The sequence below is a fragment of the Pan troglodytes genome, chromosome 5 (assembly GCF_028858775.2).
Source record: "Pan troglodytes isolate AG18354 chromosome 5, NHGRI_mPanTro3-v2.0_pri, whole genome shotgun sequence".
Lineage (NCBI taxonomy): Eukaryota > Metazoa > Chordata > Mammalia > Primates > Hominidae > Pan > Pan troglodytes.
The window spans coordinates 47,152,959-47,225,047 of NC_072403.2; the positions used below are offsets into that span (position 1 = coordinate 47,152,959).

Genomic DNA, 72,089 nt, shown 5'->3' on the forward strand with positions numbered 1-72,089 from the left:
TTTTCAAGTCTAGCAAAAGATTTAGACATCTATTTAGAGGAGGCTCAACAATCCCCAGGCAAATACAATGTAAAAAGTTTGCCGCAGCATATTAAAATCAAACTGTCTAAAGTCAAAGTGAAAGAAAAAAATCTAAAATCAGTAAGAGAAAATATGTCTAACCACTTATAGAAGAACCCCCAACAGTCTAACAGTGGACTTCTCAGCAGAAACCTTCCTGGCCAGAAGAAAATGGGATGACATATTCAAAGTGCTGATAGAAATTTTTAAAAAACTGGTAGCCAAGAATTCTACATACAGCTAGATTAAGCTTTGTAAATGAAGGAGAAATAAAGTCTTTCCCATCCAAGCAAATGCTGAGGGACTTCATCACCACCAGAGCAGTCCTACATGAAATACTCAAAGGAGTCCTAAACTTGGAAGTGAAAAGCTGATATTAACCATCATGAAAACACATGAAAGTATAAAACTCACTAGTAAAGCAATTACACAAAGAAGGTAGAGAAAGGAATCAAATGACACTACTGCAGAATTTCACCAAGCCACAAAGACAAACAATGAGAGAAAAAGAAAAAAACAAAGACTTGATAGAACAACTAGAAAATAATTAGCAATATGACAGAAACAAAACCCCACATATCAATATTAACTTTAAATGTAAATGCATTAAATGCTCCACTTAAATGATATAGATTGGCTGAATTAATTTTTTTAAACATGATTCGACTATATGCTGCTTACAAGAAACTCACATTACCTATAAAGACACATACAGACTGAAAGCAAAGTGTGGAAAAAGATATTCCATGCAAATGGAAACCAAAAGTGATCAGGAGTAGCTATACTTATGTAGTATAAAACAGACTTTAAATGAAAAACAACATAAAAAGACAAATAAGGTTATTATATACTGATAAAAGGATTGATTCAGCAAGAGGATAAAACAATTCTGAATATATATGTACCCAACACTGGAGCACCTAGATTCATAAACAAATAATATTAGACCTAAAGAGATAGAGAGCAATACAATAATAATGAAGGCCTTCAACACCCCACTCACAGTATTAAACAGATTATCTACAAAATGATCTAAAATCAACAAAGAAACGTTGGACATAACTGGACATTAGAACAAATCAACAGACATCTAGAGAACATTCTACCCAACAATTGCAGAATATACATTCTTTCAGCAGCCCTTGGAAACTTCTCCAAGACAGACCATATAGTAGGCTACAAAATAAGTCTCAACAAATTTTTAAAAATAGAAATCATATGAAGTATCTTCTATGATCATCAAAATTTATTCCACATCACAGTGGAATAAGTTTTTTAAAATAGAAATTATATAAAGTATCTTCTAGGATCGCAGTGGAATAAAACTAGAAATCAATACCAAGAGGAACTTTGGAAACTATACAAATACATGGAAATTAACATACTCCCCAAAAAAATCACTGGACCAATGAAGAAATTAAGTTAGAAATTTAAAAAATTTTAGAAACAAGTGAAACGTGTTAGGTTTCTACCTAACAGAGATCTTGCCATTGCACTCCAGCCTGGGCAAAAAGAGCAAAACTCCATCTCAGAAAAAAAAAAAAAAAAAAGAATAAAAGAAAAAAAAAGAAAAGCTCAGGACCAGATAGATTCATAGCTGAATTCTACTAATCCTCCTCAAAAAGACATCTTCCAAAAAAAAATCAACGAGAAGAGAATTCTTCATAACTCATTCTACGAGGCCAATAGATCCCTGATACCAAAACCAGACAAGGACACAACAAAGAAGAGAAGTCTACATACTAATATTCCTGATAAACATAGACACAAAATTTCTCAACAAAACAACTAGCAAACAAAAACCAACAGTACATCAAAAAAAAGTACACGATGATTAAATGTGTTTTATACTAGGAATGCAAGGATGGTTCCGCAATGCAAAGCAATAAATGTGATATAGCACATAAAAAGAATTAAGGACAAAAAATGTATTATCATCTCAATAGACACAGAAAAAGCATTCAAAAATTCAGCATCCCTTCATAATTAAAAACCCTCAACAAACTAGGCATCAAAGGAACATACCTCAAAATGACAAGAGCCGTATATGACAAACTCACAGCCAACAGACTGAATGGGGAAAAGTTGAAAGCATTTCCTCTAAGACCTGGAACAAGACAAGGATGCCTACTTTCACCAATCCTATTCAACATAGTAGTGGAAGTCCTGACCAGAGCAATTGGGTAAGATAAAGAAATAAAAGACATCCAAATTGGAAAGGAGGGAGTCAAATTACTACTCTTAGCTGATCACATGATCTTATATCTGGAAAAGCCTAAAGACTTCACCACAAAACTCTCAGATTTGATAAATGAGTTTAGTAAAGTTGCAGGATGCAAAATAAATGTGCAAAAATCAGTAGTGTTTCTATACACCAATAATGATATAGCTGAGAATAAAATGAAGAAGGCAATCCCATATACAATAGTTTCAAACAAATTTAAATATGTAGGAATATATTTAACCAAGGAGGTGAAAGATCTACAAAACACTGATGAAAGAAATTATAGATGACAAAAACAAATGGAAAAACATTTCATGCTCATGGATCAAAAAAATTAGTATCATTACAATGACCATACTTCAGTTAATAGGATTACTATTAAAAATAAAAATAAATAGGCTGAGCGTGGTGGCTCATGCCTTTAATCCCAGTACTTTTGGAGGCTGAGGTGGGTGGATCACCTGAGGTCATGAATTTGAGACCAGCCTGACCGATATGGTGAAACCCTGTCTCTACTAAAAATACAAAAATTAGCCAGGCATGGTGGTGTGTGCCTGTAATCCCAGCTACTTGGGAGGCTGAGACAGGGGAATTGCTTGAACCTGGGAGGCAGAGTTTGCAGTGAGCTGAGATCACGCCACTGCACTCCAATCTGGGTGACAGAGTGAGACTCCATCTCTAAATAAATAAATAAATAAATAAATAAATAAATAAATAAAATGACCATACTGCCCAAAGCAGTCTACAGATTCAATGCAATCCTTATCAAAATATCAATATTATTTTTCACAGAATTAGAAAAACATAATCCTAAAATTCACATGGAAACCAAAAAGAACCCAAATAGCCAAAAAAATTCTAAGCAAAAAGAACAAAGCTGCAGGCATGGTGTTACCTGGCTTCCAATTATATAGTTTAGGTCTTTGTTTCTAGTCTCCATGAGCACCAGAGTCTCTGGGGGACCCTGGCTCCAACCCCACTGCCAGGCCTTCAGGCTGGAGGCATAATTCATGATGCTGTAAGAACAGGCCATGGTCAGATTCTGTCCTTCTAGCAGGCACATTTGCTCCTCCATGTCACCTACAGCTTGGAATCTGGGAATGACAAGTCAAGCACTTCACTGAGCAAACATGATTTCTTCTCTCACCTCTGCATCCCCAACCTCAGACCACAACACAGACACAGCGCCACAGACAAAGAGTATTCCTAGCTCCTCTGTCAAGCATGTAGGAGTGATTAAGTATTTCTGTGATTATTTTTAAATAGTTCTGCAATCATATATGTGTCTGTTTGCACATATATATGATATTATATATATATATATATATATATATATATATATATATATATATATATATATATATATATCTATCTTAGCAAGATTCCTACCCATATGGAGCAAATAAGGCAAATATCCATCATGGTTGAAGTTTGAATCTACGTGATGAGTTGACTGTGACTACTCTTTCTACATTTCGTAGACTGGAAAATGTTCATCATAAAAAGGTACAAAAGAACTTCACCAGATTTACCACCCATTTTCTATTCCACATATGGTGGCCCAGGCATGGCTTTTGCTTTCTGGTACACAGTTCTTTTGTTTTTGTCTTTGTTTTTTGAGACAGAGTCTTGCTCTGTCACACAGGCTGGAGTGCAGTGGTGCAATCACTGCAGTCTTGACCTTCTGGGTTCAAGTGATCCTCCCATTTCAGCCCCCACCACGTAGCTGGGACTACAGGCGTGTGCCACCATGCCCAGCTAACTTTTTGTTCTTTCTAGAAACAGGGATCTCACTATGTTGCCCAGACTGGTCTCGAACTCCTGGGCTCAAGCCATCCTCTCACCTCAGCCTCCCAAAGTGTTGGGATTACAGGTGTGAGCCATAGCACTTGGCCTCACACAGTTCTTTGTATTAGCTCCTGGTGTCCCCAAGACAGATGCTCTTCCCATTCTTCTCTGTCTTCTCCCAAATGGGATGGATATTCCCATTTGGTCCCAGAGGGCAGTCAACCTGAACAGTTGTAGCTGGCACTAGTCTCTATCTCCTCTTCACCCTAAATATCACGGATCACCCTACACCTGGTTCCATCATCATCATCTCCCATCATAACATTTATTAAGCACTTATTAGGCCCTAAATACTGAGCCAAGGGCTTTCCATACATCCACTGTTTAATTCTTAAGACAACCCTCTGATACCTGTGAGTCGGTTCCATTTACAATGAGGAAACTGAGCCTAATAGAGGTTAGAAACCTTACTCAAGGTCACATACATGAGTATGGCTGAGACGGGATTTGCCCCAGCCCTGTCTGATTCCAGAACTCTTGTCTTCTTCTCCACATTCCCTTCTGTGCCCTGCTAGAGTGACTTCCACAGACGTTTTGTTTTCATGTTACTGCCTGTCTTTTTGCTGTTATTTACCTTTTGCTCTACTAACGCCTCCTCTGCACAGTGAGTGAATGCTTTTTTAAGGGGAGACTCTGTCTCGCTTTTCTTTACATCTCCCAGGATATCAGCACAGTGCTGGGGGATTGCTCTGCTGAATCCACCTAATTCTCTCAACTTCAAGATGCAGTAGAGGGACCTCCAGCTTCTGTTCCATCGCCCAGTCCCTCCTGGGTCAGGCTGGACAGGCACCGTCTGCATGCATTGCCTCCTTTCCCTTTCCCATTTGTACCACATTACCTGATCCCATTCCAGTCCATCCCAAAGATATGAGAGGAAACTCCCATTAGTGGGCACTTCTGCTGGGCTGTCTACATCCCTTTCCCTGGTCCCCTCTTCCCCAGCCTGCTTACCCACTCTCCTTACCTGCAGCAGCAGGAGCAGCAGCAGCAGCAGCCAGGGCCACCCCCAGAGCCCTGCCCCCTCCACTCTATCTGCCACCCAGATGTGCTGTCTGCCGGCTGGCCCAGGGCCTCTTGTAGTTGCTACAGGATGTTGCTCCACATACGCGGTCACCATCTCCCCACGAGGTTGGGTGGCTACTTTACAATTGAGAAACCTTGGGGGAAGTGTGACTCGGGGAACAGCTCAGGAAGATGCAGAAGAAGAGAGGCAGGCTGGCCACCCTTGTGACAGCTTCCTTCCTGCCATCATGATGTCACAGTCCTGATGGGAACACTCAGTTGCTTCCCTTTCTGCACCATGGTGAGTCTAGACCCACCCACCTGAGGTCCCCACTGCGTCACTCACCCCTTCAGGCCACCAACCTCCTCATCACTGACCACTAACCCCTACAACCCGCAAGCCTGCACCCCAGTCTCCCTGTGAAATGGTGCTGCGCAAACAAATATTGTTCATCCCCCAAGGCCGGGTTCAAGCCTTTCTGCTACATCCTCCCTCTTTAATATCACCCCGCACCATGGTTCCCAAGGACAGGCACGTGGCTTCACTCAGGAAGTGTGGCACACATACACACCCAGGCTCCACCACCAGATATTCTGACTTGGCAGATCTGGGAAAGGACCCAGGAATCTGTATTTTAGCAACAGCTTAGGTGGTTCTGAGGCAAGGAGTCCAAGTTGACCATGTCTGCAAGAGCTGCATATAGGTAAGATGGACACTGCAGTACGTCTCGGTGACTCAGGGGCTTTGCCTGAGTACCAGGTATGGGCTTCCCTGAGCTAACCTGTCCAGGCACAGGCATGGAGACCCCAGTTATAACAGTAATAGCAATAACCACCATGGATTGAAGTCCTACTGTGTGTCAGGTGCTTTACTCAGGCGTCTCCTTGGATCCTGTCAACATTGGGAGATGGTATAATGGAGGTGTGTCATCTTTTGACTCTCCAGTACCAAACACCTTTTTCTTTTGGGGGGACAGGCCCCAATGTGTGAGTTTCACCAGATGCAGAGCTTTGCTTCCCCTTCTATTAAGGATGGAAGCAGCTATTCCTCCCACCCTTCTCCCGGCAGCTGTGCTGCAGGCACGTGACTTGACCTAAGCCTGGCCACATGCATGATTCTGCCCAGGACCCCAGATCTGCGGATGAGGCTCAAATGCAGGGCCAGTTGCAGATTACTTACTCAGAGGCAATTTAAGGATTCAGAGTCTAGGAATAGCATGGTGGCCTCCAGTATCCAGGGCAGTGGCATTGATGGCAACATGTCCAGACTGTCTCATGTGGCCTCTGCTGTCCATTATCTCTTGGCTTCTGCCCATTTTCTAAACCCGATCCCCCAGCCTCTCATCAACTCTGAGTTACTGATATCCCCCTAGAATTCCCTTGCTGTTTTAGATAGCCAGAGTTGGATTCTGTTGTCAGCATCCAAAATCATCACTGGCATGGTTAGGCACTATCATGCTCATTAAGGCAAGGAGGAATATTGAAGCCCAGAAGGTTAACTGAGTCACCCAGGATCAGACACCCTGCAAGGATGCAGAGCTAGATTCAAACGCATACATGGTTTTCCTCCAAGACCTGTGTCGTTAGCCACACAACACTATTGTATCAGTCAAGATAACAGCAAGACACCGCTGGCTCATTGAAACTGGGTAATTGAGGAGCATTTAATAAACATGTGCATAGAATTTAGGGAATCCAGTAAGGGGTGCTTCAGTATGCTGAGGCTGGCAATAGTGGTGGGTCATTCCCACTGCTGGGCCTACAGAGGAGAGGAGGGAACAGGTGGCTGGACTTGGAGATGGGAGCTGTTTGCTGAGAGGTTTGAAGGAGCCTTCAGAGGGGAATGCAGCCACTCCTGCCACCACCTGCCAGGGAGGGAGCCCTGAGGACAGAAACCCTGATCTGACTGTCTCCCCACCCTCGGCTCTCCTCTCATGCTTCCCATTGGCTCAACCAGCCAGAAGCTGGCAGCCAGGGAGCCTGCTGGTTTAGCCACATTGGTCAGGTTCCCAGGCAGGATGGGGAGGATGGAGCATGGCGTGGCCTGTAAGGGCAAATGGGAGAGTATCCAGCACGGCCATTTGTCTTCCGATTTAGTGCATATAATATTTCAGGCACGTTTAATATGTTGGACTTAAATAACACTTGATCTGTAATAAGTTAAGCACACAAGCATGCACTGGACCATGCAGTGGGTTATGTCTGGATGAATCTCTATGAATGTGTCATGGGCTTTGGTAAGGAGTGTAATGACTTCTTGGAAACAAGCTTGAGATCCACTAAGAGGGAGCTGTATACTAGTATACAGTAGGTCTGCAGGGGCCCTGGACTCATAAAGCATTTGCTTTATGCTCCAGGAGAATCTGATGCGGTGGCCTAAAGACCTCTGAAAAACATTGCCCTCATGTGTTCTGCCTCTCCTAGAGTGTATTTAATGATAATACCCCCTTGCCCTGGTCACTTTGTCAACTTCATAAACAGGAGCAACGCTGGGATTGCTAAAGTGTGGGGTTCCAGACCAGCAAGCTCAGCATTATTATAAACACTGCATCCTGTACAGTCACTGCCTCTGAGCTGCTTGGTTCTTTTAGGTAGGAAAATAAATGCACCGAGATTAACAGCTTCTGGATCTAGTGCGTCTGCGAAGATTCTCACCAGAGCATCAGGATGAAATAAATGCCCACCACACACCTTCTAATGGGCTCAAAATTGCGGTTCAGAAATCATCTCTCTAGGGTCATTACCATTACCTGGGCAGGTTCTGACAGAGCAGCATTCAGGGCAATGGGGAAGTCCTTATGTGATGGAGCAGTCTGGAAGCTGGACCTCCCCGTGCAGGGAACTTTTTCCACAGAAGTGGTGCTCATTGTAAAAATACATTTACCTAACATGAGACACACGGTATGTGTGGAAAAGTATGATTGCTCTTGGGAACTGAGGATAATATCTGACCTGGGCATCACTAAATTGGGCTGGAAGGACCCACCATCCTTTCCCCACCCATGAGGCCCATTTCCCTTTAAAGCTCAAAGTAGGAAATAACAAAATCCTGATTGAAATCTGTGGGAGATTGCAAGACAATCTCCCACAGAGACTGTCTCTGTGGTGGCCTGAACACCTACCTGCTTCACCGGGGAGGGCACTGGAGAGAGCATGGAAACTGAGGCAGGTGTTCCAGGAGCAGACTGAGAGAAGAGGAGGAGGGCAGAGTGGGGAACTAGGCAAGCACATGGGGACAGCCTCCAGAAGCCTCCCAGGGGGAGAGCTTTTACCCCGCCATCCCTGACCTTTGTGTGATACAGGAAAAGAGGCATTTAGACACAGGCGGAACTCCTGGTTATTCTATTCTATATGGTTTTGGGGTCCTTCAGGTAAGGAGCGCTTCAGTTTTCACTCCTGCCAGTGGGCAGTGGCTTATTCATGTGGCCTCGTTCTAGTCACATACATTTCTGCCTTCACGGGGCTATTTTCAGGATCCAGCGATAAATGCACACAGGATGTCTGACATGGTCTGTTGTTGCTCTCCTATGGATCCCATCTCGGCCTGCCAGTATTTCCCCAGGAGAAGATACTCAGTTTAACTCTTTTCTCTGAGAAGGATGCACTTTCTCACCACGATGTCTTATTTCTCCAGGTTCCACAATCTTCAACACCCTTTTCTGGGAGTGTTGGAAAGAACCACACATAAGCATGAAACCCAAGTGTCTGATGCTAGAAAGAGGAAGTCCCAGCATGGGGCGAGCAGGATGCTTCTGTAGTGGGAGCTCTGTCCAGGTCAGGCCAAATTGTATGGTCCAGGGCAAAACTGAGCAGGAGAAGTATCAGGTGTGCCTTCTGCATGTCACAGCCCCCACAAGAGAATTACGGTGAAAAGCATTGAACTGTCTGTATTTCATGCCAACCCCAAGTGGCTGGTGGAATGAAGGACCAAGCATGTTTGGGGCTGTAACTTCTTTTCTGAGGCACAAATGCCCACCCAAGATTATTAGAGGAACGAGGGCAGTGGGCAGGAAGGTGAGACGCTGACTTTAGAAATAGCCGGTGATTACAGATTTAATTCATGTTATTAACTCCCTGCCTTTTACCTCCTCCCTCCTCCCTTGGCACAACTGCCAGATGGATGTGGCTGGAAGTCAGAGGACATTCTCGTGGGTTCGTGGGCCTAGGGTACAAATGACCTCAGCGTGACAGCAAACAGGACAGAGAAGACCAGGCTCTTACTCAGGAATCCACCAGCCAGGAGAATGACAATGTTGAACACCGGAACCCTGCGGGAGACAAGAGGCTGAACGCTACTGCTGGCAAAGTCTCTCCCACACGCACATGTTCCCTCTAGAAAATGCCTTCATGTCCCACTCTCCTCTGCCTAGATCCTTGCTCCACCTTTCCCGCACTGCCTGACCCTGTGCTTTTCAGTCTGTCTCATTGCCAAAAACTACTGATTAGAAACAATTCAGTGGAGAGTATAGGTCCCTGTCCAGGAGAGGCACTGGAGGGAGACAGTCAGGCTGATCAGCCCATCCTCCTTCCTGTGATGTGGTAGGGAGAGAGGACTCTGGCCAGGAAACCCGCTCTCTATTCTCAGTACCGTACCCTGCCTACTGGGATGGTCATCTCACCTCTTTAGCTCGGTTTCCTCACCTATAAACCAAGAAGAATCCACCCGTAGTGAAAATCTCATCATGAATTTTATAGATTTTGGCGAAATGATTCTAAGGTTTCTGGGTAAACATCAATAGGTATCATAATAAAAAGATGCAAAGGAGTGAGGGCACTTGGCCAGTTCCATCAGCAGACATGCAAGCAGATGAGAGCACAAGGATGTGGCATGGTAAGACACAGGGACAGACAGATGGCAATGGAACAGAAAGGCCAGATGCAGAGCCAGTGCTATGCAGGAACGTAATGTCTAAGGAAATCAGAGGTCCAGTGGATAAGCTGGACATGGTAGCATGCACCCATGGTCCCAGCTACTTGGAGAGGCAGGAGGATCATTTAGTAAATAGTCTTGCAGTATCTGGACAGCAACGTGATAACGGTGTAGGCTTTTCTACAGTTTATAGCATGTAGCAGAATAAATCTTCCCCCGGACTAAACATTTAAATAAAATAAAAAAAAAAACAATCCAAGAAAAGTCACCAGGAAATAGAATCAAACACATTAAGAAATAAAGCAAAGCAATTGATTTAAAATCAACACACCCACCTATACAAAACTTAAAACCACATGCACAAACTAGCAAAGAGGGAAACGGCATAAAGGAGCTAGAAAGCAGAAAACTGCCTATTTGCCTGAAATCCACCCCCATTCAAGGGCCCTGACTTGTAGCACAGGGGACTACATTCCCAAGCCTGACTGGTCGAGTTCAGCAACTGGTGGGGGACAGGGGGCAGAGACGGGGGCAGGGATGGGGCAGAGAGACAGGCAGCAAGGGGCAGGGAGCCAGCATCTCTCTCACCCCTCACATGGTGGCGCACTCAGCATCCTCAGCATCTGCCCCGATTCCAGTGCTGCAACCTGAATGTCCTGGCTTCCGGGCTCTGCTCACTGCACCTCCTCCCCAAGTCTCTCCTGCCAGTGCTCTGCATTATCCACTCTGAGTGCTTTACCATTTTCCTATGCTGAACTCCTGGGGCATGTCCACTCCCAACAGGCCACCATCTGCATTTTTTTCGAGGCTGCACACAAGCTACCAAACCCCTGAAGGGCCAGGAATTCATGTGCTTGGCCTTGGTTAGAGCTGCCCTTGCTCAGTTACTGCTCCTTATAGGGACAACTCCAAATGTGACCCAGGAGTCCCCAGAGCTCCTTAACAAGACTGAGCCAGAGTTATCCTGTGAGATACCCCTTGGTTATGACACCCTTGCTTGGCTTCCTTCCCTTCCTGGTCCCACTTCCTCAATGGCTTTGCCAGAAATCACTTCCTAAAACATTTGTTTTTTTGTCTTTGTTTTTTTTTTTTTTTTAGAGAGAGAGAGAGCAGGATCTTGCTCTGTTGCCCAGGCTGGAGTACAGTGGCTTGATCACAGCTCACTGAAGCCTTGATCTCCCAGGCTCAAGTGATCCTCCTGCCTCAGCCTCCCGAGTAGCTGGGACCATGGGTGCATGCCACCATGCCCTGCTAATTTTTTTATTATTTTTTTGTAAAGACGGAGTCTTGCTATGTTGCCCAAGCTAATCTCAAATTCCTGGGCTCAAGTGATTCTCCCACCTCAGCCTGCCTAAGTGCTGGGATTATATGTGTGAGCCACCACACCTAGTCCTAAAACATTTTAACAAGACTTTACAGCTTGCTTCTGGGGAAACTACCTAGAGATAGGGTGATAGTGGCTACCTCTGCAGTGCCTCTCCATCCCCAGGATAGCGTCTCAGCTCTTCCATCACCTGGGCAAACAATTCCCTGCATTAAATTCCTTTGTTTCATGGCTGGATGTGGTGGCTCACACTTGTAATCCCAGCACTTTGGGAGGCCGAGGTGGGAGGATCACTTGATCCCAAGAATTCGAGATCAGCCTGGGCAACACAGGGAGACCCCCATCTCTACAAAAATAATAAAAAGTATTAGCTGTCCTGGTGGTATGCACCTGTGGTCCCAGCTACTTGGGAGGCAAAGGTGGGAGGAGGTTGAGGCTACAGTGAGCCATGATCGTGCCACTCCACTCCAGCCTGATTGACAGAGTGAGACCCTGTCTCAAAAAAAAAAAGAAAAGAAAAGAAAAAGAAAAAAAGCTTCTTCTTTTCAAACAGCTAGTGTGGATTCCACTTTCCAGACTGGACTTTGGCTGAAAGGATAGTTCATATTAGATGATAGATAAAGTTAACAGATAAAAGAGAGATGCAGTCTCTAGCAGCAAGGCAGGAGAATAGGGTCTGGAGGCAGGAACGTAAGACCAATTCATGCTGAATCATGGAGCAACACCAAGGTCTAGGGGCAAGGAATCTAGGATGGATTCGTGCTGACTTCCCATAGCTGGATCAAAAGGAAAACTCCTGAGGCTGGGGTCAGGGAACCTAAGGCCAATTAACATAAACTTTCTAAAGCTAAAACAAAAGGAAAAACCCCATCTCCCCATGCCCCAGCAGCAAAGAATCGAAGGCTACTCTCCCTACAGCCCTCCCCCTTCCACCACGTCTCAGATGGAAAGGGAGAGTGTCAGATTGGCCCTGAGCCAAGCAGAGACGACCATCCCTTTACCCACAGAGGGCGCCAATTCACCTCAGCCTTTAGTTAGCCACAAACCAAATGCTTCATCTAGATAAGGGGTAACTGGGAGGAACTTCACGTGGAGTACTTAAAACCCAGAAAACTTTGTAACTTGGCCCTTGAGCCACTTGCGTGGGGCCACTTCTACCCTGGGGAGCGCTTTCTCGCCTAAATAAATTCCTGCTTTCACTGCTTCATTCCTTTGTTACTTTGTGCGTCTTCTCCAATACTTTGATTAAAAGGCCCAGAACCTGGACAGCTTACACTTAAGGCCCTCCTTCCGGTAAAAGTAAGAATATGGGCAAAGATTATGTTCTCTTAACTTATGTATTGCAAAATGAAAGTAGAGGAAAAAAAAAAAAAACATTGACTCTTAGTAGATCATTCGTTTGATTTATTCCACAGAAGTTTAATGAGCACTTTGTTCCCCAAACAACGTAATGGGGAAAAAGGCACTGCCACTACCCATATGGAGGTGGAGTCTACACTCATAGAGAAATTAGAGCAGGCACCAGTTCACATTTGTTTTAGCAGGAATGTGATTTAACTCACACTATTTAATGATTTAAAAGACTAAATCCATGTCTGTAAGCCTGCCGTGACACTGCTTTATTTATGCATAATGGATCACACTGCAAATTGTTTCCAATCTTTTGGAAGACCATTGGTAGATGCTATTTGTATACAAAATGATATCAGTGTTTAAATTATCTCATGGAAATTTCGAGTTAATTATTTAAAAGAAGAAAAATATATCTGCAAGAATATGTTTATCTCAGAGTTATCAACACTATATCAATGTCTAAGAACAGGCCAATGGTTATGTAAGTTATGGCTTTCCCAATTGATAGAAAAATATGCACTCATTGAAATTATATTTATGAAATTTAGGTAGCAGCATCAAAGAATAATTTCAGCAGGGAAAAGAATAAAAACATGTATAATTAGACTAACTGCCATATTAAAATATGTATAAACATGAATAAAGACTAGAAGAGAATATGAGAAAAAAGACATGTTAGACTAGTGGTGATGTGGAAAAGTATTTCCATCCTGATAATTCAGTATTTAATGATAAACACATTCTAATATAAATCAACATTTAATAACTGTAAAGAGGTGTGAAATTGCTAAGTTAGTGGTTCTTAAGTTTGCCTACACATTAGAAATCTCCTAAACATCTTATTAAAAATACGGAGAGGGACATCATCTGCAAAAATTCTGATTCTATTTATCTATAATTGGGCACATGCAACAATATTATTTAAAAAACAATAAGGCAAAAACCAATACTGCATTTAGCCCCAGCTCCAGCTCCTGCTGAGAGTTATTAGGTGGACAATGTCTTCCAGCTTTGGGTTTCTACCATGCCTACTGAATTGTCAAGGAAGCTAAAGCCAGAGAGGGTTCCTGACTCACCCAAAGTCACATTCAGTTAGTCAGGCCAACACTAGATCCAGGGCCCCTCACTCAGAGTGCTTTCCCACTGCCCATCAGGCCCCTGGGGTTGGATGAGCTCCACTGGAACTTGGGGAAGATGCCATTTCCCTCTCTTTAATACTCAGGTTGCAAGGAAACAAAGAAGGTGAACTGGGGAGAAGGACAGCCTGGCTGAGAGCCTCCCCTATTCTCCATCACCACTTCCTTCTTCCCCTGGACATTTCTACCCAGACTAATGTGACTCAAGTCTGCTCCTGCCCCACCCTCCCCTTTCCCTCACTTTCACATCCTCTCAGCACACAGACTGGGAAACAAAGGGCTCAGTGTCCAAACCAGGGGCCCAGGGACCTGGAAACCATACCTGATGATATCTGTCACATTTGTAAGGTTGATTTCAGAGTCAGGAGTGGAGACATCGGCAGTTGACTTGGGTGGAGCTTGGGTCACAGTTCTGGGGCTGGTATAGAGTGGGTGCAAGGCCTTAGTGGTGGTAGGAGGAATCTTATACACATTCTGGGTAGAATTCTCATTGGAGCCAGGGGTCCCTGAAAAACCTGCAAGAAGACACATTGGATGGATGGATGGACAGATGGATGATGAAGGGGTGGATGGGTGGGTGAATGGATGTATGGATGTATGGATGAAAATGTGGATGAGTTGATGGACGGGTAGGTGGTACAGTAAATGAAGCTGAGGAGGGAAATGAGCATGGCCCAAATGCAAAGTTTTCCTTTGCTAAAGCCAAAGAAATACTGTGGAGTCAACCTGAGTCAGAAATCGAAAAAAGGAAAGAAGAAAAAAAGGGCAGGAAGTGAGGGAGAGCAGAAAGAGAGAAGAAGAAAGGAATTTTTTGCCATTCGTACTGTTGGAAATGAACTTGCCTTCTGTTCTTCACCAATTCATGTGCCCCAACCTTCTCCAAGAATAATTCCAGGCTTACTTGATTCACTCTGCCTTTCGTTCACCTGGCTTATGGCATATTGCTTTAGAAGTTATCTTTTATTAATATATTGTGTGTGCACCTTGTCTTCCTCAGGCTTAGAATTCCCCAGGTGCTGGGAACTTGAGCCTGCTTCCCTTTCCTCTGTCTTCCATAATTCATTCCTTAATGCAACATCTCCTGAGGGCCTACTTTGTGTCAGAAACTACATTATTTGCTAGGGGTGCAGAGCCCAGGAAGGCACAGGTGCTTCCCTCAAGCAGTTCTGAAATGAATAGGGTACAGATAAGTAAACCCCCCTCTCCTATCCAGTGAGATAGAGTTGTGTACAAGGGGACACAAAATGAGCTCTGGAGACTTGCTCCCCCAAAATGGGAGCCATGGACCATCAGCATTGGCATCACCTGGGAGATCAATAGAGATGCAGACCCCTGGGTCCCACCCTGTACCCATTCAGTTGGAGTGTGCATTTGAAATAAGATCCCCAGGTGGTCTGTGCCCACAGAAAGATGTGAGAGGGGCTGCTTCAGAAGCACACAGGCATGCCACCAAACGCATCCTTGGGAGGGGGAGTCAGGACATGACTTCTAAGTGGAGAACAAAGAATGGGACTAAATTATCCCAAATCTACCACTCACCTTAATTGTACCCCAATTCCTACCACAGCACCCGAAATTAGGCTGTGCTATCCAAGGAGAATCTCATGCATGGAAGGTTCTACTTACTACTGGACCTTAGATGAGAGATAAAGAGGTCCTGGGAGGAAGACAGACTGCTGGGAATCCTGAACCCCAGCTCTGCTGATGCTACCACCACTGCCCCTTTCCTCACCTGGCCTTTCTTTCCCCCCAAGTCCCAGGCCACTCACCCTTGGTCACCACCAAGCGGATGCGATCGAACAGTATGTGAGGCTCCTTGGGAGGCTGGTAGATCACACACTGATACAGTCCAGAGTCTTCCACTTGAAGGTTGACCATTCGGACGCGCAGTAAACCATGATCATGGTAGTCTTCTAGTATGATCCTCCCCACTTGGACTGGATGGGAATTCTCTGAAGGCCTCTCTGTGCATGCCAGGGTCTTGGGCATCTCTCCGTCCCTTATTATCTGCCAAGCTTTCTGGCTGCTGGCAAACTTCTCTAGCGTGTAGTCACATTTCACATCCAGGGTCTGCCCCTCTTTCAGTTCATACTTTTCCTCAGTTAATTTAGTTGCAGCTCGGAGTTCTATAAGCAGGGAAAGAGAATTGGGTTCTGTGAGGAATTATTTTTCTCTCTCTGGGTGGGGAAAAAGGAGAGGAGCCCCCCGTTTTTCTTGTCCAACCACCCATATTTCAGATGAGGTTCTTGAGGCCTCCAGAGAAAATACAACTTGCCCTGCAAGCCAGCACTAGACCTCAGATCTTTCCACTGTGAGTAGGTTTTTTACTATAAGAGTGAGACTGCATATGGTGCATGAGGATCAAATTTCATAAATGATCAGAAGAGGAAGACTGACTTTGAGAGGAAGAAACTGCCTGCCTGGAGACAGAACATGGGATATTGTACTAAGACCACGAGTGGCTGCAGCATGGTGGGAGGGATCGATTACAAGGGCGTATGACATAAAAAGTGAATGCAAAGACACGGTGCTAGCAGAGAGTGGCTCCAAGGACAGCTTGAGGAACTTCACCTAAGTCAGGGCAAGGAGATCAGCTCAAAAGACCTTTGGACAAACAGTGAGGAAGCCGTCTGGAGGGCATGATGGGCATGGATATCTGACTGCCTGGCACTCCTTTTTCCCTTCTTGGGTAGCACAGCACCCCTTTCCAAGGGAACGATCCTGTGTGGCTCTACTGTTGGGGCAGCCCACATTCTCAAGGATGGGCACAGGACACAGGATTTGCCAATCCAAGTACCCCATCTCGGGGCCAGGCACAGTGGCTCACGCATGTAATCCCACACTTTGGGAGGATGAGGAGGTCGGATCACCTGAGGTCGGGAGTTCGAGGCCAGCCTGGCCAACATGGTGAAACCTTGCCTCTACTAAAAATAAAAAAAAATTAGCCAGGCATGGTGGTGCACACCTGTAGTCCCAGATACAGGGGAGGCTGAGGTGGGAGAATCACTTGAACCCGGGAGGTGGAGGTTACAGTGAGCCAAGATCACAACACTGCACTCCAGCCTGGGCCACAGGGCAAAACTCTGTTAAAAAAAAAAAAAAAAAAAAAAAACACACACACACACATACACAAAGTACCCCATCTCCCTGCCAGGCTGATTGGTTTAGGAAGGAGCACATGGCTGAGCTGGACCAATCAGAGTCCTCCCTGAGACTACTGTAGCCATTAATAGAAATGCTTCTTGCTGGGATTCACAGGTCAATGAGATGTGAAACTTTATTATGTGAAACTTTCTACCACGTAGGAATAGGCTCCTATTTCATGGAGCCCCCTGGCATGCCCACCCCAGGATAGGCCAACAGATCTGCCTGACCTTAGGAAGACTCAACTCAGGGACTCACAAGGAGTTTAAAGGTGAAATCAGGCTTGAAAGCCAGTTCTTCTGGGAGCAAACTCCAGTTTCTAGGGAAACCTCGGAAACAGACCTCTTGGGCAACTCCCACACACTCCAGTCAGGACTGTGCCTCCAAGAGACTGTTGACCAGAGGCTGAGTGTTGTCTGAAACCAAGCCTGGTTCCCTCATTTGTTCACTCACTCATCAGACTGGCTGGGAGACTTCTCTATCATAGGCACTGTGCTGGGCTCTTTGGAAGACACACGGACTCCATCCTCAAGTTGCCACCACTGAAGCCCTAACCTCTGAAGTTAATGTTACAGATAAATCTCTTTTATTTGCCAGCTCCCCAGGGAAGGTGGGAGTTACAGGTGACTGAGTTTGCAAACTTGCCTGTCTCTCACAGAAGGAAGGAGACAATAAGAAACGAAGGCTGCTGAGCTGTCTGTGCACAATTGCAAGAAGGGAATTCCTTTGAATATGTTAATTAAAAGGGTAGCAAATACTACCTATTAAGTATTATGTGCTAAGGGTTTTTAAAGACTATCTTATTTAATCTTTATAAAGTAAAAAGTTGACACCATTATTCTCCCCATTTTATAGATAAGGAAACTGAGGCACAGACAGATTAAGTGATTTGCCCAAAGTCTCACTATAGTTAAGTACTAGAGCCAGGATTCAAACCCAAGGACTCTGGTTCCACCTAAAGCACTGAGCTACATGGTCCAACACAGTCTGATAGGGATTAGAGAAGTCCTGGCCCAAGTGTGAATAAGTATCCAGTTGCAAGGAGCATTCAGATTAACCCCTAACCTATCCCCACAGGGCACAATGAAATATATACCACTGGTTTTCTCTCACACAGGTACATAACCTTCAGCCCTCTGCCATCTCCCAGTTCTCCTTCAGAAAAACATGAATCAAACACAAGGAAATGCACTTGTCCATGAGGAGCTAACTCCCTTCTGCCCATCTAGATTATCACCCCAGCTCCAAGAAGACCCAGAGCAATGTCTGAGCACAGGCTTTTCAAGGCAGTTGTCCATGACTTTGCTCAAAGTAGAGAGCCCAGGAGGATACCTCTCCCTGATTTTTCATGCCTTCCCAAGGCAAGCCTCGCTTTTAACTCATATTGACACTTTCCTCCTGTTATTCATAAGGATTAGGAGGAGGAGTGAATAAAGCCCCGCATGCTTCTGGTTTGGGTGCAGATGTGAGCTGTGCGGATCATAAGAGGAGACACAAGGAAGAGCTGGGGCATGCGCCGGCTCTGCTGAGCCTCAGCAACTGTGCCCTCCAACCCCAGCGTGCCATGGAGAGCTGGGATGATCACCTCCACCAAAATGAGCACCAGCCTCTTCTGGTCACATCTGTGTCCTCAGCAGTAGTATATTTGCTGTCCCATAGTAGACCCCTGGGAAATATTTGTTAAATCAATTCTGTCTTTTGGGTTTAACAGATTGTCAACATCAAACACATCATGATGGAATATAAGAAAAAAATTTCAACATCAAATAAACTTATTGTAGATCATGCCATGATGAGATCTACTCTATCATTATTCCCATACTAGGCTTTGCATGTCTCTAACAACATCGACATGCACAGACATCTTTTTTCCCTGACTCTCTCCTTCTTTTACTTTTGTGTGCAGACACTGCATGTTCTCCCAATTCTGGGTAGAGCAGCACGGTCTGCCATAACTACTGGTTGGCTCTATCTTGGATGGCCCTGTGCTCTGAAGCTTCAACAGAAAAGGGCTCCCCGAGATCCTGGACCAAACGCCTCCCCTGCTCAGTCCTCTTCCTTGTCTTACCTGAGACAAAGAGCATCCACAGCAGCCCCCAGAGCCTGGTCTTCCTCATCCTTCCTGTGCACCAGCTCCAACTGCTGCTGAGGGCTCCCGGGACAGCTACAAGGCACCGCAATGACCTAGAGGCTTTGGAAAGTTGCACAACAGGATATGAGGCCATTCCTGGGAGTCGCTGAGTTTGGGTTCTGTTTCATCACCAGTTGCTCTGACTCCTGACGTCAACACAATAATCCAGAGACCAAGACTCACTTCTCAGTTAAGTTTCTTTGAACTCCAGTTTTCCTTTCTGTGGTAATAATGACAATTACCTTTCAACCTTACAAAATCTAAGGGAGAATGATACTTGAATGTAAATCAAAGTAAGGCATTAATATTAGGAAGGGGAACAGAGGGCCCTTTGCTCTCCAGAGGCCCCCTCTCCATTCACATCCAGTTCAGTGTAGTGAAGAGTCAGGCCCACATAGGGAGAGGCTGCGACAATCATATCTCATCTTCAGGGTTTTTGTGAGAACATGTTGCTTCATCCTGCCCTGCTCAGCCCCGTGGGTTCTCTTGGCTTCTGGTGACCTGGGGTGCACCTCCTCTTCATCACCAGGAGGGCCACACCCTGCATTTGTCCTTCAGCATTGCCACAGACATGGCCTGGGAGCTCACAGGGGTGTAGAGACCCCAGAAACAATTTGAGAGGACACTGCCACCACCCAACAAGAACAGACTTAGATTTAAAAAGGAAACTTGGTTCAAGACACTGAAGCAAGAAGAAAAAATCCAGCAGGTTTTGTACTAGAAGCAAGAAAAGACAGATTTGACAGTGTGAAAATCAAATCAATAATGGAGAGGATTCACTTCAGAAATATTCCCAAATGTGAAATGAATAAAGACATTTAGAAGAGCTCAGAAATTTAAGGGAGGACAAATCATAGAACTCCAATCTACAAATCAGAGATGTCCTTAAAGCATAAAATGGAATGGTGGATCACAAGCAAGATTAAAAATTTTATCTTAAAAAATATGCTTTCCAGGTCTGAGAAGAAATCTAAAATTGGAGGTTGAGAGTTCAACATGGGCAAGGAAAAAATTCATAAAGTGAGACCTAGAATAGGAAGTTTCCAGGTGAAAATTTTAAAATTTAAATAAAAAGATTCCTACTGCTAAATAAACAAAAAAGTAACTTGGTTTCTTCAAAGGAATTGAAATAATCAGGACTCAGATTTCTTCTCTGAGTAACAAATACCATGAGAGAGTGGGATGAGGTATAAAGAACATTATGACCCTAATATTTTACACCCAAATTGATTGCTACTCAAGTATAGGAACAGCTAAAAGGTACTATCATGTCTGTAAATTAAAACAAACAACAACCAAAAAAATTTTCAAGGCTAACTTTAATTTTTTTATTAAAGCTGTTCAATGCAGCAATTTATAAAATATAGAAAATAATACATAAACTTAAATCATGTTATTACATTTTATAGAGATCATTTGTAGTGGAGATTTTACTATGTTTATTTTTTGTTCTACAAATAATGTCGGAAAACAGGCTTCAAACATGCTTGAACTGAAATCTGCTGGCCCCTCCTTTTGCTGTACTCAAGCAGTCCCTAAAGAGGAAAAATAGACAGAAGGATCTTGACGTTTTCTGACTCAGAGAGGAGCCTACGTGACTTCTGTGGTGATGAGTCAGATTAATATAGTTTATTTCAGTGAATAAATCCCCTCCTTACAACAAAATTAATATTCCACACTTAAATAATAGCTATTTCACATACTTTCTACATTTTTGTGTCTTCATATACTTTGTGTGGAGGATTAAACTCCTGGAAGATTAAGAGGGAGCTTTGAACTAAACAGTCCAAGAAGAATTTTTAATTAGACTTGAATATCACTGGAGGCTGATTGCTCCTTCACATTTTCCTAACTACGGACAGCACCTGCATTTAAATTAGAATGAAGTAGAATGAGGTCTTTCTCCACTTGTCTGATCTATTTGTGTACTTGAGGTCAACAGTGCAAATAGTCACGTGTCACTTAATGACAGATACATTCTGAGAAATGTGTTGCTAGGTGATTTTGTGTTGCAGGAACATCATGGAGTGCACTTACACAAACTTAAGATGGCACAGCCTACTGTACACCTAGGCTGTATGGTATAGTCTATTAATATTAGGAAGGGGAACAGAGGGCCCTTTGCTCTCCGGAGGCCCCCTCTCCATTCACATCCGGTTTAGACAATTACCTTTCAACCTCACAAAATCTAAGGGAGAATGATACTTGAACATAAATCAAAGTAAAGCATATTCCTAGGCTGCAAGCCTGCACAGTATGTTACAGTCCTCAATACTGTAGGCATTTGTAACACAATGGTAAGTATTTGTGTATCTAAACATAGAAGAGGCATAGTAACAATACGGTATTATGACATTATAATCTTATGGGACCTCCACCATATATGCAGTCTGTCATGGACCAAAACTTCCTTGTGCAGCACATGGCAGCATTCTCTAATCCTTACCACTTTATTTTTCTGAGGAGTTTAATGACCCGATCAGTAACTTCTTCAGGCTGAATAGGCATGACGATATTCCTGCCTAACTATTAGGATCTCTTTAAATTCTCAAGCTACTGCTCCCAACAAGATATTATTTCTTAAGGCTTCTCATAGAAGAGCACTGTCATTTGTGACCTATGGTTCCTGTTAATTTTACTAAGGCTGGGTCACATGTCCCATTTCCATGCTTGCTCATAGGGTGGCCTCTAGCACCAGGAAGATTTAGTCTTTGGGTACCATGAACCTTTCCGTATTTGTCAAACTTTATCTTCAGAGCTATTATGAAATCAATACAGTTTCAACATTGATACAATTAATGAAATAATACCAATATTATTCTGTTTTGTTTTGTCTTCAATAAGTCACTGCCCCAAGTCAGTAGGTCTCGATCTTCACTATGGGGTAAATTAGCAGTTTCTTCCTTAATAAAGATTGGTTAATCTAACCTAGCTAGAATATATGTGTAATATTTTTTAACAATGAGATTGCATATAAAATATCTTCTTTTCTGGCTCAGAGGAGGGGCCCACATGGAACTGGAACACAGATCTCTGAGGATAGTGTGACCCTGGTGCTGATATCTCTGAGGAGGCCCAATGAGACTACTTCTGAGAGTGGGGAAAACTGCAAACTGGAACCAGTCACTGTTGCCCGTGAAAAGCATCACTGAAGCTACTCACAATGAAAGAGAATGAAATAGGAATCAGTGAGCATGTCCTGTCTTCCTCCTCCAGCCTCCCAATCTCCCTCTAATGCCCCTATCGAGAGTCCAGCAGGGAACCAGCCAGCAAAGACAAAGCGAGTTTCAGAATCTCCACTCAAACCAAGGTAAAGAAGTGTTAATCAGAGAGACGATGACTGAATAACCAGCTCACTCACACAGTCAAACAAGAGCACTCCACGTGTCTGAGGCCTTACCTAGCAGTAAAGCAGACAAGTTGAATAGTTAAGAATCACAGTGGCATTTTATGAAGAACTTTCTTAGCATAGCTAGGGGGCATGGCTAATTTCACATGTCCCCAGGCCTTATCTAGAATCAATGCTCCAAAATAAATTGAACAACTTTTAAAAGTCAAAGAAGCAGTTTATGACCTTAAAGCATTTAGGAAACTTAATATCTGACCTGCATAATTTAGACCAAATATTTACATTTTTGAAAATATTTTTATTTTACCAATAATCTTTAAAACTGTTTTTATTTCCCAAAGATTACTTAAGTCATATGAACCAAAAGACATTACACTTTTTAACTTTTTTGACAAAATATTTGATTTAAGCACTTATTTTCAAACCAATTAATCTAGCTATTTTATATTACACACACATAATTCATATAAATACATAGACAGAAGATAGAGGACTTATACCCAAGCCAGGAATCAAACCCTGAACCCAGCCTGCCATTGTGAAAAGAGAACACGGCCACATGGTTACAAGGTCAAGCTCCCAAGGACATACAAGACAGGAAGGAAATCTCATCCAGTTTTTTCAGGAACCTGCAGCAAAGTTTGTAACTGACTGGTTTACTGGGCTGTCTTGAAAAGCAGGCTTACAGGTAGGTGTCTTAGGCCTGTGTTCTATCCTAAAGTACTCCTCTGCATTATAGAACACAGAAAGACACACAAAACGTACCAAATTCACTACAGCTTAAGACTAGCCTCATGAATTAATTCTTCCATTAATCAAAACTTTACAGAGGAGATAAACAGTGATTTTTACCATTCATTCAACCAGTTTGCACAAAGAGAGAGAGGAGAAAGGATTGCCTAAGGCAGGGTGAGGAAGGCACTCAGGGAGGCCAGAGAAAGACACACCCATTGCAGCGACACTGAAAAGTTCGGGCAGCCGCTTGCTGATCATGAAGGAATTTTTTCCAGCAGTGCCATCAGCTCTCAAGTTTCCCCTTTTTAGGAAGGAAAATGCTCCCCATGCCCCCGATCCTGTACATGCTTAACCCTGTCACCCACAGCCATCAGCAAAGAGTGCAAAGCAGATTATTTCCAAGAGAACAGCAATTAATTTCCATAGTGCTAAATTCGTTCTTAGCCAAAAGGGACTTTACCAAGAGGGACTTTACCGACAGGGGCCTCTAACCCCCTAAATCTTAGAAGGGACTCTAACCCTCATAAGTTGGGCCTCTAACCCAGTTGGTCAGGCGTTCTTGCCTTTTATTAAGAGGGGGCTGTAACCCACTATGTCTTAGGAGAGACTCTAACTCCTTTAAATTGGGCCTCTAACCCAATCCCATTCTTTACCCGGTATATGCGCCCCACTTACCCAAAGTCCGCCAGTCAGTGCTGCAGTCTATTTCCTTTGCATTGGAGGGTCTGCTCAGTATCGTCCCTTCCGTGGTTCACAAGAAAGATGTTAAAGAAACATCCTCAGATGTTTTTTAATTATTTTTTCCTAAATGAAGTTCTTTTAATTTTCAGACCAACCAAACATTTTTAATATAAAAACATTTTAATAATATACAAACAGCAATCAAAACGGCATCCCCTTGGAAGCGAAAGGACTGGGGCACAGATGGGGGAGTGGACTAAAGAGGGACGGTTTTCAGGGTCCCAGTTGCTTCCCTTGCCTGAAATCACTCTGGTCTTAGCAGAGGGAAGATTAAGGCAGCCAGAGGCAGAGGGGCCCTGACCCTGACCCAGAGACAGACTAAGCACAGCAGGCCCCTCTAACATCACCTTCCCACCATGGCAGCCTCCAGGGAAAGCCAGATCCAGTTACAAGAGAACAGGAAGGTGGCTGTGATTAACAGGAAAGGCAACCATGGTTCCTCAGCACCCTGTTGATCACACCTCTGGGAATAGAGTTTTCCAGTGAATGCTGGATTGAAGAGGATCTAAGAATCTTCCTGGGAGAAGGATGGAAATGGGATCTGAGTCTACATACTAACCAAGATGCCTTGCCTGTAACACCAGAAAGCTGGAGTGGATCTGCTCAGATGTTTGGGAAGAGAAAAGAATGACAGAGCCTTTGGCCCAGCAAAGCTGGAGTGTTAACAAGCATTGACTGAGAAATCCTCTAGGCAGGCCAGGGAGGTCTGTGGCCCACCACTTACCCAAAGGTAGCCATTGGGTTGGGGGTTTCCACACTATAGTCACTTCCATGATCAGCAGAAAGATGTTACAGGACCCCACCACTTACCCAAAGTTAGCCTTTGAGTCAGGGGTTTCTGTGCTATAGTCCCTTCTGTGGTTGCCAGAAAGATGTTACAGGAAATGGGTCTGTATCCAGACCCCAGGAGAGGGTTCTTGGGTCTTGTGCAAGAAAGAATTCAAGACAAGTCCATATAGTAAATTGAAAGCAAGTTTATTAAGAAAGTAAAGGAATAAAAGAATGGCTACTCCATAGACAGAGCAGCCCCAAGGGCTGCTGGTTGGCCATTTTTATGGTTATTTCTTGATTATATGTTTAACAAGGGGTGGATTATTCCTGCCTCTCCTTTTTAGACCATATAGGGTAACTTCTTGATGTTGCCATGGCTGTAAACTGTCATGGTGCTGGTAGGAGAGTAGCAGTGAGGACGACCAGAGGTCACTCTCATCGCCATCTTGGTTTTGGTGGGTTTTAGCTGGCTTCTTTACTGCAACCTGTTTCATCAGCAAGATCTTTATAACCTGTGTCTTGTGCTGACCTCCTATCTCATCCTGTGACTTAGAATGCCTTAACCATCTGAGAATGCAGCCCAGTAGGTCTCAGCCTCATTTTACCCAGCTCCTATTCAAGATGGAGTTGCTCTGGTTCACACGCCTCTGACAACTGCACCAGCCTTTCACCTACTCTGAAGGCATACATAACAATTAAATGTGAACAACATTATTATCCTGATAACAAAACCAAAGACATCACAAGAAAAAAACCTACAGACCAAATCCCTTATGAAAATAGACACAAAAATCTTCAGGAAAAACACTAACAAACTGAATACAGCAATATATAAAAAGGATTATACACCATGACCAAGTAGGATTTGTCCTACCTGGCATTCATTCAACATATGAAAATATTTCAGTGTAATACTCCATATTACATTGTAAAGGAGGAAAATGTCACAGTCATATCAACAGATGCAGAAAAAGCATTTGACAAAATTCAACTCTCTTTTATGATAAAATACTCAATAATCTAGGATAAGAAGGGAATTTCCTCTATGCAATAAAGGGCATCTATTAAAAAAGACCCTACAACTAACATATTTAATGACGAGAGACTGCAAGCTTTCTCTCTAAGATCAGGAATAAGACAAGAATGTCTTCTCAGCCAACTCTGTTCAACATTGTACTGGAGGTTCTAGCCAGGGCAATTAGGCAAGAAAATAAAAGGTATCCAGGTTAGAAACAAAGAAGTTAAATTTGTACATAGGAAATTCTAAGGAATTTTTAAGAAAACTATTAGAGCTAATTAACAAGTTCAGCAAAGTTACAGGATATAAGATCAATATATAAAAATCAGTTGTATTTCTACTTACTAGCAATAAACAATCTGAAAATGAAATGAAATTAAGAAAGCAATTTCCTTTATAATGGCATCCAAAGCAATGAATATTTAAGAACAAATTGAACAAAAGAATGCAAGATTTGCAAACTAAAAACTACAAAACATTGTTATCTGGCAGAGTCTTTGCCTTTTTGTACCTACTCACCCAGCTTGGGTCCTATCTCCACTACTTTATGTTTTCTGCTCCAGGAGGCCCTAGGTGACTCTGCTGCAGCCTCTATCATCCTGTGACCTGCAGGAGCTCAGTAAGACGGCTAACTAGATGCAGCCAGGAGGAACGTCTGCCACCTAAGGATGGTGACATAGGGAAGACTGGTGCACTGAGGGAAGGCACTGAGAGTGGATGGAGGGAGGACACAGATGCTGGGCTGAAGGGGAGAGAAAGCTGGGAACCTTGCATGGGCCATCATACCTTGGGACACATTCCTGGCCCCCAACAACTCTGGGGAACAGGTGAGTTGAGCAGGCAAGGCGTGACCCACTTTTGCCACAGACCTCTAGAATCCTGGCAGCAGGAGACCCCACAACCTCAAAGACACTTGAGCTGGCAGGGGGAGCTGCTTAGAGAGGTAGTAAGGGCAGGACTCCAGCCTGTGTAGAGCCCAGAGGGTTTAGTGTGGGAATGTCTGTGGTGGAGCACAGCTGGGGATGCCCATAACACAAGGCTCACCATGATCTCCTAGGAGATTTTAGCCTTAGGGGAACTGTCCAATTTCAACAGAGCAGGATGGTCTTGCCAGTGAGACAAGCCAGTCTGATCTGAGTGCCCTCCTGTCTGCTGACCTCTCCTGGGGCCCCAGCCTGCCCATGCCTGCTTTCAGTGCAGCCTTGGATACCCAACTGGCATGCCTCCTGGGGACCTGCATCATAGTTCCTTCACCAGCAGACTGCACCTGACCATCAGAGCACTCAAGCAGAGTGGCCCCTGCTGATGAACATCAGCCCACCACACCCTCCCTCTGTGGCAGCCTTCCCCATGCCACTTTACCAGCACACATTTGCTCACAGCCAACCCCCGACCACTTTCCCAGCACATGTGTGTGTGGGCGGAGCTCACCTCCCCTCCCCCGCTGCTGCATGTGTGCATGTGAACCTCACTGTGCTACTACTGCAGGCATGAGCCTACCCCTGCCCCAGCCATGCTGCCATTGCCAGTGTGAACACAGGCACACAGGCCCCACCTCCCACCCCACACTGCCACCACCACTAGCACAAACACACACACGTGGTGGCCCTCAGCCTCACAGCCACCAGGACCCTACCCCAGCCAACAAGCATGCACCCTGCTATGCTGCTGCTGCTGTTGCTGCTGACACACACAAACACACACGGATCCTGCTGCCATCACCCTGACAAAGTTCTTTGGCTGGTATCACCCATCAGAGTGTCGTGACCAGCGGCCCAAGAATACCTCTGTCCCTCTAGCATGGCTGGTTCCTAACCTCAAGGGGCCAGAGAACAAAGCTGGGGGCCTCATTCCAGCCCCCCAGAGTTAGAGCCTGCAGCTTAGGAGTGCTGAGTTGAGCCTTGGCCCCCTAACATCTTCCAGAAACAAAGCCAGCCAACAGGACCCATCTTATACCACAATCAAACCCCCAAGGGCATCAATGAAGATAAAAGCAAATAAACCTGTCCAAAGGACAGCAGCTTCAAAGATTGAAGAAACATCAGCCCACACATATGAGAAGGAATCAGCACAAGAACTCTGGCCACTCAAAAAGTCAGAGGTCTTTTTACCTCCAAATGACAACACTAGTTACCCAGCAATGGTTCTTAACCAAGTGAAATGGTTGAATGACAAAAACAGAATTTAGAATGTGTATAGGAACAAAGATCATTGAGATTCAGGAGAAAGCCAAAACCCAATCCAAGGATTCTAGGGAATACAATAAAACAATATAGGAGTTGAAAGACAAAATGGCCATTTTCAGAAAGAACCATACTGATTTGATAGAGCCAAAAAACTCACTTCAAGAATTTTATAATACAATCAGAAGTATTAACAGCAGAATTGATGAAGCTGAAGAAAGAATCTCAGAGCTCAAAGACTGGTTATCCAAAATAACTCAGACAAAAATAAAGAAAAAAACTAAAGAAGAATGAACAAAACCTCTAAGAAATATGAGATTATGTAAAGAGACAAAATCTATGACTCACTAGAATCCCCGAAAGAGAAGGAGAGAAAGCAAGCAACTTGGAAACATATTTCAAGCTATCATCCATGAAAATTTCCCCAACCTCACTAGAGAGGACCACATTCAGGAAATTCAGAGACCCCTGCAAGATACTAGATAAGATGGCCATCACCAAGAAACATAGTCATCAGATTCTCTAAGGTTGAAATGAAAGAAAAAAGTATTAAAGGAAGCTAGAGAGAAGGGGCAGGTCACCTACAAAGAGAACCAGCTAGCAGCAGACTTTCAGCAGAAATCATACAAGCCAGAAAAGACTGGGGGCCTATATTTAGCATTCTTTTTTGTTTTGTTTTGTTTTGTTTGTTTTTAATCTCAACAGCTTAGGGGTACAAGTGGTTTTTAGCTACATGATGAATGAATGAATTGTACAGTGGATGAATTGTATAGCGGTGAAGCCTGGGCTTTTAGTGTATTCACCACCTAAATAGTGTGTATTGTACCAGTAGGTAATTGTTCATCCTGAACCCCTTTTCCACCCTTCTCCATTCTGAGTCCACAACGTTCATTATACCATTCTGTATGCCTTTGTGTACCCATAGCTTAGCTCTCACCTACAAATGAGAACATTCTGTATTTGGTTTTCTGTTCAAGTTTTTACTCTTAGGATAATGGACTCTAGTTCCTTCAAAGTTACTGCAAAAGACAGTATTTCATTCTTTTTCATGAATGCATAGTATTCCATGGTGTGTGGATGGATGGATAGATAGATAGATAGATGATAGATAGATAGATAGATAGATAGATAGATAGATACCATATATTTGTATCCACTTATCAGTTAGTTGGCAGTTAGGATGATTCCATATAATTGCAATTGTGAATTATGCTGCAAACATTTAGCATTCTTAAAGAAAAGAGATGTCAACCAAGAGTTTCATAATCAGCCGAACTAAGCTCCATAAGTGAAGGAGAAATAAGATCCATGTCAGACAAACAATTGCTAAGGCAATTCATTACTACCAGACTTGTCTTACAAGAGGTCCTGAAGGGAGTATTAAATATGTTAAAGAAAGACCATTACCAGCTGATATAATCTGGATATTTGTCCCCACCCAAATGTCATGTTGAAATGTAATCTCCAATCTTGGCGGTAGGGCCTGGAGGCAGGTGTTTGGATCAAGTGGGTGGATCCCACATGAATGGCTTGGGCCATGACTTGGTGACAAGTGAGCTCTCACTCTGAGTTCACACAAGATCTGGTCATTTAAAAGTGTGTAGCACCTCCCCCAGTATCAGGGGAACCAGCCCCCAATATTTCAACGTACATTCATTTCTATTTTCCTTAAGTGTTGGCCAGTCTGAGAAATAAAGAGAAAGAGTGCAAAGAGAGAAATTTTAGAGCTGGGCCTCCGGGGGTGTCATCACATATTGTTAGGACCATGATGATGACCCCAAGCCACAAAACCAGCAAGTTTTTATTAGGGATTTTAAAAGGGGAGGGGGTATACGAACAGGGAGTAGGTCACAAGGATCACATGCTTCAAAGGGCTATAAAGATCACAAGGCGAAGGCAAAATTAGAATTACTGATGCGGGTCTATGTCCCGCTGTGCACGCATTGTCTTGATAAACATCTTAACAGGAAACAGGGTTTGAGAGCAGAGAACCAGTCTGACTAGAATTTACCAGGCTGGAATTTCCCAATCCTAGTAAGCCTGAGGGTACTGCAGGAGACCAGGGCGTATTTCAGTCCTTATCTTAACCGCATAAGACAGACACTCTCAGAGCGGCCATCTATAGACCTCCCCCCAAGAATGCATTCCTTCCCCAGGGTATCAATTATTAATATTCCTTGCTGGGAAAAGAATTCAGTGATATTTCCCCTACTCGCATGTCTGTTTATAGGCTCCCTGCAAGAAGAAAAATATGGCTCTATTCTGCCCAACCCCACAGGCAGTCAGACCTTACGGTTATCTTCCCTTGTTCCCTGAAAATCACCGTTATTCTGTTCTTTTTCAGGGTGCACTGATTTCATATTGTTCAAACACACATGTTCTACAATCAATTTGTACAATAGCGGTCCTGAGGTGACGTACATTCTCAGCTTACAAAGATAACAGGATTAAGAGATTAAAGTAAAGACAGGCATAAGAAATTATAAGAGTATTATTAGGGAAGTGATAAATGTCCATGAAATCTTCACAATTTATGTTCAGAGATTGCAGTAAAGACAGGCATAAGAAATTATAAAAGTATTAATTTTGGGAACTGATAAATATCCATGAAATCTTCACATTTTATGTTCTTCTACCTCGGCTCTGGCTGGTCCCTCTGTTCAGGGTCCCTGACTTCCCATAACACCCCACCATTCTTTCTTGCTTCTGCTTTCACCATGTGACATCCCTGTACCCCCTTTACCTTCTGCCATGATTGTAAGCTTCCTGAGACCTCCCCAGAATCAGATGTTAGCCCCACGCTTCCTGTGTAGCCTGTAGAACCATTAGCCAATTAAACCTCTTTTCTTTATAAATTATCCAGTCTCAGGTATTTCTTTATAGCAATGCAAGAATGACCTAATACATTGGCCACTACAAAAACACACTTAAGTAAATAGACCATTGACACTACTGAGCAACCACACAAACAAATCTGCATAATAACCAGCTAACAATGTGATAACAAGATCAAATCCACACATATCAACATTAACTTTGAATGTAAAAGGGCTAAATATCCCAATTAAAAGTCACAGAGTGGCAAGTTGGATAAAGAAGCAACACTCAATGGTATGCTATCTTCAAGAGACTTATCTCACACGCAATGAGACCTATCAGCTCAAAGTAAAAAGATGGAGAAAATGTACCAAGCAAACAGAAAACAGAAAAAGCAGAGGTCGCTATCTAATTTCAGACAAAACAGAACTTAAGCCAACAAAGATCAAAAAAGACAAAGAACATTACATAATGGTAAAAAGTTCAATTCAACAAGAAGACCTAACTATCCTAAATATATCTGCATCCAGCACAGGAGCACTCAGATTCAAAAAGCAAATTCTTAGAGACTTACAAAGAAACTGAACTTGACACTTGACCAAATGAACCTAATAGACATTGACAGAACTCTCCACCCCAAAACAACAGTGTGTACATTCTTCCTACCTGTACATGGCACATACTTTGAAGTCATCCACACGATCGACCAAAAAACAATGCTCAACAAATTCAAAGAAACCAAAATCACACCAATCACACTCTTGGACCACAGCATAAAAAAAATAGAAATCAATACTAAGAAAATTGCTCAAAACCATACATTTGCATGGAAATTAAATAACCTGTCCCCAGATAACTTTTGGATAAACAACAAAATTAAAGTAGAAATCAAGAAGTTCTTTGAATCAATGAGAACAATGATACAACATACCAGAATCTCTGAGACACAGCTAAAGCAATGTTAAGAGGGAAGCTAATAGTACTAAACACCCACATCAAAAAATTAGAAAGATCTCAAATTAGCAACCTGACATCACACTTAGAGGAAATAGAGAAACACGAGTAAACCAACCCCAAAGCTAGCAGAAGACAGGAAGTAACCAAAATCAGAGCTGAACTGAAGGAAAGTGAGTCACAAAAAAGATATAAAAGACCAATGAATCCAGAAGTTGGTTATTTGAAAGAACAAATCATATATATATATATATATATATATATATATATATATATAATACATTGTTAGCTAGATTAATAAAGAAAAAAGAGAAGATCAAAAAAACACAATCAGAAATGAAAAAGGGGACATTACCAGCAACCCCACAGAAATACAAAAAACCCTCAGGGACTACTATAAACACCTCTATGCACACAAGCTAGAAGACGTAGAAGAAATTAATACATTCCTGGAAACATACAACCTCCCAACATTGAACCTGGAAGAAATCGAATCCTTGAACAGAACAATATGTTCCTAAATTGAATCAGTAGCAAAAGGCCTACCAACCAGAAAAAGCCCAGAACCAGATGGATTCACAGACAAATTCTAAGAGATGTATTAATATAAAGAAGAGTTGGTACCATTCCTACTGAAACTATTCCAAAATGTTGAGTAGGGACTTCTCCCTAACTCATACTATGAGGCCAGCATCATCCCGATACCAAAAGCTGGCAAAGGCACAACAATAAAGGGAAACTTCAGGCCAACATCCTTGACAAACATAGATGCAAAAATCCTCAACAACATACTGGTAAACCAAATCCAGCAGCACATCAAAAAGCTAATCCACCATGATCAAGTAGGCTTCATCCCTGGGATGTAATGTTGGTTCAATATATGCAAATCAATAAATGTGATTTATCACATAAATAGAACTAAAAACAAAAACCGCATGATCCTCTCAGTAGACGCAGAATTTTGATAAAATTCAGCATCGCTTTATGTTAAAAACCCTCAACAAACTCAGCATTGAAGGAATACCTCAAAATAATAGGGACCATCTATGACAAACTCACAGCTAACATCATACTGAATGGGCAAAAGCTTGAAGCATTCCCCTGGAGAACCAGAACAAGATAAGGATGCCCTCTCTCACCACTTCTATTCAACATAGTACTGGAAGTCCTAGCCAAAACAATCAGGCAAGAGAAAGAAATAAAAGTCATCCAAACAGGAATAAAGGAAGTCAAACTATTTCTCTTCACAGATTATATGATTCTATGCCTAGAAAAACCCATAGTCTCTGCCCCAAAGCACTTTGATCTGATAAACAACTTTAGCAAAGTTTCAGGACAAAAAATCAATGTGCAAAAATCAGTATCATTTCTATACACCAACAATTTCCAACCTGAGAGCCAAATCAAGGACACAATCCCATTGACAATAGCCTCAAAAAGAATGAAATACCTAGGAATACAGCTATCCTGGGAGGTGAAAGATCTCTACAAAAGAATTACAAAACACTGCTCAAAGAAATCAGAGATGACACAAACAAATGGAAAAACATTCCATGCTTGTTAATAGGAAGAATCAATATTGTTAAAACGGCCACACTACCCAAAGCAACTTACAGATTCAATGTTATTCCCAACAAACTACCAATAACATTTTTCACAGAATTAGAAAAAACTATTTTAAAATCCACATAGAACCAAAACTTGAATAGCCAAGACAATCCTAAGCAAAAAGATTAAAGCTGGAGGCATCACATTACCCCCCAACTTTGAACTATACTACAAGGCTACAGTAACCAAAACAGCATGGTGTTGGTACAAAAACAGACACATAGACAAATGGAAAATACAGAGTCCAGAAATAAAGCCACATACCTACAACCAACAGATCTTTGACAAAGTCGACAAAAACAAGCAATGGGAAAAATCCATTTGGCTAGCCAATTACCCTAGCATCATTTATTGCACCATTTATTTATTCAATAATTTATACCGGGGTAATTGGCTAGCCGTACGCAGAAGACTGAAACTGAGCTGCCTCCCTTACACCCTATACAAAAAATCAACTCAAGATGGATTAAAGACTTAGATGTAAAACCTAAAACTACAAAAACCCTGAAGATAACCTTGGAAATATCATTCTCAATATAGGACCCAGCAAAGACCCAGCATTTTCATGACAAAAATCCCAGAAGCAATTGCAACAAAAACAAAAGTTGACAAATGGGATCTCATTAAACTAAAGAGCTTCTGCCCAGCAAAAGAAACTATCAGCAGAATAAAGAGACAACCTACAGAATGTGAGAAAATATGTGCAAACCATGTACCTGACAAAGATTCAATATCCAGAATCTATAAGGAATTCAAACAAATTTACAAGCAAAAAACAAAGAGTCCCATAAAAAAGTGGGCAAAAGATATGAAAGTGATTACTTTTCAAAAGAAGACATACACATGACCAACAAGCATATGAAAAAACACTCAACATTACTAATCATTAGAGCAATGCAAATCAAAACCACAGTGAGACACCATCTCACACTAGCCAGAATGGCTATTATTAAAAACTCAAAAAATAAAAGATGCTGGAGAGGTTGCAGAGAAAAGAGAATGCTTATGCACTGCTGGTGGGAATGTAAATTAGTTCAGCCATCGTGGAAAATGGTTTGGTGATTTCTCAAAGAACTTAAAATAGAATTACCATTCAACTCAGCAATCCCATTATTCGGTATATGCCCCTAAAAATATAAATCACTCTACCATAAAGATGCATGCACACATATGTTCACTGGAGCACTATTCACAATAGCAAAGACATGGAATCAATGCAAATGTCCATCAATGATAGACTAGATAAAGAAAATGTCATGTATATACATCATGGAATACTTTGCAGCCATAAAAAGAACAAGATGATGTCCTTTGTAGCAACATGGATGGAGATGGAGCCCATCATCCTAAACAAACTAATGGAAAAACAGAAAACCAAATACCTCATGTTCTCACTTTTAAGTGGGAACTAAACATTGAGTACATATGGACACAAAGAAGGGAATAACAGATACCTGGGTACTGTGCTTATTACCTGGGTGATGAAATAATCTGTACACCAAATTCCTGTGGCATGCAATTTACCTATGTAACAAACCTGAACATGTATTTCTGAACCTAAATAAAAGTTACTTTTTAAAAAAGAAATATGGTAATAAAATTAAATCCTTACAGTTTAAAAATACATATATAAAATGCTTCATGAATTTGCATGTCATCTTTGCAAAGGGGCAATGCTAATCCTCTCTGTATCATTCCAATTTTAGTATATGTGCTGCCAGAGTGTGCACAGGACTATTAAGTTGAGGTTATTAGGTCATGGGGATCTTCCCTTATGAATGGATTAATGCTGGTATTGGGGAACTGGATTAGTTATTGCAGGAATGTGTTCCTGACAAAAGGATGGTGATATGGTTTGGCTCTGTGTCCCCACTCAAATCTCATGTTGAATTGTAATACCCAATGTTGTGGGAGAGACCTGGTGGGAGGTGGTTGGATCATGGCAGAGGATTTCCCCTTTGCTGTTCTTATGTTGGTGAGTGAGTTCTCATGAAATATGATGGTTTAAAAGTGTGTGGCACTTCCCCTTTCACTCACTCTCTCCTGCTGCCATGCGAAGACTTGCTTGTTTCTTCTTCACCCTTCTACCACGATTTTAAGTTTCTGGAGGGCTCCCCAGCCATGCCTCCTGTTCAGCCTGCAGAACCAGAGCCAATTACACCTCTTTTTTCCATAAGTTACCCAGTCTCCAGTATGTCTTTATAGCAATGTGACAATGAACTAATACAGATGGATTTGGTTATCTCTTCCTCTGGATAGGTTGGTTCCTCTCAATCCTTCCTCTTTCTGCCATGGGATGATTCAGAAAGAAGGCCATGATCAGATGTGCCCCCTTAGTCTTGGACTTTTCACCCCCAAAACTATCAGCCAAATAAATTTCTTACCTTTATAAATTTTAAAAAGATTGTTAAAAGAAATTTTTTAAATAACTGAATAAATGGAAAAACACTCCTTGTTCATGGATTATAAGACTTAATATTGCTTAGATGGCAATATTCCCTAACTTGATCTACAGAGTAAATGCATTTCCTATCAAAATTCACTTTGTGTAGAGATTGACAACATGCACTGGCATAAATCTAAAAATATAAATCAACGGAATAGAATTTATGGTCTAGAAATAAACCTATACATTTATGGTCAACTAATTTTTGATAGGGGTAACAAGATAATTCAATGGGGAAAGGATAGTCTTTCAACAGTTGGTTTAGGACAACTACATGTGAACATGCAAAAGAATAAACTTAGACACCTACTTCACAACATATATAAAATTAACTCAAAATAGATCAAAGATCTAAATGTAAAAGCTAAAACTATAAAACTCTAGGACAAAAAATACAGGAGTAAATCTTTGTAACCTTGCATTAAGCAACAGTTTCTTAGATATGACACCTAAAGCAACCAAAGAAAGAAAAAGATAAATTGGACTAAATCAAAATTAAAAACTTTTGTGCTGCAAAATTTTACCATCATGAGAGTAAAAGGACAACGCAGAGAATAAAAGAAAATATTTACAAGTCATATATCTGATAAAGGTCTGGTATCCAAAATATGAAAAAACTCTAACAAACCAACAATAAAAAGACAAATAACCTCATTTGAAAATGGGTTTCCCAAAGAAGTATACAAGTGACCAATAACCATCGTTCTTGAGTCATTCCTATTCAACGAATGTTTAAGGTAAATGTTTAATAACCAGCTCTTTAAAAGATTCCCTGATTTGTAGTGACTGCCAATTTCTGTGGTGTAAATACTCTCACATGGTTGATTTCAAGATAGCAACATGGCATCACTGGATGTGGAGTTGGAAAGAGAGGCTTGCAAACAATTTTTGTGAGCCAGTGCAAGCTGGCTCCAACACTTCACTTCTTATAATAATTTTAAATTTCATTTTGGTTATATAAACTCTTCCTGATGCCCATGTTTGTTGATTTTTAATTCAGGAGCATTCATGCTCTATTAGCTAACTAATCTTACTTGTTTTTTGTGACTAGTCCTTACTTCATAGTAGCATTTTGCCACTGAAAGATAGTGAAGTTGGCTCTGCAAGTCCAGATTATGAACTGAGTGGGGAAGAGTGAGCAGTGTACTTTGTAAGCCTTTCATGTCACTTCAGGTCTTTCATGTCACTTTAGGTCCACCTGAAGTGATGACTTAATGCATGTTAATAAGCAGGAATCGCCACTGAACAAACTCATTTTGCATTCACTATTCACAGCAATAGAAATTCTCGTAATGTAAGTGGAATATAACATAAATTTATAAGTGGACTTTCAAAATTGTTGGTTATTAACTTTGACACAACTGCAAATTGGTATTCAAGTTAATGGCAAAGACCAAACCAAACAAAACAAAAAATAGCATACACAATCTTCAAGTGCACTTTCAGTTGTATCCAATTCAACTTTAACTTTACTCTGTCATTTTCTATTGTATCTTGATATGAAAGCATATTAATTAGATTTCTCCCTTTCATGAGCTTTTTTCTTGCTTGTCAAAAGCATTTTTAAAAATTTTCAAACAGTATATCATATATTACCTTGCCATCCTATATTTTGATTATACTTCTGTTGAAAATATGGTAACTTTAGGGCTGTTCACAAATCTTCAGCCACTTCTCATTCCTGCCCATTTCTTTGCAGTGCCTTGCACCCTTTGCAGGTAGGTATGGCCTTGGGATTTGCTTTGGCCAGTGAATTCTGAGCAGAAATACATATCGCTTAGTGCGAGGCTTTAAGAAACATCACAGAATGCCCTGTGTTTCCTTTCTCTCTATAGTGGTTGTCGAAGTTTCTATCAGTGGAATCCCAAAGTGTCTTTGATGAGCAGAGCTTTAGTGGCCCATTTGCATCAGAATTGAGGTATAAGTGAGAAGTAAATTTTCGTTGGCCTAAGCCATTGAGATAGGGTGAGGAGTGAGGGGGAAGGTTATTATTGCAGCACAATCTAGCCCCGTCTAACAAGTACAATAATTAAATCTTGTTCAAATGTTTGATAAGATAATGCCCACAATAGATTTGTTTCATAGGTATGAATAAATTCATAGGTATGAAACTCACAAGAATGGTATGAGAACTATGCATATTCTTTTTCATTCTTAGCCCAAATATCTTGGCATTTATTTTACATTGTATTTATCCAGAGTATTCTCCCTGTTAGTATTACCTTAACAACATAACAGTAAACTGAAAAAAAAAAAAATTCTGTTCTAGCCTCAGGGAGAGATTAGGGAGGGTACCTAATAACTTTAGAGAGAATTCCATGTGATAAATGAAAGGGAGAGTATAGACAAGATTACAGCCAGTATAGCTGGGATTACAGCCATGTACCACCACATCCAGCTAATTTTTGTATTTTTAGTAGAGACAGGGTTTCGCCATGTTGGCCAGGATGTTCTCCAACTCCTGACCTCATGTGATCCGCCCACCTCGGCCTCCCAAAGTGCTGGGATTACAGGCCTGAGCCACCACACCCAGCCAACAAGACCCAATTATACAGACATCAGCTACTTACACAATAATCAGTTTAATCATGGTACTTTTAAATTATGAAAGAATTCTATCATAAACCCTTAGCCATTTAAGTTTTGTAGGGGGAAAATGCCACTCATTCAACAGTAAGTGCACTATTATTAAAAAAAAAAAAAAAAGAAACCAAAGTTGCTTTTTTTTTTCGAGACAGAGTCTCACTCCGTCACCCAGGCTGGAGTGTGGTGGCAAGGTCTCGGCTCGCTGCAACCTCTGCCTTTTTGGCTCAAGCGATTCTCGTGCCTCAGCCTCCTATGAGTAGCTGGGATTACAGGCGCTCACCACCACACCCGGCTAATTTTTTGTGTGTTTTTAGTAGAGACGGGGTTTCACCATGTTGGCCAGGCTGGTCTTGAACTCCTGACCTCAAGCATTCCACCCACCTCGGCATTCCAAAGTGCTGGGATTACAGGTGTGAGTCACCACGCCCGGCCTACACAAGGTTACTTTTTAAAGACAAAGGTAAACAAAAAATTAGTTTTAAAATTTCCAAACTCAGATTTTTTTTTTTTTTTTTTTTTTTTTGTCCTAAAACAAAACCAACCAGCAAAACGCTCAGGTCGCAACCTTTTATAAATCCAAAGTCACCACCAGAGAGAGCAATTCACCCGGTTTATCTCTGATTTCGCTCCTATAATTTCCTAAGGCCTGATTACCTGGGAGGAGATCTGTGGGGACAGTAGTTTTTAGACACCTTATGCTCAGATGTCAATATTCAAAAATTTTATCCTTGGAATACCTTCCACACTAAAATAATTTGTGCCTAAAATAATTTCCTTTTTTTTCTTTTTTAAATAGTAGCTGGAGTTTGCAAAGAGGTCTTCCCACAGAAACCCAAGGTTGCCTTCCTGCCTACCCGAATCTTGGTGGACATACAGGGTTTATGATCTAGGGAAGCCCCAAGGATGTGAGATTCCTCTGTAAATGGGTCATAGGACTTGTTCTGATTCCGTTAGAATTAGCAGGCTGGTATAACAGAAAACTGCAGTAAAAGTGGTTTAAGCAAAAGAGTAGTTTGTTACCTCTCACTTAAAAGTTCAGTGACAGGCTCCTCAGGGCTGGCATTGCAGCATCAGGGACTTTGGCTCCTTCTGCCTGTCCCACCGTCTCAGTTCATGACTTCCAAAATGACTGCTGGAGCTCCAGTCATCACATTTGCATTCCAGCAACAAGAAAGTTTTCTCCTCACCACATCCTTAGCTTCAATGGGTCTTCACCTCCTCTCTGGGGGTGACAGGGCTTGTCATCCCTACCTTAGTGGTTTGATGCTTTTGTTTAATAGAGGATAAGAGTCTATTTTTCCACTCTCTTTCTCCATGTTTTCACCACTGAGGGACCATCTCTCATTGCTCAATCCACCTTCAGTCTTTCTCATAAGCACCTGGTGGAGGTCCCCGGGAAAGAGATTAAAAGTGACTGTGATCATTCCTTTTGTGTCCTGGGATCCCAGAAATACTATACGGTCATGCTAGCCTGCACCTGACCTTTAACAATTTGTTAAAGTCTTAGCTGAATTGTTCTTGCCACTTGTTTGGTATTCCATAGCTCTTTCTCCTTTCTGTGAGACAGGTGAGCTGGTGCTCATATCCCAACTCTCTTTGGAGTGGCCTTGGATTCTAGATGATTTGGGTGCCTTGCAACTGCAGCTCTCTAATAGGGTCAGGAAAAGTTATGGCTTTGCAGTTTACCTGGCTTTGTCTTCTTGTGCGAATGGGAGCTGCACTCATTTGAGCTTCCTACATCTGGTACATAAACTGAACTTCAGAGGCCGTATGTGATGATGTACTGGCTGAGAATTTTCCGGAGGTTTGAAAAGTCATTAAACCACAAATACAGATCATCATAAACCAAGCAATATAAGCAAAAAACAAAAATCCTCATCGTGGCATATTGTAGAGAAATTGTAGAATACAAAGCAAAGAGGAAGCAGCCAATCATTTATGAAGAAATTTAAGTAGCAGACTTGTCAACTGAAACAACACAAGCCAGAAGGTGGTGAAATCATATCACCAAAATGCTTAGGAAAAATCACTGTTAAACTAAAATTGTGTACCTGACAAAACTCTGAATAGTGAGAGTTGTATTAGGGTTAGGTTCACCTATAAAGAACAGAAAAACTCCAAATAACAGGGCTTAAAACTGCTTCAAGTAAAAATCCAGAGGTGTGTTGTCTAAGAACGAATGGGGTCCGTGCTCCATGAAGTTCTCAGGGCCTCAGGTTTCCTCCAGCTCAAGATGTGGTTCTTTTTTTTTTTTTCCAGTTTTTCCAGTTTTATTTAAACACAAAACATGAACTGTGTACTCATTGTCTTCGCTGCACAGCTTGGCATTGGGGTTGGTGACTCTGATGGCCAGCTGGGCAGCTCTTTCCACAATGGCTTTGTGGTCCTTGGAGGAAACATTGTGAGCGATCTCAGCACAGTAAGATTTGCTGCGCATCAGCAGTACTTCCAGCTCCTTGACGTTGTGGACCAGGAAATTCCAGAAGCCACTTGGCAGCATGTGCTTTGTTTTTTTGTTGCCCCATAGCCAAGGTTGGGCATCAAGATCTGGCCCTTGAACCTTTTACGAACCCTGTTGTCAGTACCTCCGGGTTTCCGCCAGTTAGGCTTAATTTGACGTATGGGTCAGACTGGTGCCATATGAACTTCTTGGTTCGCTTTTTGATGATCTTGGGCTTCACAAGCGGCCTGAGGGCAGCCGTGATGCCGAGGAAGAGATGGCTGCCACCTCCATAGGCAGCACCGAGGAAGAGAGAGGGGCAAGATGTGGTTCTTCTACCACCAAGGCAATGTTCACAATTTAAATATGTCTTTTCTTTTAGGAAAAACAGTGGTCCTAGAAGATAAAAGTAATTTTTTTTCTGGTAAAATAAAAATTTGGCCTATGTCAGCAATGTGACATGTTTCATGAAATGCTATTCATCTGAAGAATCCACGTGTCTGGAAGCCATGCCTCAAAGTCTAGAATGACCAAGGCTTAAATTTACATCCAGTGGTGGTGGGAGTAGGACCAGGGCCCCTTCTCTCTTTTTCCTTTAGACTGTAGGACATCTGAAAGAATATCAAAGCAGTTGTCTACTAGTCTTCCCAGGCTTGGAGACACTGCTTCAATCACCATCAGTTACTTCTATCCTTCCAAAGTGTGCACTAAGAACCTCTATATGTTCCTAATTGTTTTGCTCCATATTTCACAGCTGCCCAAGCAAGTCATGCTCAGAGACCATTTGATTTCAGGAGCTTCTACTGCTCCCAGGACTGAGGACTGACTGCCTAGGACTTTCCAGAGCCCCCACCACCAAATCCATTCTGAGTTAAGGGTTAGGAATACTCTGAGCCATTGTTGTCATTGGTCTTCTCAGAGAGATCTCTGGACTGTCACCAGGCACCCTGAGGACACAGGAGAGAGTGACCAGAGTATTGATCACTGGTCATAGGAAGACGGATTTCCTCTTATTGTCCTTGTTCATGGACCCCTGGGCTGAAAGAAAGGAACAGAGACAGAGCAGGAAAGAGGAAGATCAGGAAGCAGGAACAGAGTCAGAGGAAAATTGCAGGCTTGATGGGAAGGGGCAGGCTTGGGGGGCTCTAGAGTTATTGATTTTTCAGCTTGATCAACTTTTACTTGTTAGGATGGAGTGACAATTTTCAAGCTCCTTACTTGCCAGACTGGGAGCTGGAAATCCTATTGTTTTTTAAATGCATTTAACTTTAATCAAGTTACCATAACACCTCACTGACTCCAAAATAAGTTTCTATCTCAGCATGGCATTCTTTCTCCACGGACTGACCCACCCACCACTCAACCTTATCACTTCTTATGCTCTTCTAAGAAAATAGCATGGGACCTACAAAAGAGTAAAAAACTGTCAAGATTTTGAAGAATGTTCTATCCATTCCAGCCTTGCAGCCTCAAACATGCAAAGGTCAGCCACACATGTTTGTTCTGTTGTGTGATTTAACCCTACATGTAGAAATGGAAATGGAAGAGAATATGACATGAGAAAACCAAAGGACATAGCAGTATTATATGATCCTAAATGAAGCTGAGTTTATGTGTGTGTGTGCAGGAATGTGCCTTCACTTATAGCTCACAGGTATGCATGTGCATTTGTGTACCTATGTGTGTGCGTGTATGTGGGTTAGCATGCATGTGTATATGTGAGTGTGTCTGAGTATTCTTACCCTCAATGCTCCAAACATAACATTGATTAAAGTCCACAGTGAGTGAGCTGAGTTTGTGGGGTCCTCTGTAAAACAGAAGGAAAAACCCATTTTCAACGAGAGAGGGATGTATGTGAGCTCCCCAAGAACACGCTGGTGGTCCTAGGGCAGCAGGATGGTAACCTCCAGGGTTCTTGACAACAACGGACCAGGGAAGCCAATAAAGGATCTGTCAGTGGTCTCCAGGGCCTGCAGGCAGTGCCTCTGGCAGGCCATGCTCTCTGGTCACTGGGAAGATGGACCCTTGAGAAGGTCACAGCCATCCTCTAGGCTCAGCTCCACCTCGGTGAGTGTTCCATAAGGTCAAGCCACCCTCACGGGATAGAATATGAGCTCTCCAAGCCAATTTCCAAGACCCTTGGGCTCTCCTTTTCCCAGGTACCTCCAGTCCCAGGAGTGGTGGGGGGAAGCAGCAGACCCCAGTATTCTGGCCTGGGAGTCGCATAGCCTCTAGAGAGCTCACCAGAGCAGAGCAGTTTAGCAAAAGTCAACTTCCCATTCCCTTCAGGATCAGTTTGCCTATTGAGAAATGTTTCTGGGAAACGTATTTACCAAGTGGAATGGTTTCATACAAAATACTATGGGTATAGCTCTTCTAAAGATTTTTTCAATCCCTTAGGTATCTTTTTCTATTGGATATAATTTTAAGGAGTGCCCACAAATACATTTTGAACTAGTTTTTACTTATTTTTCTACTTACGCTAAGTACTTATCCAACTTTTAGTATAACATATGCAAGTTATCAGACTTCATTAACCCTTGTTGAGTGGTCTAACCCTTTTTGGGGTTAAAAAAAATTATTTTCTGGGCCAGGTACAGTGAGTCATACCTGTATCCCAGCACTTTGGGAGGCCAAGGCAGGAGGATCACTTGAGCTCAGGAATTTGAGGCCAGCCTGGGCAACATAGGGAGACTCCATCTTTACAAAAAAAAAAAATTAAAAATTAGTCAAGCAAGGTGACATATGCCTGTAGTCCCAGCTACTCAGGAGGCTGAGGTGGGAGGATCAGCTGAACCCAGAAAGTCAAGGCTGCAGTGAGCTGTGATTGTGCCACTGCACTCCAGCCTGGGCAACAAAGCAAGACCCTGTCTCAAAAAATATATATTATTTTCTGTATGAGATGGCTGTATTAAAAATAAATGAATAAAATGAGGAAAGAAATATATAGATTCATTTACACTTCTACCGTAGTTTTCATGACACCTAAATCACAGTGCCATTGCTGTGGAGTCCCTTGCTTGCATTTATAATCCAACTCGGCCTCTTATGAGCTCCCTGAGTTGAGTGATTTACAAAGCTTCTCTAAGTCTCCGTTTCTCAATTCTAAATGTTTAATGGCTCCCTCATTGGGTGTTTTGAAGATTAAATGAACTAACCCTTTCAAAGCACTTACAGCACAGCCTGGTACACACTAAATAAATACTCAATTAATTCCAATTTAGGAAATACTTATTACCTACTGCTACACATCAAGCACTGTTCTAGGACTGGGGATATGGGAATACAAGGTAAACGAAGACCCTGTCCTCATAGAGCTTCCATTCTCATGGAGGGATGGAGACAAAACAGTGAGCCATACGTCACATGGGGACAACTGCTACAGAGGGAAAGGGTGGTGGAGAGAGAGAAGGTGCACAGGGTTTCTGCTACAGCAACTCGGATAAGCTGGAACTGCATTTCTGAGGATCCACTTCCCTCTATGGCTCTGTGTTGGGTTTGCAAGAGAAACTTGCATGAGATTTGGAAGGCAGAGGTGAAGTGGCAGGTGCGATGTTCTGAAGGTTAGTGTAGGTGCTAGGGTCTCTCAGGCGCATTGTTGCTCAACTCACCTTGTTGGCATGGGCAGCACCTGCCTGTAGCTCCTCCTACTCAGCCTCCCTGAGTCCTGCCCAGCACATGCGCAGCTTTGCAGCCAAGCATCAGAAAAGACAGAAATGAAGGCAGAGAGGCAGAGCTACAAGGTGCTCACAAATACCTATTTTCTTCTCTTCCTAGACGCTCAGGTAGACCCATCTTAGCCCATGCAGTGAGGGCAGAGGTGATGGGCACTGTTCCAGACCTGTTCCAGACCTGGCCTATAAACACACCCATGTGCCATACTTTCTCTTTTCTCATCCACTCCTGGAGGCAAAGAACTCTGAAGACCTGGAGGACAGCAGAGCCACAGGACAGAAAGCCTGGGCCCCTGAATGGTCCTGCGGAGTCACCATCCATTAGATGAGTAAGAAATCAACTTTTACTCTCTGAGATTTGGAACTATACTGTTAAAGGAGCTAAGACTATCTTAGTTAAGATAGGCAGAAATCAAATAAATAGAGAAATGTATGTGTGAAAGAGAGAAAAGGGAGTGAAGAAGAAACAAAATAAAATACTGCTCTTGGAAAAAAAAAAAGAACAAGATACACAAATCTGTAGAAAGACTAATCAAGAGAAAAGTTTAAAAGTGCAAAGAGAAAATAAAGAGAACAGGCCAGGCACATTGGCTCACGCCTGTAATCCCAGCACTTTGGGAGGCCGAGGTGGGTGGATCACTTGAGGTCAGGAATTTGAGACCAGCCTGGCCAACATGGTGAAACCCTGTCGCTACTAAAAACACAAAAAATCAGCCAGGCATGGTGATGCACGCCTGCAATCCCAGCTACTCAGGAGGCTGAGGTGGTAGAATTGCTTGAACCCAAGAGGCAGGGGAGGTTACAGTGAGCCAAGATTGCGCCACTGCACTCCAGCCTAGGCAACAGAGCGAGATTCTGTCTCAAAAGAAAAAAAGAAGAGAAAAGAGAACAAATGAGAAATACCTGAACACCCAAAAGAGATTTTCACAATAACAATACTGTGAATAATCATACACTAATAAATTGAATAAATTAAATAAAATGGACACATTTCTGGAAGATATAAAATATTAAAATTGGTGTTGAGATTAAAAGCTTGACTAGAGCAACAACAATTCAAAAATCAACATCCAGTCATATAACCATCTCAGCTGCTAGAGAGGTGAGGGGAGGGCTACTTCAGGCACAGAAGAATTTTCAAGGTATAGATATTTCTTAATTCATACAATTTATTCCAGGAAATAGAAAAGAGGGGAGAAGCTGCTCATATAATTTCTGTGGCTAGAACAATATTAATACCAAAACCACATAAGGACCAAATAAGAATAATGGGTTATCAGCCCATTTTTATTTATGATCATAGATTCTGTAACCTAAGATCATCGTTCAGATTCTCAGGGAAAGATGGTAGATGGAACATACACCTTTATTTCTGCTCGCTCCTAAAACCCACAAAAATGAACATAAAGAAATGCAGGAAACATAGGAACGAGGGAAACGAGAAGGTAAAATAGCAAGAAAATTTGGGGAGCTGAAAAAAATATATAAGTAAGTGGGAAATGACTTAGAAGTGAGAAAACAGAACCTTTCATCAGAGTTGAGGAAGGCAGAAGTCAAGTCTTATTTACACAACAGTATCGCCAAGATGGCTGAGAAAGTGGAGGTGGTTTAGGGGAGTCCAATTAAGAAGAAATGGTAGAAAGTTGTTTAAGAAGCAATGAGGAACCCAGATCCCCTTGCCACTTTCTGCAGATGAGCGACCTTGACCCAGCTTGGCAGACAACTGGGAATGAATGCCTTAGAGAGGTTGCAAAGAAGGCTGGGTTTCTGTGTGTGGTAGGGAAGGGGTGGGCAATGGGTATAGGTGAGGATGGTGACAATGTCCTGAAAACCAAGGGATTATGTGAAGAACATGTACCAGAAGCTGAGAAACACCCCAGCCCTCTTCTCCTATTTGGATTCCAGAAAGTTGGCAGCCAGATCTTCTTCCTCCAGACAAGAGATGGGGTGAGTCTTCCCTGGGGATCCTGAGCAGCCCAAGAGAGAAGGCTGAATGATATTGACAAGGCACTTCCTCAAGCAAATGGCCAAGGAGTCACCCTCCTGTGAAACTCCCAGGGCACCAGCCCCACTGTGGGCTCACAGCATCCAATTATCTTTAGAATTTTGTTACCCAGGCCTGAGAAAAAGCTCTCAAGTGAAAGAGAAGAAGGAAACTAAACAGAGAATAGTGAAGGCAACTGGGAAGAAACAGAGACCACCTAAGGAACCATAAATAAAAACAGAAAACTTTTTCTCCAAGGGCTGTTTCCAAAACAGAGGGAGGCAGAGAGAGAATGAGAACAACAGAGAAATGGGAGAGAAAAAAAAAGAAAAAGACAACTGGTCCAGGAGGTGAATGCTTGAATAAAAGGAGTTCTAGAAAGACAGAACATAGAAAACAGAGAGGGGAAAAGCATGCATGAACTAATTAAAGAAATTTTCCTGTGAATTTCTAGATCGAAAAGGCCACTCACTGTGCGGAGCAAAGGGATGGAAATAGACACACTCCAAGGCTCATCCCTGTGACATTCCAGGACACTGAGAACAAAAAGAAAATGCTGATAAAGTGAAGACAACAGATCACTTATTGCCATAGTTATCATAATTGCTCCTGACTTTTCAACAACAATAGGAGCAAGAAGGTAACATAGCAATGCCTTCAAAATCCTGAGGACAAATTGTTTCCAACTCAGAATTTTTTATATCAGTCAAACTGTCATGGTAAAACAGGCATTTTTAAATATAAAAGTTGTCAAAATGTATTTTCCATTCCCCCTTTCTCCCGTAGTTACTCAAGGATGGGTTCCACCAGTACAAAGGAGTAAACAAAGATCCAAGAATCAAGAAAATGTTGTAGAGGAGACAAAGAGAAGCCCCAGAAACATGAGGAAGAGACAGCTGTGTACCAACTGGTGGAGGCCGTGCATCCATACAGGGCAAAAAAAGGGCTGCAGGCGTGACTTTTTAGGAAGATGCTCAACAAAATACTTGCTGAGAAAAAAACAAAACAAAACTTAGAACTGCTGGTTCCAAAACATGTGCTTTTGTTTGTTTGTTTTTTCTTGTTCTGACTTTTAATTCATTACACCATTGCTCTCCAAGAAAAGGCTATCAATTATTCCCTTCCAACAATGCATAAGAATGACTTTTTCCCTACTTCTCCAGGACAGAATATAATTATCATTTATTTTAATCTTTTTTGAACTGTTAAAAAGATAAACTGAGGCACAGTAAAATTTTAAAGAGTTTTGGTGCGTTTTTTTTTAGCATCAACAATTTATGAACTGAGCAGCTCCGAACCAGAAATAGTTTAGGAGCTCCACTGAGGAACACAAAGAGGAGACTTTTATAAGACAGACACAGAAGTAAAGCAAAGTATTTAATTGGTTACTGTTATACAATTGCTTTTTTTGGTCTATCAAGTTGGAAAGCCCCTCGTTATCTAAGTTTGTATAAATAGTAACTTCTGATTGGTTGAGCTTAAGTTCTGCTTTTAAATATATATATATATATATATATATATAGGCATTCACAAGAAATAGCTCAAGTTAAGTTTGGTTATGTTTGCAAATCAAGCAAGGTTTAGGTCACTTACAAATCATAACTGCTTTTGTCCCTTCTGGGATTCTTCAGGTCTGGTCTCCATTTTAACTTACTTTAACAATCCCACCGCTTTGGGTCACCCTCTCAGCAAGCTAAGAAGAAGGTGATAGCATTCCTCTCAGTTACCACTAGTGAAATAGTCACTGGAACAAAGAGTCATGTAATCTTATCCTCAACAGTTGTATTGGGATATAAGATTACATGGCATCATTACCTGCATCATGGGCTTCAGTGGTAGGGTTGTTGAGTTCTTCAAGTCAATTAATGATGATGGCAATCATTTGATGTGTGAGTGCCTTCTGGAAAGCTTTGAAATCCTTGAGAGGATAAGATATAGTAGGATGGTAAACAAAATGACTACAGAGAGAATAATAGCCAAGGATTTTTAAATTCCCTGGAGCAGAGATTTCCAGGAGCCAATTTTTCACCAATAAAATAAATCAGTGGAGGAGGCAACACCTGTCTGATAAAAGATATATTTGTTCCTTAAGATCCTTTAAATTGGGCTCAACAATTTCTAATTTATTAATATAGAAACAATATATATATTTTTTTACAAATAAGAGCCTCCTTGTTAAGTTGCTAAGGTATCAAGGACTTCTATTTTGGAGTACTATTGAAGTTAAATTGTTTATTTCAGATTGTATTGCTTGAAGGGAATTCAAGGTAGCATTCTATGAAAACAAAAGGAAAAAAAAGGTTAACATTAGGAACAAATTATGATCTTAGTCTTTAAGTCCGGAGAGCAGCCTGTCAAGATTTCTAAATTTGAGTTTGAGGCATTTTTAGATGATGGAATGAGGATGGCAATTGCAACCTGATGGATTTTCCTGGCTTGCAGTGTGAATGTCTCTGGAAATGTCATCAGGTGTTCCAGTGAATTCTCCAAGTGACCCACACAGCAGCAGCATGAAAATTTTCCATACATGGTCTGTTGTAGTAATTTTTCTGAATTTAAAGTCATCCAATTTCAGCTGGCAGGGCTTCGGAAAAAAGCAGTTTTAGTTTCTAGTGAAACTAGAAAATGTTAGGATTCAATCCAATTTACAAGGACATAACAAAGACCAGAATTTGATGATGGGTGCTATAGTTTTCTATTGAAATACAATCTTTTTTATGGTCATTCCAAATTTTTCCAAAAATAATCATGGTTAACTCTTCTTTTTGTGCAAAATCAGTAGTCTCATTAAACTTGATCTGATTATTTACATAAGTGCAGCAAGAAAAGTGATTCTATGTATGCATATTTTTAAAATACATCATTTTGTCAAAGTTTTGATAATATCCAAGGGGCTTTATTGACTTTGTATAAGTCAATCTTAGTTATTTGTTCATTTTATTGTTTGTTTTACTATTTGTTAACAAGGAATCTCAGATTAGACCTTTAAAAACCTCTCTAGGCTAGGAGGCCAAGTTAAGGACTTACCCAATTATGTCTTGTTATAAGAACAGATTCTTATTGAACCTATGCAAATACCTATATTGCCATGAAAATAAGAATATTCAATAAGTGCTTCCAAATTATGGGGTGATCAGGTAGGGAGGAAAAAAACGTTTTCTTTTTGTTTACAAAAGTATATTTTATCAAATTGTTTTAAGTTATAGAAAAAAGTTTTCCCAAATCTAGAAAGCAAGACATTAAAGAACCAGCAATGTTTCAAATGAAAAGTTATAAAAATTATAATTATTCTCATCAGTTAATTTAGTCTCACATAATTAATTTTTGTTTTGCTTGATCTTGGGTTAGCAGATTTATAAATACATTACTTTTCCATGAGAGGTCTGGAAATTCTTACCTAGCCTTATAGTATGAGCTTAAAATTATCAGAAACCTGTACTCATCAGCCTTTATCATGAATCTCTTACAATTCTGTGTCATGCAACTGACAAGGGAGTTTGGTTGCTTTGGTAACATACGACATTTTAACATAATAATTAAAATTATGGATGATAACATTATACTAGTACATATCAGATTTCTAGGAATTTGACATAATTTCTGGAACACTCATCAATAACAAACATAACTTAAAGAAGGTTTAGCATCACCCATTATTTGACATTGCTCCTCATGCAATTTAACATATCAAATAAGCCTCACTAGTTTAACATGTCTGTTTTTACAAGAAGAGAAGATAAATTCTTTTGAGATATTCCAGGGACCCTTTTGGACACTCCCAAAGTTGGTTTGAGGTCAAAAAGACCTATATGGCCAGTTCTAGGGGTAAGGTTGTGTCCATGCCAGTGTGTGGCATATGGCGATGTTCAGCTAGCATGAGTCTGAATTAATTACCACACATAGGAGCCAGAGTAAAGTGTTCCCAGGCCATCTACCCCCAACCAATGTCCCCACTTATTACTGCAACCTCTTACATCTTCTATAACATGCTCCAAAAAGTACGCACAACAGTAATCCCCCAAATGCCAAATACCACATTATTTCACGTTGAACAGTCTTGTTAGTGCATGAGTTCGTGTGCGGCACACGTGGTATTGTACACAAATTATATTTCCCTTCTACACTGTAATGAACATGGAGTGTGATGTAAATAACCATGGAATACTGAGTTAAAGCTAGAATTTTATCTAAATTAGACCTGAGTTTGTCGTGCCCCCAGGTGCCTGACAGAACTAAACAGTGAGAACCCCAGAACCCTTTCCAATGGGGAACGTCAGAGGCACCACAGCCACGGACCCTCCACTCTCTCCTGCACTCATAGCACCTTGACTGTCTTCCTTGGTGCTTGCAGACGTTTGTCATAGTGGATTTTTTTAATCAGATCGTGAATTTTGGGCAAACTTTCTACAGTTCGTGGGAGTAAATGTTTGAATGGTTTGAGTTCAGACCGTGAGACAGATCTGCATTTTCCATTCTGAAGAGGTTACACGAGCTAGCAGATGGGATCGAATTTCAATTATACGGAAACAAGGTAGAAAAGAAGGGACCTCAGGCAAAAGAGTAAAAGCAAGTTTGCAACTTAGAGTTTACAGTGGCTGGTCACAGGAGTATCTGACCCTGGAATTCCCAAACTTCTCCGCACCTTAGAATTACCTGAGGAATATTTTTAAAATGCCAAAGCCCAGGCCACACCCGGACCAATTAAATTAGGCGCACTGGGGTGGAATCCGGCATCTGCATTTCTGAAGCTCCCTAGATGATCCCAGCATGCAGAGGAGTCTGAGAATGACTAGTCTAATTTCATTTCCACAATATGCTTGTGAAGCGGTCGCCACTATCCCCTGTGATTCCCTTAAGGTTCCCCCCAGTGAATTTGTGGCATCAGGAGCCCAGCTCAGCACTCCTTCCACTGCACGTGCCGCTGTCCTGGAGGACAGGAAGCAGAGCCAGGGTGCTGCGTACGTGGCTCTTCAGAGGGCTCTTCAGTGTGCCTCCAAGGGCGCACAGCCGAGTTGAGCCGTCTGATTACGCTCCGGGGTGATGGACAGGCTGCCCCTGCCCCCTGCTGGCCAGAGGCTGCTATTGCAGCCAGCGTGCACACGCGTGCGCGCATCTTCAGCCACCTGCAGTTTCTCTGATGCTTCCCTGGTCTCCTCTCTGCAGTGTCGCCAGAACACCTTCCCACACTCTATTCTTTGTGGCCCTTCTGACTTTCTCTTTGCCGTGTGACAGGGGAGTCCTCCCTAACCAGCAGACAGTGAAGGTGGAGTCCACGTTTCTCGGCCTCCACGCATAGCGAGTCTCAGACCCCGCAAGGCTGCAGACAGTGCTGTGTAAGTGGGCCTTCAGTCCTGTGGGGAGCCCAGGTTGAATCCCCAGGAATAGAAGCTCCAGAGGAAGGTCCCCAATCAGTCCGTGGTCCCCAATCCTGAGAAGGGTTGCCTTTTCTGGGAGGAGCCTGGGTCTCATCGCTATGCGGGAACAGGGCTCTGGGAGGTGTCCAGGAAATGTGAGACCGGAAGTCGCCGTCAGGGAACGGAGTAGTCTGTGGCCCTGTTAGAGGAAACAGCCCTGGGGGGTCCCCAATTGCTTCTAGAATCTATTCTGTTTACTCTTCTAGGGAATACCTGTAACTTCTTTCCTTGGACCCAAGATTTAGGACATGAGAAGAATCTGGAAGAAGCTGAGCCCACAAGGGTCCCAGGAGGGCATTCTGTCTGCCCACTGACCGTCTCAGCATGCTACACCCTCGAGGGAACTCAGGTTCCCTGTCTGTAAAATGCAGATTCTCTCCTATGAAATCTCTGAGGTGAATAGCTCTGGATAAACTTCAGTGGCCTTCTTTTAGATGTTTTTTGTTTTTGTTTTTTGTGGGTTTTTTTCCCCTTGGGTCTTCCTGCCTGGGGCCCTCTGCCCTGGGTCTCCTGCAGAGGTTCCCACCAGCTCAGGAAAACACTCAAGGGTGAGTGTCTCAGAGCTCAATAGGCCTGAGTTCCTTTCCCAATACCTCCTACCACTCCCTGGACATACACACTAGCACATACATGCACACATGTGTGTGCAATCAAGCTAATCAGAGTGGGGCCTTGATTGAGTCAGAGCTCTTTGCACTCCTCCACATGTCCTCTACAGTGTAGCACTAATTCTGTGTCCTCCGGGGTCAGGGCCAGGTGCAGCAGGTGCAACCCACATTGCAGGTGAAACCTGTGAGTGAAGGAGCCTGGTGGGGGCTCTTGCTGTCATCTAGGTGGAAGGAGATGAAGATCAGGCAGAGGAGGCCGAAAAAGATCTGGAGGGTTTGGTGACAAAGGAAAAGATCTGGAGGGTCTGTGACAATGGATTTGAAAGTTCTTTGTCACTTTCAAGTTCTACACAAATTTGAGACAGACATCATATGATTCTAGCACCATTGTCTCAGATTTCATAGCTGTCAAAATTTTACAATATTCTACAAGAGGCAAATAAAATTACCTTGCATCTTTAAGTTTAGAATTTTTCTTTATATTTTTTTTCCATTTTGATCATTGTTAGGTTTGAGCCCCAGCCGAGGTCCAAGGGAGCAGGTGGACAGGAGGGCAGGGAGCTGGAAGAATACTCAAGAGACAGCAGGTAGATGAGACATGGCTTTATTCAGCAGCTCACTCACACTGTCGGTGCTGCATTTATGCACCTCACAAACAATAGTGGCTCCAAGCCAGGCGATGAGCCTTTCCATGTTATGGCTACATAGCTGTGTTTACATTATACACCAGACTGTGTGCCTGTGCTACAGTCCCGCTGAGTCATGCGGGATGTTTACCTCGGCCTATGCCTATGTGGCTGCAGCTCAGCCATGTTCCTTACAATCATCATAAGGGTTTAAAGCATTGTTTGGGGAAACCCAGACAATCTTTTTTTTTTTTTTTTAGACAAAATCTCACTCTGTCACCCAGGCTAGAGTGCAGTGGTACAATCTCAGCTCACTGCAACCTCTGCCTTGTGGGTTCAAGTGATTCTCCCGCCTCAGCCTCCCAAGTAGCTGGGATTACAGGCATGCACCACCATGCCCAGATAATTTTTGTATTTTTAGTAGAGACGGGGTTTCACCATGTTGATCAGGCTGGTCTCGAACCTCTGACCTCTGGTGATCCACCCGCCTCGGCCTCCCAAAGTGCTGGGATTACAGGTGTGAGCCACTGCGCCCAGCCCCAGGTAATCATTTTTTGAGCTGAACTTGCCCTTTACTTTGACTCTGCAAGTGTGCTACACTTGTAGCTCCTTGGCAATGAGGTTGTGAAAACAAGTCCAACACACACAGGATAAGGATCCATCATTCTTGCATATTTAGCTTAATACCAGGTGAGGCTCTCCACTCCTCTCTCATGCTCATTTCCCTCTCCAGGCTGCCATCTGCTAAGGTATGCGGTCCCCTCTAGGCCCAGGTCACGGAGCCCGTGCTTCACCTGCTGGTGTCTCCCCTCACCCAGCCTCCAGACCCCACCAGGCCAGTCGTGACTGTCACCACCTGATCATCTTCACTCTTAGACACAAGAAAAAACTTCCAGGTTTTGCACTTCAGGAGTTATGACTTTGGGATCTCTATCCCTTGCTTAAGAAACCCATGAATTTATTTTTTATAATTTTTACCATGCCAGTGTGGGTGGGAGAGTAAAATTCCCCACCTCCCAAGGACATGTTTCAGGAAATAAGGAAACGGTACCAGCTATTATCAGATCCTGACATTTCACTGGGGCCCTGGCCTGATCTTGGGGACAGGAGACAGGTGCACACCAGCCCAGGCCTTAAGTCCACTCTTCTTACTTCATTCAACTCCTCTCTTTCTTCTCCTCCAGCTCAGAGAATCTTTATTTGGTCTAGGGTGTTGAGGGTAAGACTAGAAGAGCTGTTTCGGTTCACACACATATGGGAAAATTTCTACTCAATGTGTTGAGCTACAATTTACTTAAATACATATATCCATATATCAATCATCATTATCAAGATACAGAATGTTTGCATTACACCAGGAAGTTCTTTCACATGCCTTTACAATTAATACACTTCTCCCAAATGTCTTTCAACATGTGGACAGATAAACAGATAGCAGCACATCACACGATGGTATATTACTCAGCAGTAAAAAGGAATGGTCTATGATACACCAACAACATGAATGAATCTCCAAAACCTTAGGCCAAGCAAAAGATGACACATATAAAATAATCTGCACTGTATGATTCCATGTATATGAAAATTTATTACAGGCAAAGATCTTCTCCAGTGTTTTTGTTTGTTTGTTTTGTTTTGTTTTGTGTTTGTGTGTTTGTTTGTTTTGAGATGCTGTCTCGCACAGTCGCCCAGGCTGGAGTGCAATGGCGCAATCTCGGCTCACTGCAACATCTGCCTCCCGGGTTCATATGATTCTCTTGCCTCAGCCTCCTGAGTAGCTGGGATTACAGGCGCACACCACCACACTGGGCTAATTTTTTGTGTTTTTAGTAGAGATGGGGTTTCACTATGTTGGCCAGGCTGGTCTTGAACTTCTGACCTCGTGATCCGCCCGCCTCGGCCTCTCAAAGTGCTGGGATTACAGGCTTGAGCCACCATGCTCGGCCATCCAGTGTTTTTATCTAAAAGTTTTCTAGTTTGAACTTTCACATTTATGACTATAATTCATTTAGAATTAAGTTTTCTGTATGGATAACTAGTTGTCCTAGCACCACTTGTTGAAAACACTTTGCTTTTGTCCGTTGAATTGCTTTGGTGGCTTTGTTAAAAATCAGTTGCCCGTATATGTGTGGGTCTATTTCTGGACTATCTAATCTGTTCTATTTATTTAACTGTCTGTCCTTACTACAGTAGCACGCTGTCTTCATTACTGTAATTTTATAGTAAGTCCTGAAATCAGAGGTGAGTTATCCAGCTTTGTACTTCTTTTTCCCATTGTTTTGGCTACTCTGTGCCCTGTGCATGTAAGTTTCAGAGTCCTCTTGTCAATTTCAACAAAAATGCCTACTAGGTTTGTGTCTGTGATGCAACCTAGTATTGAGTTTATACATCAGTTTGACAAGAATTAACATCTTAACAATATTGAGTCTCCCAGTTCAGGAACATGGTATTTCTCTGCATTTATTTAGATTTTCTTTAATTTATCTTATCTTCCTGGTGTAATGCAAACATTCTATATCTTGATAATGATGATTGATACGTGAATATATGTATTTAAGTAAATTGTAGCTCAACACATTGAGTAGAAATTTTCTTATATGTGTGTGAACCGACAGAAACAGCTCTTCTAGTCTTACCCTTAACACCCTAGACTAAATAAAGATTTTAATTTAATTTATCTCATCAATATTTTATAGTTTTGAATGTATAGGTCTTGCACATATTTTGTTAAATTCATCCCTAAGCATTTAATGGTTTAGGATGTTGTTTTAGGTGTCATTTTAAAAGTTTTCATTTGTCTATGGTACACTGCAATTATATAGATAGTCCATTTGAGTTTTCTATATTGACCTTGTACCCTGAAACACTGCTAAATTTCAGTATTGGCTGTTATAGCTTTTTGTGTAGATCACTTAGGATTTAATGTGTATACAATCATGTTGTCTATGAATAAAGACAATGTTCCTTCTTCTTTACAATATGTATGCCCTTTGTTTCCCTTTATTGCCTTATCAAGTAATTAAATCTCCAGAACAATATTAAAGAAAAGTGCTGAGAGAGATAGCCCTGCCTTTTCTCCTAACTTAGATGGAAATGATGGGGTCTTTCATCATAAAAGGTAACTCTGACTCTAGGTATTTTGCAGATACCCTTTATCAGGAAAAGGAAGTTCCTTTATTTTCCTAGTTTGCTTATAGTTCTAATTTTTCTAATGTTTTCCTACATTTTTTTATATGACCTTATATTTTGTTTTCTTTTTAATATCATGAATTACACTGATTGATTTTTCAAATGTTAATCCAACCTGGAGTTCCTGGGATAAACCCCATCTGGCCATGTGTATTACCTTTTTTATATACTGCTAAATTCAGTACACGAATACTGTGTTCAGGATGTTCATGAGGGACATTGGTCTATCATTTTCCTTTCTTCTAATTCCTTTTCCCGCCTTTTGTATCAGGCTAATTCGAGCCTTATAAAATGAATTGAGATATGTTTCTAGTTTTCTTAAAGAGTTTAAGTTCAATATTAGCTTTTTCTTAAATATTTATGGCATTTTGTCTTGCTAAAGACTATATTTCTCTTGAAGTTGGAGGCCAAGATGACTTCACTGGTAAATTCTATCAAATATTTCTATGTCTGAAATGGTTATTTTTGTTATAATGGATTATCGTTTATTCGAAATGTTTAACTTAAAATTGACTATCACATTACTCTATTTCTGCATAGGGTTTACTTTTATTATAAGTTTATTAGGTTTTCTTTACCTGCTTATTAATTTTCTGTCTCCTGTCTGCCTTCCCCATCCTACCAAACACCCTTCTCTGAATATGAATATAAGCTCCAAGAGTGAAGGAAACGTGCCCGAGCTCTCCATCTATTCCCTGTGTCTGGAATGGCAGACTCAATAAGCATTTGTTGAATGAATTGTAGGAATGAATGAAGAAACTCCTTTTGTTCTCTTGGTTTTCAGCTAATATGCTTGAGTTTTCGGAAGCTGGAAGAAACAAGGCATGGATTCTCCTCTAGAACCATGGGGACTGTGCAGCCCTGCCAACACCTTGATCACAGACTTCTGGCCTCCAGGCTATGATAGGATAAACTTCTGCTAAGGCACCCAGTTTGTGATCATTTGTCACAGTAGACTTGGAAAACAAATACACCAACTAATTAATATTTCGATTATTATGTAATTATAGAAATATATTAATTCATAGGTTTTCTCATATACTTTATTTTTGTAATTTCCACTAGTTTTTCATTCCTAAAAATATATAGATGCATTCCTTTTACAAATATTTTTCTAGCAGCATATTTATTCATTACATTTGATTTACATTTTTCCACCTTTCTGGATGGACATTCTTACTCTTCAGTATTTGTTCATGTTATATATTTTATATGTGCACATACTAAAATATAAATATGTTCTTGTAAAATATTTAACATTTTATGCATGTTTTAATTTATGCTAATTACATTGATATAAATTTATTAATTTATATTACAACTAAATACATACATATCATAAATGAAAATTATTAGAAATAATAGGAGAGATTGTTAATTTAGATATATATAAGATTCATACACAAAAATTAGTTGCATACATATGAACAAACAACAAGCAATTACAAAATATTATTTGATAAAGACACCACTTTTGGTCACCTTTTAAACCAGAATGCAATAATTATTTAAACTTTGGACTTGTCCCAGTACTTACTACCACCATTTGTCAGCCCTTTAAAAAAATGTAACTACCAGTGGATTGAAGTAAATATTCAAATTATTTCTTTCCAAGAAGGACATTAGTTTCTATCATGTGTAACACCATCTGGTTGTCTTCACAGAGGAAGGATAATAGTGAGACTTAAGAGCCTTGGATGATGCTGCTCCTTGTTCTCTGTAGAAATTGATTTGTTGTCTTCTGATGTTTGGTGTTGCAGCAGAAAGCTCTGAAGCCAATGAGACTTAAAGGAAATAACTTCCTTTTCTCTCCTGTCCTGCACATGGTAGGATTTGTCCTAGATAAATGTGGCGGGTATTGCTATCGCAGAACATCTGTTTCCCCTTTATCTGTGGACAAACAGAAGACTTGTGCTTTTCAGCTCCTTGATGATCTGCTTGGCTAATAAAATATGAGTGGAAGTGACAGTCTCACTTCCAGAGGAACCATTTAAGGACCAGTGCTCAAATTTCCAGCACTCTCTTCCCCTTCCATGACAATCAGGCAAGCAGGCATTGATGTGCAAGTCCATAAAAGCAATGCACCTCAAATCCTGAGCCAACCCACAGAGGACAGGACCTCTACCCTAGAGAGTCATCCAGTCATGTGGTGGGCTTCCCAGGACTCAGGGAAAAACTTTATGTGAACTCACTGAATGGGAATTGTTTATTATTCAGATGGCCTGTGCTGGAAGACACAATTTGCATCTCAAATTAGTAAGAGCTTCACATATGTCATCCTTCATTTCAGAAAATCTTCCTTCCATTAAGCCTATATTTGTTGCTTGTGTTTTCATTCTTCCGTCCACTCCTTCAGAAACACCCTTACATATAGGCTGCCTCTCCATTCTTTATCATCTTACCTCTCTAGGGTCAGCAAACTTTTTCTGTAAAGGGCAAAACAGTGAATACGTCATGCTTGTGGACCATGTGATCTCTGTTGCAGCTACTCGCCTCTGCCACTGTGGCATGGCGCCTTTCACAGAGTACACGGAATGAAGAAGCATGTCTACAATAAAACTTTATTTACCAAATCAGATGTCAGGCTGGATTTGGCTCCAGGGCTATAGTTTACCGAACCCTGATGTGAAAGGAGGAAATCAACAAAGAGAGCGTTAGATATGGGATCAGGAGAGAGCACTTTCAACACGGGATAAAAGCTATGGGAGTTATCAAGGAGATGGCGAAGGGGTATCTCAGAAAGGGATACTTCAGCTGTGCTGAAAGCATAGAGGAAAATTAGTCCAGATTGCGGCGGGAAGACATTAGACCACATGGGGCGGTGCTGGAGGAATAAAACCAGTCAAGAACTGATATGTATGAATATGTTGACACAAAATTTACATTGTTGATGTAGAGTTTGGAAAGGAATGAATGATGGCACATAAAATATAAAGCAAATTTTATAAATAAGGCAATTAATAATTTCACAGAAATAAAAAGTAGTATCAAAAAGAAAATGTAATCATAATAAACCACATGACTAGGGCTAAGAAAAATATTTACATTGTCATGAAATATAAAATCTAAGTATTAATTGTACTGGTAAATATATCTGACTGCATTGGGAGGCTAAAGGTAGGGGGAAAGGCACAGGTGTGAGTGGCATGAAAGAGGAACAAGCTTCACCTCCCGTATTATGTGTCTAATGGAGAATAGCTAAAGCTGTAAAACAAACAAGTATCAACATAAGGATACAAATGAAAAATACTTCAAATTGCCTCCAAGAAAAGGGAATTGGGATGTAGTGTTGAAGCATATAACTGCTGCATTTTTGTTAGTATGCACTTACAGCATACAATTTTTGAAGATGTGTATCTGCATTATTTGGATGAGATGTTAATACTTGAAAGAATACTGCAACGATGGCCAATATACACTTTTTAAATTCCTAGATTAGAATTTCTTAGTCAGAGTTGATTTCTTTTCTAAAATGGGTTTTGATTCATCTCGCCACACTGTCTTTCAGAAAGGTGGTGTCAATTGCTTTTACCCAGCAGAATAAGCAATCACCTTTTCCCTAAAATCTCCCAACTCTGGTTATCATCATTTATTTCAACTTTTGTCAATCTGATGAGAAGAGTGGTTTTGCACTTATTTTAATAATATCTGTTTTGAATACAATTTAACATTTTCATTAATATTTCTTCTACAGAAAAGTGCCTGTTCCTAGACTCATCCCCTTTTTCAATTGAAATGTTCATTTTCTCTTATTGTTTAAAGGACTTGCTTGTCTTTATATGAAATTTAATAACCCTTTATATGTCAAATAGGGAGAAAACATTCACAGTTGTGATTTGTTTTTAAATTTCACTTATTGTATTATTCTATAACATCCAAGTTTTAGTTTGCATGTAGTATGATCTATTATTTTTCCCTGTATAGTTTGTGGCATTGGGATCATAAACAGAAAGCTCTATTCCACCAAAAAATTATATAAATTTTACTTTTGTTTTCTTTCAGATCTTCTGTGTACTGCTATTTTATGTATACATATGTATAATCAAAAGTCAAGCAAACTTGATTTTGTGGGTGTTATTAATGACAGACATTAATTGGGGAGATAGCATATAAAAGGTACTTCTATTAATGTTGTGAAGTGTTTACTCATTTATTCCCAGAACAATTATATTAGGGGTTCACTAATACCCATTCAAGAAAGAAGGAAACTGAGACTTTTAGAGATTTAGCAGTTTGCTTGAAAATGTCAGAGCCCCAAAGAGGCAGAGCAGGAACCCAAACAGGGTGTGTATCTCAAGAGTCCAAGGTCTTTACAGCACTAGTTTGTGAGTTAGATGCCTTGAAATCTACAACTCAGGGTGTGCACGTGTGGGGCTGATATTCCACTAAAGAACAGACCGTCCTCTTCTGCTGTGAGGACAATTTCAGGAACCAGAAGAAATACGAGTCTGACATGTCCCACTTGCTGCCTAGATTTTATTTTTCAATTGTCGAGACCCCTTTAAGCTACAATTAAAGATATTGTAGCTCTCTTAATAGAGCTATACAGTGCTGAAACAAATATTTTTACAATAAAAATAATCTAGAATTCTTTTATTTTTAGCAATAGTAACTCATGTCTATTACGCACCAAGCTTTTACATACAATATCTCGTGTAATGCTCACAAGGATTTTGTGGGACAGATGCTGTGTCTCCATATTGCAAATGATGGGATTGAGATTCACTTCAGCCTGCATCCTAGGTGCACTCCTAATGGCTCTGGGTAGATGGGCTGGATGAATTGGCCTAAGATGAATGTACCTTGCCACACAGGCACTGGTCTGCCCTGGAGTCCCCATGACAAATGCTTGGAGGCAGCCCCTACCTTGGATCCCACAAACAGCAATGACAAGGGCCGCTGGAAAGCACAGGATGCGTCTGAAGGCAGCTGGGCAAGCCCAGACTCAGGTCAGTGCCCCTAGAGGGTCTTGGGGAAATGTCCCCAGGGGCTGAACAGAGCCCGGCAATGCCCCTTCTGCTCCACTGTGGGACCCTTTCTGCAGACTTGCCTGCAGCCCCAGGACCTTGGCTGTGCCAGAACCCAACAGACTGTTGATCACTCCTTTACTAGCTCCCCTAGCAGTCTTCAGCAGCTCTTCTCCTGCCACATTGACTAGTGGCAAGTTTGTTTAATTATCCTCTCTGCAGGCTCATCTCCTGTATATTGTGTTCTCACTTATTCCCTTACACTTTCATTTCCAAGTGTATTGCCTCAGAGTCTTTCGGAGAAGCCCCTTACCTTAGGCACAGGAAAGCCATGGTTCATGACCTGTCCTGGGGCCACCACCCACATGCCCCACCAATGTTGGCCCCAGGATCCAAAGTCACAGGGTCCTCTGCTTTGCCCATTTTTTCATTCCACCTCCCTTTTTGGCCAGGCACAGTGGCTCACGCCTGTAATCTCAGCACTTTGGGAGGCCAAGCGGGCAGATCACTTGAAGTCAGGAGTTCAAGACCAGTCTGGCCAACATGGTGAAACCCCGTCTCTACCAAAAATACAAAAATTAGCCAGGTGTGGTGGCGGGCGCCTGTAATCCCAGCTTCTCAGGAGGCTGAAGCAGGAGAATCATTTGAACCCAGGAGGCGGAGGTTGCGGTGAACCGAGATCGTGTCACTGAACTCCCACCTGGGCGACAGAGCGAGACTCCATCTTAAAAAATAAAAATAAAACGCTTTTTAATACAATATTTTAAATATTATATTCATTACACAATCAACATATATATGTATATATATATAAAGACTTTTTATTAAAAACAAACATTGCAGATGTTGGTCGAAGGGTACAAAGTTTCAGTTAGACAGGATGAATAAGTTCTGGAGATCTATTATACAGCGTGGTGACTACAGTTAATAATAATATATTGTGTACTTGTAAAGTACAAGAGAGGGCCGGGCACGGTGGCTCACACCTGTAATCCCAGCACTTTGGGAGGCTGAGGTGGGCGGATCATGAAGTCAGGAGATTGAGACCCTCCCGGCTAACACAGTGAAACCCCGTTTCTACTAAAAATACAAAAACAAAACTGCTAAAAATACAAAAACAAAATTAGCCAGGCATGGTGGCAGGCCCTGTAGTCTGAGCTACTCAGGAGGCTGAGGCGGGAGAATGGTGTGAACCCGGGAGGCAGAGCTTGCGGTGAGCTGAGCTCACGCCACTGCACTCCAGCCTGAGCGACAGAGCGAGACTCCGTCTCAAAAAAAAAAAAAAAGGGACTAAGAGTAGATCTTAAATGTTTACACCACAAAAAAAGATAAGTATGTGAGGTGATGGATATGTTAATCAGCGTGATTTAATTATTCCACCGTGTACACATATATCCAAGCATCTTGTAATACACTAAAAATATACAATTTTTATTGGTCAGTTATACCTTACTAAAGCTGGGTAAAGAAACAAACATTGCAACAGACTACAGATAAAGTTCCCTTCACCACTTCTTCCCCAACATTCATCATAGTTATTGCCCCAAAAGACTGCTATTATTAGTTTGATGTATAGCTTTTCACAAACAGAAAATTTCTGTGTTTGTACAGATAAGAGGTTTATGTGCACAGACAAACCATTTTGAGTTCAGTTTACTGTATATAAGTGGGATTATACCATACATGTCATTCTGCAGCAATTATTAAATTTAACAAGATGTTTGGAGATCTAGCTACGTTTGCACACAAGCTGTATTCTTTTTTAACCTTTACATGGTGCTGTATAGAAGACGTGGACCAGAAGTTATGTTATTAATTCCCCTGTGGAGATCATTATTATAAACAATCAGTGATGAGCGTCTTTGTAAATCTCCTTTTGTGCCTGTGTGTGTGTATTTCTCAAGGATGGGTGAATCCTTGAAATGGAATTGACAAGTCAAGGAATGCACATATTAAACATCTTAGATCATTATTATTTGCATTCAGAAATGCTGAACAGTTTCTATTCCCACTTTGAACATAACACCCACTTCTCCACACCCTTGCCAAGAGAGTAGGACAAGCTTTTAAAATATTTGTCAAATTAATGAATAAATATTGCAATTTGTTTTAATCTGTAAATATCTGATGAATAAGGAGATAAGACGTTCTTGCAAATATCTCTGAGAATGTTTATTTCAATTATTGAAAGTTGCTCATCCATTTCATGAATTATTGACATTAATTCTAAATTCAGGTGTTCTGTGTGCTTGTATTGATGCTTTACCTTCATGCTATTAATTTTTCTCAAATGTATGAGATACTTGATTGTCAAATAGTATTAATGCATAGATGAATTGAGGGAATATTCTCATGTTGGTATTTTGAGCTGTTGAGGCTTCTACTTCTGACATTCTAATTTTTCTTATTTTGTTTTTAACCCTCAGAAATCAAACGTATCGGTGGCCACTTTTCTTGTTTAACTTGGATTTATCTTTTTTTTATTTATTTATTTTCTTCCATTTACAAAGATAGGGGGCTGGAAGAGAGAATGCCAGGGGGTCCAGTGGGCCACACCGACCCTTTCTTCCCGCTATGTTCCCCGTTAGAATCTAAGCACAGAAGGAAGTACATGCGACCTGTCTTTTCCAGACAGTAGGGCCTTCTCTTGGCTTGCAGAAGTGCATTTGAAATGGAGGTGGCAGAGATGGGATACCACACCGGGCCAGGCCTTGTGGAACCTGCAATGCATTCCCTGCAGAGTGATCTCCAGTAGGCTTCGGAGAGAGTAAGGGCTGGGGCCCTGTCAAGATGCTGCACAGGGAGAATTCCCCCAGGAGCTGTCCACAGGAGCCCCTGAGAAGGTGGAGGCTGAAGGGAGGAGTCAGCTAAGGGCAGATGTGCAGATACGTGTTTGAGCTGGGCAGCCTGAACTTGGGAGAACAGAGTGGGGACAGAGGGGAGCCAGAGCTGGCCGTGGTGGTGACTGAGTGATTTAGGGAAATTAAAGAAAGAGGGGAGATCATGGAGGAGGAAGATTCTCAGGTTGGGCAAAGAGGCTGAACTGGGTTTGGTCTCCCCTGTTTGGGGCGTTGGATCAGATGCACAGGGAGTGTTCCAGAGGGGCTGGGGACAGCAATGTGGGAGGGTCCCACCACAGCAGGGATTTAGGTATTGGTAGGTGTCTTCTGCAGGCACTGGATGGCCCCTTCCTTACTCATTATCTCAGCTGTCCCAGAGTGGCAAGAGCTGAGCATCGCCCCTCGGCCTGTGCTTAGCTGAAGCCTTCAGAGACCTCCATAGCTGCTGCCCCCAGGGTGTTCATGAAGTGTGTTCACCGCCTGGCCCTGCTCCTCTCCAGGACTGCCCTTCTCCAGCTCTGTCACCCGCTAACTTGGGGCTGGTTTCTATGGAGCAGAGTGGTCTGCTGAAGGAGGGAGTGCTGAAGGAGGGAGTAAGTGTCTGTGTGAGTGTGGGTGCACTTGGGTGAGGGCCTGAGAGTTTAAAGGCAAGGATCTTGATTGGCCTGTAATAAGCAAATGAGCAAACAGAGATGACGGCCAAAGGATATTGAAATCGATGTTAAATATAATTTTCTAACCCTACCCCTGATTTTTGTCTCATCTTCTGAGGCTGACCACCTTTACCAGCACAGCTGTCCCCACTGTGCTCCATTTCGCTCCTCCTCTCTGGCCCCAGGCCAAACCCAGCCATACTCCTCCTGCTCCAGCCTGCAGCTCAGGAGCACATGAAGGGCTGACAGCACCAGACAGCACAGAGACCAGGGCCCTGGGGGCGGCTGAATGGGGTGAGGGGGTTGGAGGATGGGGTTGGTTCCATGGAGTAAGGAAGGAGAAGAAGCAGGGAGAACCCAGCTGGGGAGATGGCTGCTTCCTGTACTCCCTGAGCCCAGGCCTCCCGCAGGGTGCTTAAGGTGGAAGCCTGGTTCTGTGCCTGACCCACCCTGAACTTCCTGTGAGGGAGCTGTGCGCCCAGACTGCAGCCTTGTGTGGGCAGTAGCTCAGGTCCCTCTGACCTCTCTGGCAGGGAAAAAGCTGCTCTGAGACCAGATGCTTTGAACCTGGCATCCTGGGACCAGGAAGGGCCATTGTTATGGGACCATTGTCATGGGAGCAGGAATAACCCTGTCAGGGCAATTGATGACTGAAGGATCCTGCTGGAGCTGGGGCAGAGAGCCATTGGGGTCAGAGGTATAAGCAGACTTGTTGGGGTTCAGGGAGAAGACTCCTTGGATCTGCAATAGGCAAGCCTGGATGAAGGCTAAGGAGGTGCCCGTGGAGAATCTCTGAGCCCAGGAGGAGCACCAGGTCAGGAGAGAGGAGGCCTGGGTGCTAGTCCTGGTTTGGCCCTGAAATAGCTGAGTGACTGTGGAGAGGCTACTTGCCTTCTCTGGACCTCATCTCCCTCAGTTGTGAAATCAGCACTGAGAGAAATTCCCTTTTGTCCCTGCTACTTCTGGTTCTATCATGGGGGAAATTTACAGCTACCCCTTCACCCCTGCCCAGCCTAGCTTAGCCCTGTGCTGAGTTTTGGGGATCACCTCCAGACCTCTACGGCTCCCTGGTTTCCCCATTTCTGCATCAGAGGCCAGCCCTCCCTTCCCATGAGACCTACCCAGGCTCAGAGACACTGTTGCAGGCTAGACTGGGCCTTGCTAGAAAAGCAAGTACATGAAGTCTCCAGCTCTCCCAGCTCCTTCTCTGGGTTCCTGTGAGTGTGTGTGACAATGAGTTTGGGAGAGGAGGTTGCTGAGGCTCCCAAGTTCTCTGAGGGACCTTCTCAGAGGGTGGGCAGGGAACCCAGAATCCCCCAGAACCCCAGGCTCTTTGACAGGACTTTGCTGTGCCCTGCTCTGATCCTGCCAAGGGGGAGGCACTATCCCTAGCTCTTCAAGAGACTTCTGAAAGGGCCCCAGATCCCACCACAGCTACCGGCCCCAGTCCCTCCTGCAGAAATTCAACTTGTGACAAGGGCTGTTGTGAGTCCCCAGGGAGCAGGGCCAGTCCCAGCCTGGATGAGGGGCTGCCTAAGCCCAGGCTTCCCTGCCCCCAGGTCCCAGATGCCAGAGGAAGCTGAGCGTGCAGATGGTTCCAGCAGGGGCCTCCCCCTAGGGTGCTCAAGGCCCCAAGTCTATGTGGAGGGTGCCCACCCCACTCACACAGGTGGGGAAGCCACAACACAGAGAGAGGGGAGGATTCCCCGCTTTGAGAGCTCCTGTCCCCTGGGGAGAGACGACACACTCTGACACAGCAGAGAACGATACAGAGCTGGCCGCAGGCTAAAGAGACACACAGCTAGTGGCACATAGCAAGGGGTGCTCTTGTAAGCTACAAGAAGGAGCTGTCACTTAGAGTCAGCAGGGGTCAGAGAAGGGGAAAGTCAGCATGGGAACACAGTTGCTGACACACACACACACACACACACACACACACGGTGGCGTGCCTCGGTGCCATCTGAGGACAGGGCCGCCTTCCTCCCCCTCGGGAGGATGCCCCCACCCTGATTTGGTATGTAATTATGTTCAGGGAGAAGCTGCGCCCCACTGTCGGCGAGGAAACCCCCTAAAAGCTCACCTCCGCCTGTGTGTGCAATTCAGTGGGAGCCTCTTTCTCACCCCTGGTTTCCTGTCATGTCTGTGGGTCGCATTTCAACCAGACCAGCCGGAAGGCTCCAGACCGAAGTCAGGAGGCCTGTTCTGGTCCTGTGTGACTCTGAGCAGGTGGCTGACCATATCTGGGCCTCAGTTCTCACATCTGTGAAAAAGAGAAGTAATGTCTCCCTCGCGAACCTGCTGAGGGTCTTGAGAAAGTGTGCATGAGAACGCTTTGTAAATAATGCTTGTGTGAGTGAGTGGCGGGCATCGCTCCCTGAGCTGTCTTCTAGCTCTGGAGCTCCAGCCTGCTTTCCCACCTTGGGCCCTTGGGCGCCAACATCTGATAGCCCTACTGTGTCCTCCTTTTGCATACCCCTCTGCCTTTCCCATTCTCAGTCTCTGCATACTCCTACTGTAAGGAGAAGGGCAGTGTACTGAGATGGAGTGGAGAGCAGGAGTCCAGGGGCAGGCAAAGCAGTGGACTTGGAATCGAGTCCACTTGACAAGTTCCAATTCCCGTCTCAGTTATTACCTCTGTTCACAGAGCTCCCGGCAGCAGATCGCCAGTCCAGCAGAGCCCCCAGTGGTGCAACTGCAATTACACACAGTGTCTCTACCAGTCCTAAGATATATTAGCTCGTTCTCTTTGTAAATTGCATCGTATTTTAAAACTGAATCTTCAAAGTGCTGACATTAACTAAAGAAAAATATGCTAGAGTCTTTCATCTGTTTATGTTTTAATTGAACAATATTTCTCCAGGGTCCTTAAGTGGCAGAGGTCCAGGATGCAGAGATGAGGCCAGGTCCTGGTTCCTGGGCTCCCTCTACCCCACCCCACTGATGCATCCCATGCTCCGTGTGCTCTTCCCACCCTCCCCTCCCCGACCTTTGCCAGGGACCCTCCCTAGCCTCCCTTGCTGGTTTTGAATCTCCACCTCCTCTCCCCTCTCCTTTCCCGCACCCAAGAAACTCCCAGAGTGGAAGCACATCACTGACCCACCATGGAGGCCTGGGCATGACGTCCCTGGCCATCCTGTGACCAGTGAGGCTTGGGGCTTGTGATCAGGGTTCCAAGTGCCCCTGAGTTTGTCATCCACCCTCAGCCTGACTTTCCCTGGAAAGGGCGGCAAAGCTAGGGCCCCGCAAAGAAGAGAGGCAGCGCACAGAGGGAGCAAGGGGGAAGCAGTCCATAACTCGCCCACAGTTTCCTCCTGGCCTTTTCAGCTCCTCCCTCAGGGGTAGGTCATGGTGGGGAGGGGCAGCTGGGCACAGGGGAGAGCAGGCATCTTCTACAGAGGCCTGGGAAGCTGTGTGCCAGACAGCGCTGAGCCCACCAGACCCAGACTCACCTACAGCTGGAGATCCCCACTTCCCTGTGCCCACAGAATCTGCCCTTTGCAGTCTCCCATCTCCCCAACCCAGGCCTTAGCCTGTCTCATTTTTCTATCAGAGGTGCTGGAAGAGCAGCAGAATCAGGCCCAGCTCCCAATTCCCTCTCCCCAGTCTTCTCCAGGTGTCCCCTCCCACGAGCACACAGGAAAAGGACCACATGGCCTGGCGAGCCCTACACCCACTGCTACTGCTGCTGCTGCTGTTCCCAGGTGAGGGGGAGGAGGAGCCCAGGGAGCAGAGGAGATGGGTGTGGTGGGGACTGTCAGGACAGCAGGGTCAGGGAGCAGGTGGCTCTGTGGCCAGAGGCCTGCTGTGAGGCAGGTTGTGCGCGTGGCCTTGACCTATGCGTTACTTCATCATTCTCCAGGCTCTCAGGCACGATCCAAGGCTCAGGTACTTCAAAGTGTGGCAGGGCAGACGCTAACCGTGAGATGCCAGTACCCGCCCACGGGCAGGCTCTACGAGAAGAAAGGCTGGTGTAAGGAGGCTTCAGCACTTGTGTGCATCAGGTTAGTCACCAGCTCCAAGCCCAGGACGGTGGCTTGGACCTCTCGATTCGCAATCTGGGATGACCCTGATGCTGGCTTCTTCACTGTCATCATGACTGATCTGAGAGAGGAAGACTCAGGACATTACTGGTGTAGAATCTACCGCCCTTCTGACAACTCTGTCTCTAAGTCCGTCAGATTCTATCTGGTGGTATCTCCAGGTGAGCTCTTTCCCTAGGGTCCTCAGAGGGGTGCCCCTCACCCCCTTTTGGTGCCTCCATCACCCCTGGTTTCCTAATCGTGGAAGCCACCCATGCCCACGCCCCAGTCTCCTGGGAAGGCTGTTGGGAACAGGTGCAGGGGGAACTCATATGTGCACAAGAGCAGCCATCTCACAGTCTCCATGACTCCCAAGCCTGCAGCCTGGGCCTCCTGAGAGATGCTGAAACAGACCCAGTGAGCATGCTGAGCAGTCAGCCTATATGACCCTGCTACAGGAGGGCAGGACCGCCCGGCATCTTTGGTACATAGTAGGTGCCCAGGAAAGGTGCATCCACTGGCTGCCCCCACCATGTAGAGCCAGTGGTATCTGGGTAGTCTAGATACCAAGATACTATGGGTATCCCTCATAGTCCAGATCGGGGACTAAGAATGAGTGAAAAAAACTAAGAATGAGTGAAAAAAAAAATCAAAAGAAAAACAATATTTTGTGACATACTAGAAATTCAAATTTCAGTGCCTATAAGTAGAGTTATTTTTTGGAACACAGCCATGCCCACTCAATTACCTATTGTCTGTGGCCCTTTTCATGCTGTGACAGCAAAATTGAGCAGCTGTGACAGAGACCACATGGCTCATCCCTGACCCTTTACAGAAAGTGTGCCAACCTCGTGCTCAGAGCAGAGCTACCCACAGTTCCTGTGGAAGAGGAAATTTTTTTTTAAAAATCTGCAATTCACATGAGTAATTTTTTTGTAAAATACAGTAAAAACAAATTACTAGAAAAATAAGAAAAAGATATACAAAGTACAAGCCCAACATTTATTAAATTTGACAAACATAAAATTACATTTTAATGAATACAATCAGAACAAATATCACATAGGGAAAAATTTATAAAAACTGTATACATTGTTCATTTGAAAGTGTGCCTAAAGGTGATTGATGTAGTGGCTTAACGGTATACCCATAACGTTTTGTCGTTCCTCAGTTAAAACTAAGTACAAAGCTAGAAGGGAAATTGCAATTCTCCATATTAAATGCCAATATGCACCCTTCAGACAAACACCCTGTCTTTCTGTATTTAAGGATTATAATGTGACAAATGAGCACTTTTCTTACTTGGTAACTTTGCTAATCTGAGAACTATTTATGACACCACATCGCTTAGGAGATAATGTATAAAGAAATTGTGTTGATTTTTTTAAAAATAATACTCACAGTAGAAGACCAGAAAACTGGTCTCACGGAGGTATAATGTCAGAAATAGAAGAAATTTTAAAGCAATTCCAACAAGCTCAACAGTTTTATGTTTAACTTTTACAAAAGGAAGCAAGCGATGCTGTAATTTCAAAATGCATCTTCAATCCTTTATCAGTAGCCAGTTCCAAAACTTTATCCTAAAAGTTATAGTTTAAATTATCTTTTGATGGGAAAATATGGATTCTAGATCTATGAATTTCCTCTGCATTATATTTTATTTTGACAAAAAACAGAATTCAAAACATGCTATCAAATTATTAATGTTTTCCCATGAGCACTTGTGAAGATATGCAATATCAATATTATCACTTATTTTGTTGATAAATGTTATTAAATTAAGAACATGTCATAACAATTCATAGAAGTGGTTCTTCTGACTTTTATGTTTGCACTTAGACTTTATTTGCCATTGAAAAACATGTCGCTTTACTTCCTTGCATGGAAATATTAACATCAGAACTACAGTATAAACAAGCCTGATGGTGCAATTCACATTTGTACTAAACTGGCTTCTTGTCTTGAAGAAACATTAGGAATTCTTTCTATAGATGAAACATGCTCAACAAAACTTTAAATTTGGCATGCAACAGTAGCTGTTTATGATCTGTTTCCATATTACCACATAATAAAGAGAATGATTTCAAATTTAATATATTCACCTTGTAAAATTCACAATTCTGTCCATGTTGGTCAGCACAACGTTCAGTTAAGCTGCTTTTTTTTTCATAGCAAAACTCTCTCAATGAAGGAAGCAGTGCATTAATTTAAAATCTAGCCCAAGACTTCTTAACCTGGATGACATTTTCCTGTCATTGCAACTGCAGCCATCAGAACATACTCTTACATAAAACTTAACCCCAAACCACATTTTGATAATATAACCTTCATAGTTTTATACAGTTCAGAGCTAGTTGTGTTTGTGACAATTAAGCTAAAAGATACAGAATTCCTTCATATCATTGTGTTCAAATTGCATATACTAAAAGAATATCTATGCTAGCAATATTTGTACATTTTTTCAAATTGCCATGAAAAATACTTTGCTAGCTTTATTTGTTCTAGGAGATGGTCATCCATCTCGTTATCCAATTCCTGAATATGTTGACCTAAGGTGTCAAGGGAAAATGATATCAAGCTCCCCTCTTTGCTATAAATTACCCAATGTCGTAAAGCAAACGTTGTTCAGTAATGTTTTGGCAATTGTAGATGGATTGTTGGTCTTTGCAATACAAAATGTTACTTTACAAGAAGCCACAAAGTCTAGAGCTTATATGTGAAATATGGATTCCTTTCAAGAGCTTTTCAATCCAATACTCTTTTTTCTCCTAAAAACAGTTTGTTGTGAACTTGTGTTTTTCCGTTTTATATGTATATGCCACTTGTTTTTTTGTTTTGTTTTATTTCGTTTTGAGACGGAGTCTCGCTCTGTCTGGAGTACAGTGGCACAATCTCGGCTCACTGCAACCTCCACCTCCAGGGTTCAAGTGATTCTCCTGCCTCAGCCTCCAGTGTAGCTGGGACTACAGGCGCCTGCCACCACACCCGGCTAATTTTTGTATTTTTAGTAGAGACGGGGTTTCACCGTATTGGTCAGCCTGGTCTTGAACTCCTGACCTCAGGTGATCTGCCTGACTCGGCCTCCCAAAATGCTGGGATTACAGGCTTGAGCCACCATGCCCAGACTATGCCACTTGTTTTTGTTGTTGTTGTTGTTGTTGTTGTTGTTGTTGTTTTGAGATGGAGTCTCACTCGGTCACCCAGGCTGCAGTGCAGTGGTGTGGTCTCGGCTCACTGCAAGCTCCGCCTCCTGGGTTCACGCCTTCTCCTGCCTCAGCCTCCCAAGTAGCTGGGACTACAGGCGCCCGCCACCATGCCCAGCTAATTTTTTTATATTTTTACTAGAGATGGGGTTTCACCATGTTAGCCAGGATG

General features: G+C 42.6%; 2 protein-coding genes, 1 non-coding gene and 1 pseudogene across 3 annotated transcripts in view; 1 reads left to right on the forward strand and 3 right to left on the reverse strand.

Moving 5' to 3' along the window:
* Positions 1-6,770: 6,770 nt before the first annotated feature.
* On the reverse strand, positions 6,771-19,595 carry TREM1 (triggering receptor expressed on myeloid cells 1). The gene is made up of 4 exons (XM_016955438.4): positions 19,030-19,595; positions 15,587-15,943; positions 14,140-14,332; positions 6,771-9,402 (listed from the first exon to the last, which is right to left on the reverse strand). The coding sequence occupies exons 1-4, from the start codon at positions 19,184-19,186 to the stop codon at positions 9,297-9,299; spliced, it is 813 nt and encodes a 270-aa protein (XP_016810927.2). The 5' UTR covers positions 19,187-19,595; the 3' UTR covers positions 6,771-9,296.
* Positions 19,596-34,891: 15,296 nt separating this feature from the next.
* Positions 34,892-34,998, reverse strand: LOC112209581 (U6 spliceosomal RNA). The gene has a single exon (XR_002944417.1). It is a non-coding gene; the product is annotated as a U6 spliceosomal RNA (small nuclear RNA).
* Positions 34,999-40,264: 5,266 nt separating this feature from the next.
* Positions 40,265-42,737, reverse strand: LOC107975002 (large ribosomal subunit protein eL32-like; annotated as a pseudogene).
* Positions 42,738-68,337: 25,600 nt separating this feature from the next.
* NCR2 (natural cytotoxicity triggering receptor 2) overlaps positions 68,338-72,089 on the forward strand; it is a 15,141-nt gene continuing 11,389 nt past the window's right edge. The window contains exons 1-2 of the mRNA NM_001194945.1: positions 68,338-68,396; positions 68,555-68,896. Of these exons, the coding sequence (NP_001181874.1) occupies positions 68,345-68,396; positions 68,555-68,896 (394 nt within the window). The 5' untranslated portion in view covers positions 68,338-68,344. The remainder of the gene's footprint in view (positions 68,397-68,554; positions 68,897-72,089) is intronic.

Excerpts from the sequence above, each read along its gene's own strand:
- TREM1 (XM_016955438.4), bottom strand. The coding sequence starts at position 19,186 with ATGGCCTCATATCCTGTTGTGCAACTTTCCAAAGCCTCTAGGTCATTG. Across the intron at positions 15,944-19,029 it reads GTGGATGCTCTTTGTCTCAG|AACTCCGAGCTGCAACTAAA; the intron begins GTAAGACAAGGA and ends CCCTGCTTATAG. Across the intron at positions 9,403-14,139 it reads AATGTGACAGATATCATCAG|GGTTCCGGTGTTCAACATTG; the intron begins GTATGGTTTCCA and ends TGTCTCCCGCAG.